The following is a 72,089-nucleotide window of genomic DNA, read 5'->3' on the forward strand; positions in this document are numbered from 1 at the left end:
TTGTTCCTTTTTCTGTTTTAGCTACATATAAAACATTTTTTGACAAGCCTGCTTCAACATTTGATTTATAGTTTCCGTGTTTCCAGGTGTCATCTACAAAATACAAAGTAACAATGTATTATTCTGTTTACCTGCAAATGTAGCAGAACATTTACCAAGCCTGCTTAACTTTATAATTTATGATTTCCTTATTTAATAAGTAGGTATGGGTTTTACAAAACTGCATTGCACCCTGTTTAACTGCTTTATAATAAATACTTTGCTAAACAGACAGTTTTATACCTACCAACCACATCATAAACAAATTATAGGTTTATATATCAGGTAAATTTGTTTTGTGGCCAGGTAGGGATGTTAAAACCCTAGTTAAACATGTTTTATTACCCAGATCAGATCTAACTTTATCTGAGATAGATAAGTATATCAGTGGATCTACTGTAAACCGATAGGTCTTTATAAAGTCTATGGGTAACTTATACTTACTAAGTCTACTTAATTAACTTGGCTGCACTGGTCAGTAGAAATAAAAGTTTTTATAAAGCCTGTAGGTAACTTATACTTTCTAAGTCTACTTAATTAACTTGTACTGCACCAGTCAGTAGAAATAAAAGTTAAAGTCTATAGGTAACTGATACTACCAAAGTCTACTTAATTAACTTGTATTGGCTGCACTGGTCAGTTCATTACTAAAAAATATTTTGAATTGAAATGATGAGAACAAATCTTACAAACTTTCAGTGGAAATAAAAATCTTCTTTTTGTAAAAAATAAAATAAAAAAAGAGCTAGGGACACAGAATGTAATTATATTTTGGGTATTCAGATGTTTCTTTTATATTGCATGGATTAAGTTGCTTTTGTGCATGTCCATGTTTGATATTTCTACAAGAAGTTGCTATTCCACCATTTGACTTTACTTATGTCCATTTGTGTATTGTAGACATCATGTGTAGAGTTTCAGCATTGCATCCAGTACTCTTGAGAGATGGTTCACTGCTTGGTTATTGGCAGTCCAGAAATCCTGTTTAATTTCCAGTCCAATGTGACGGTCAGTGGAGGATTCAATTTTGTCCATGTATCATTTCAGAATCTAAAGGATTTTATTGTTTGTAACCCAAATTGAAACTTGATTTTGTCGTTTATTGAATTTCCATTATTTAGAACCTTTTTTTTGCCCATCCCAATGATTTGGTGCTTGCTTTGAAGATATTACCCAGAAAGCATTAGATTCTGAAATGGTGAATTGTGTTTATAGATATAAGAAGATGTGGTATGAGTGCCAATGAGACAATGCTCCATCCAAGTCACTATATGTTAATTAAACCATTATAGGTCAGAACTATGGTCTTCAACACAGAGCCTTGGCTCACACTGAACAGCAAGCTTTATATAGATATAGGAAGATGTGGTATCAGTGCCAATGAGACAACTCTCTGTCCAAGTCACAATTTATAAAAGTAAACAATTAAAGGTCAAGATAAGGCCTTCAAAAAGTCCCATTTCTAATATTTTGAATATTCAGAAATTAATAACTTGATGAAAAAAGAGGCTTCATGTATTTAATTTTTGTACTTGAACACATTGTTTGATTTGAAAACTTCTTTTTACAAAATATATTATGGCAGGTCTTTGTGTTTCTGTGACAATTTTTCTAGTAGTTTCTAAAAGTTTCACAAGAATCATGGGTTTTTATATGATCTATATTATATTTAGTTTTCTCTATAAAATTCATGTTGTTTATAAAACTGTTACAGTAAGAAGCACATGTTTATATAACATATACTTCAAATAACACATTTATTATAAACATTTACAAAGTGCAAGCTCAACCCAGTACAAGAAAACCATTGAAATTTCAAAAATATTTTGACAAATTTTGTAATAATGATTAAAGTTGGGTGTAATATCTACATCATGATGTCTGCAAATTTCATTAAGTTAAAAAAAACTAACATTAAACCTTTGATGAGGAACATGTTCTTGTGAGACCTTTGAAACAAGTTTTTCCTGTGTTTATATGATAAGGAAAACAAACTTATGCTTGTTTAAGTTAACGTATAAACATTGAGTTATTTATGTGAGGTTGTAATGAATTACTGTGTTACTTAATGAAACTTTTCTGGAAACTTTGAAGTATGGAAATAAGTTGATAAATTCATTAATGTAATAATTTAGTATTTAGCATTATGAATTAATGCATATGAGAACTTATAATTTAGAAGAATTTTGTGAAAAAAAAGCGTTATGAATTTTCCCTGGAATTAAAATACTTGTGAATAATACTTTATTTTTATCTCTTTTTCTAAATGTAGCATGTTAAGCTGGTTAGTCATATATTGGTTGTCTGGAAAAAAGGGGGGTACCATTAATTTCTGATGGGGTGTGTTCTATGAAAATACAGTATTAAAATATATGTACACAAGTCACAGACACACTAAAGATCTGATTTGGATTCCATTTTTTTTCCTGGCTTCTCACTTTAAACAGGGAGTAAATATAAATTTGGTTAGCATAGCAATACATTTAGAAATTACTCACCCCTTTAAATATACATGACCAACCTTCTTTATTTTGGGCTAGTTTCGAAATTGAATTAGCATTAGATATTCAAAAGTTCAAAATTATTCTTAAATATGCTTTTAGAAGATTATGTTATCAAATTCTTTCATAAATATTTGATTAATTCTTGTATTGTTCTAAAAATTGAAATTTGTTTCCAGCATCTAATTATCCTTCTTTTTTGTCCCACAATGCATGTATACTTTGTTGGTCATTTTAAATTTTCTTTTTGGGTTGCTGTCTTATTGACATCAGAGAAATATAATACTCTGTTGACAAATATTGGACTTTTCTACAGATATGCAAATGAGCACATAAAATCGTTTGTTGAATAATAGATATATTTTGTAAGATGTAAAAGAAAAGTTAATAAAGATGTTTAAATATTTGGCGTACTTGGTTGTAAGCAATCTAGATATAAAGATAACAATTGTCTTTGTTTTCACTGCATCTTCAATAAAACAGATTTAATGTAAAAAGTCCTGATTTATCTCTATTCCCCAAGACACTGAAACAGATATCACAGATAAGGCAGATCTCATTAATATTCATTAGATCACATGACCCAGGTGAAAACTTGTTCAGCTATGACAAATGTATTAGAAAATCATAGTAAAAGATAGTGATAAGTTTGTTTTTAGTTGATGCTCGGGAAAAAGAGTTTGATGAATGACTGATTTTGAAGGATTTGGAAAAAAAGTTTAAATCAATATTCAAGTTTTTGTGCCAATTGGATTTTTTTCGTATTTCGTTTTATGTGAGTATTAAGCATTTTTCTTTAAGTTGAGACTTCATTTTATATATGAGTTCAAAATAAACTCAAAGTTTTAGTTTAAATAAATATTTTGAATTGAATGTTTGAAATTTAATTAAAGTGTCTTATAAAAGTAAATATAATTTGTACATGATAGGTCAAATATTAATAATAATTTGGACAGTATCGCACTTAAGACTTGTAAAATATAGAAGGAAACTGTATTATTATATAAAATACTTTTTCATGTGACTTGCATTTGACAAAATATTTAAAAAAAAAAAATGTTAAGTTTTGTTAGAAAAAATAAGTCAAATTTTTTGGGAAGTTTCTGCAATTGGAGACCAGGGACAAAATGTTTCCTTTTTCAATAAAACATTACTCTTAGGAATCATAAGGATTTTTACCATTGTCATATCGTCCACTCCCATTTATAGTTTGAACATGTTCAGTAAGACTGCAAAAAAATAATTACCCTACGTACATTTAATATCAAAGGCGAAAGCATGATATATGAAAATTTATGTTGTTAGAATAACACAAAATTGAGAAAAATCTAAAGAATTGGCAATGCTAAATCAATTATGTTATAATTTAGTGTTTTTGAAATAAACAAATTAACTACTAATTACATCTAATACAAATATGGCACCTGTGGTCTATCTTTCTATATAAAAATGACAGGCAAATGTTTAATATCAATCAGATCTAGAATAAACAGAGAAGTTTAGGTGTATGATTGATACAGCAGTGTTGGTAGTATAAACAGCCTAAGTTTTCATGGGTGATTATTACACTTTTACAGCCATTTGATCAGACTAGATTGAAATTTGATGTCTATTTAATGGGTAGACTTCCTCTCACCAGTGACAGATGTATCATGTTCTCTTTCCCTTTTAACACACCTCAAATCAATTTAGATATCACCTGGTCAGCTAATTGGAATTATCCTGATATCTCCATTATGCCAGGGCTTTGGAGACTTCGGACAACCAATTGTAGTGCTGTATTACTGTTTTTAAAAAAATATTTTGTCGTTTTGTAAAACTCAAGTGGAAGCCTTTAATTTACTTTATTTAAAGGTTTTATAACCTATGGTATTACAGTTGATTATTTTAAATGGATTAAAAACCAAGATACCTGACAAGATTAAAAACAACACACATTTCTCCAATGTACCTAAAAATCCTTATGTACTGAAATACTCATTGAGTTTGTATTTTTATAAATTCTTGTATATACAGCGTGCTCTCATATTCCATTAGCAGGTTAAACTACTGTTTTCTTGGGTGTTAATGTCCATTTAATCAGTCTTTAAGAAGTTTGTAAAAATAATTGTAAGCAACATGCAAGCACATTTTCTATTTAAATTATCAAATTCAAAGAAATTCCTGTTTTCACTAATGTCATTTCAAATATCTTAAGATAAATAAAATAAAATCCACATAACAGCTTAAATGTTGACAACTTCAAATCCATTTTTCCAGCTGATTTTTGTAGATTTCAAGACATTGCAACTAAAGCAACGTTTCTTCTTTCCAAATGTTATCAAATTTTAATGCAAATTAGATTAGCGTCAAAAAGCAAGTTGATGACAGAAGAAATGTTTTTCTGGTGGGAAATACCAGAATATTTACTAATCAAATAATAGTTTAACTTTGTGCCTAAAAGCAATGGAAAAAATACTGTCTGTTTTCATTACTGTCAATATAACGTACAAGAACACTTGGGTCGGTGAGGGAAGCCGATTTATTGGGAAGGATTATGGGATGTGAAATTATTCATATAATGACTTAATGAAAATTGATTTGTGTCAGAGGTTTTAATCCCTGAATCTGGTTATATCTAAAGATTAGGATATTGATGAAGATGTGATTAGTCCACACAACGCTTAGATGATGACATTTAAGATTTTATACAACAAAAGTCTAAGGCATCTGTCTATTAGGATCTTCAGTTACAAAAATATTTGTTGTGTCAGATATAAAATAAATATATATCTCATATGAATACAAAAGCTAAATTATAATATGAATATACTTTTAAATTTTGCATTTTTTTCATGCAATGAGCATATATCTGATTACAAGGAAATATTCCACTATGCTGTTTTGTTAGGTGGTTTTTTTCACAAATTAGAATTCAAATAAAAGTAGGTGTGGGAAAGAGATATAGCAACCCAAGGACAGCTATAGAAGAATGAAATTGTCTCTTATATAATATTCTTGATTTCAATTATATCAACATTAACATTATGCAGATCCTGTTATGTAAGACTTAGTTTTTTTTTAAATTTCTATCGAATGCATATACACATATCAACATTTGAAATATGATTTTTTAATTCAATTATGGAATCTGATACATAAACCACAACTGTAAACTTAATTGGATAGAACTTGCCAGAAAATTTATGAAATTGAGCTAAACCCATGTTTGAATTCTTTAACAAAATCAGTTATTCTAAATTTAAAGTCAAAGTGTTTTAAAAATTCCTTTCAATGAAAATAGATACTAAAGGCAGAAATAGACTTGTTTTAAAAAAAAACTCAATTATATAATATGCACACAGTTATATGTCTTAATGTTAGTGGTGTTTCTGGTTATTTATAATTACTCTATCTCTGGTCAGAAGCACTACTCGCAAATGTCAACATTTGAAAAATCATAAAAAATGATTAAATTTAATTTTTGAAATAGTGAAAACAAAATGTAGTCTCCTATTTTATGACTAACACTGCACAAGATCTGCTCCCATTCTGTTGAAGCCTTATAATTTATCATGTTAGGATTTTATTGTCAACTTTGTTGACAGGCTTTAATTATTCAGAAAATGAGCTGTCTTTTCTTTCACCACTTTACCACTATGGTGCAAATTTGTGATGTAATACTTGGCACTGTCTGACATTTATTAAATTATTCAATTAAAAACTCAACATTATTGAGGAACTTTTTAATCATTTTTCAATTTAATTTAATTAATTTTTCAAAGGTTAAAGTGTTCCATTTAAGGATATTTTATGTCGGCCATTTAACACAGTATAGTGTGTATAAATCATGGTAAATGTTTGAGTTCTCCTTTCAACATGGGATAATCAATCACATTTTGTAGTTTATTATGGGTGAATGAGCCTCTTTAACTAGTCTCTTCAAACCTACGCCAGGGACAAGGGTGGTCGATATTATGTGGGACACTTTTATTATTCAATTTTACGATGTTCATATCAGTACTTTTCAGTTTTATATTGTAACTCATGTTCATCTTATTTTCAATGGAAAATATTTGGTTGGTTTTTGTCGATCTTTATGAAAATGCTAGCACGCCTTGTTTTGGAAATCAAACTAAGAAACAAGCAATATCCATCAGTTGAAATTCCTTTGCAGAATTTATTACCAGTGTAAGGGTCACCAACAATAAAATACTATTGGAGAGTTTATAACTTACACCTTAGTGTTAAACCTATTATTCACTCTCTCAATGTTCATAGTTCAACAAGCCAGATTTATATGGAGTTCATCTGAATGTTGTTCTATGAAATCAGATATTTTTGGTCTCTGAGAATACAACAATAACAACAACAACAACAACAATACTTTATTTTAAGAGGGTTACACAGTTAGCTATATAACTAATCTTCCCTGAGGCCCTCGTAATGAAAAATCAAACAAAACACAAACATATACCGGTACATTGCATACATACATTAGCATAAAAAGTCAAGTGTGATAATAATGTTCAATACAACTTGATAAAATGTGATGAAAAAATAAACATGATGACATGATCAGTTTTTTATATTATTTATACACAGCTAGGTTGATTTCAATAAGTGATCTGTTATTTTGTATTTGAAAGAATTAATATTTGTAATATTTCTTAACGGTATTGGCAAATTATTCCACAAGAATGGTCCAGAATACATAAAAGATTTTTTGAATAATTCTGTTTTTGGTTTAGGGAGTATGAGGTTTCCTTGAACAGCATTTCTCAAGGGGTACGGATTTCTGTCTGAAACATAATGAAACTTGTTAGTAAGATATGATGGGGCATCATTATTAATACACTTAAATGTCATCACTAACTTATGATATTTTATTCTCTGTTCAACTGTCATCCAGTTTAAGTGTTTGAATAAGGGTGCAGAAGGAGCGAATGGGTCTGTTTCTAGTATTAATCTAGCAGCCCTCTTTTGTAATTTTAATATCCTTTTTAAACCCTCACTGCTACAACTACTCCACACTATACAACAATAATCAATAAGTGGCAAGATATAACCATTATAGAATAATTTTCTGCAGTCTAGATTTAGAAATTTTTTAATCTTTAATAGTAGATATAGTCTAGATGATATTTTTGAGCAGATCAAGTCAATTTGGGTTGTCCATGTGAGGGAAGGGTCAATTTTAATGCCTAAAAGACTTTCGCATGTGGAAGATTGTATCACTTGATTGTTAATAGTTAAACAACTCTCATTGTAATGTGGCATTGCTCTTTGCTTCGTTCCAATAATCATATATTTTGTTTTATTTTTATTGATGAACATATTGTTATCATTGCACCATGCCTCTACACCATGTAAATCTTCTTGTACCTTTGACTGAAGAGTTTGATAACAATTACCAGAAAGATGTAAAGTTGAATCATCGGCATATCAGTGCAACAATTTTTCATATAAATAGGAAGGTCGTTTATGTATAATATAAACAGAAGGGGGCCTAATATGGAGCCTTGGGGAACACCATACTTGATATGAAGTTTTTCAGAATGAGCATTACCAATTTGTACTTGTTGAGTTCTTTCATTCAAATACGATTGAAAAAAAGAAACAGCAGTATTATCAAATCCATAAATTTCAAGTTTTTTACAGAGGATATCATGATCTACTACATCAAAAGCTTTCTTAAAATCCAACAGGACTGCTAAGTTGATATTACCAACATTCATATCCTGTATCCATTTATCTATGATATTGATAAGGGCAGTTTGGCAAGAGTGTTCTTGTCGAAACCCAGACTGTGCTGGGTGTAAAAGATCTAATCTTTTAAGATAGTCAAACAAATGTTTTGAAACATGCTTTTCTAAAAGTTTTGATAAAACTGGAAGTACAGAAATTGGTCTATAATTTGTTGCCATGAATTTTTCACCAGCTTTAAAAACACAGGGGTTACTCTTGCACTCAATTTAAAAATTTTTGGTCCTATGTTATCAGATCCGGTGGATTTATTAATGTCAAGTTTGATCATTTCATTAAATAGACCATTTATTGTGACTGGTGGAATTGAAAATTTTACTTGTTCTGACTTAGTAAATTTCTTTTGTACAAAATTATTTAATTTTGCATAATCATTATTTTTGCTCATACATCTGTCAGTCCTCAGGTTTTCAACACAAGATGTAAAAAACTTATTAAAAACATGACAAATGTCCCTGACATTATTAGTTTTAATACCATCTTCATTTAAAAGTTCATATGGCTTTTCTTGTTGGGATGGGTTAAGACTTTGAATACATTTCCACAAATCTTTAGATGCTTTTGAATCTTTTACCATCTTTGAATAAAAATTTCTTTTTGATTCATCGATTATGTGCTTTGTCCTGTTTCGCCAAAATTTGAACTCGGACCACATTCCTAATTTATGGTATTTTTCTCTCATTTTTCTGGCATATGCAATTTCATTATTGAACCATTCAGGTTGTCTGTCTCTTTTTACTCTTTTAGTAACAATTGGTGCATGCTTATCTAGAAGTGCATTACATATGTCATACCACATCTGAATACATGTATTTGGGTGACTTTCATGTTCAATTTTATCAAAAGGTGCAATAGCTAAGTCACTTAGAAAATTAGCCTCCTTGAAATTTTTAAAATTTCTGTAAGAAATGGTAGTATGAATATCTTTTTTGATATAAGTGGATTTTTTTTCTTTTCTAGTTAAACAAACTGGATAATGATCACTTATTGAAAATTTAGCAACATGTGATTCTAGTATCAAATCTTTATTGGTGACATACACATGATCAATTAGTGTACTAGAATCAGGTGTAACTCTTGTTGCCTCTTGAATTATCTGGTTGAGGTTGTAGGTTTCTAATAAACTTAGCCATTTTTGTGGTTGTTTATTAGGTTTTAAAAAATCTATATTAAAATCACCAACTAAAATAATATCTGAATTATGATTAATAGCAGTTGTAATTTCTTTTTCAAATTCATCAATCCAATTAATTAGTATAGAAGGGCTTGGCTAGTTGGTTTCGCCTACAATATATATATTTTTAACAAGAGCTACAGTTATGCAGCTTGTCAACAATCTGCTCTGGTCATCATCCTCTCAGCTATGTGCTTTTATATAATATATTGGATTTGTTAATAAAAAAAAACTATGCCAAAGGCTTGAAAAAACATATTATTGCTAATGTATGTGTTTATTAATAGTATGTTGTTATATGAAACTGCAGTGGTTGATTAATCCTTTGTTTTTCTTCAAATTTCTTCTATTACAAAAAAAAATGAAATTTCAAAAAGATTTGTTTTCATCATTTAGAAATGATAGATGGCTTTGTTATTCTTAGAATAATTTTTGGCGCACATGCAAATAAAGAAATCAAGAAGTCCCTCTGGACAAGAACAATATAAAGTGTTTACCAATAGGAAAAAAGTTATACTGTACTTTCTCCAAGGGCAATCACTGTATACTGCCAGTTTTTAGTAATCATATAAATTACCAGTAGTAAGAAAGAAAATTTATAAAAGAAGGGAATTTTAGCAAGTCTAGCTCTGATACTTATCTTAGTAAAGGTCTTTAGATTAGAATTTGTGCACAAAATGTAACCATATGGGTTTGTGATATTCACGAAGGCACATGTGTCAGAATGCACCCATATGTTTGAGGATTAATCTGTACAAGATAATCTTACATTAAACATATCAGGTATTCTTATCTTTCTACAAATTACATTATCTTATAATCTAATACTGATCTAAAGAAAACTTTCTTTAACTAATTTAGATAGCTAATTGGCCAAAACATTTAATTTTCACTCTTTGTCCTATAAGAAATTGAAACCTCTATCATTGAGGGTTTGAAGATTGCAGTAAACATTTTGTGAGAAAAAACATCTAAACTGGCCATTACGTAAGAATAAATGTAATCAAATTGAGGTTACATGTGTTATATTATAATGTAAAGAATTTGGTCCATAAATGTCAATTGTTCCTAAGCCACAATATTGCATGCAAGCAGGTAAATAAGGTTTCCCAGTTTTTGAATGGAATGACCAACCCTTTCTATTAATATTGAAGTGGTCCTTTAATGTGCTTGATATTTCCCATTCACAGATATAGATGTCAAAAATTTATGGCAACTGATTAAAATCATAAATTCTCTGTGAGTTAACTTGTATTTATATTTAAGATGTGTTAAAATTATCAATCATTCATTTCAAGGCATAATTCTCACGATCTGAATATAATACTATATTTATTTGAAAAGATGTAGCTGTGTCTTTGCAACCTCTCTTACTATCAATGATTTAGAGTCTCAGTTATTTCCCTTGATTATATTAATAAAAAACTGAAAATATAAATTCAGAAATTATAACTTGCTGCTGGATATTGAGCTATAGGCACTGAATCCAAAATAAGAAAGAAAAATGTCTTGTGTTGTGTCTTTTGGTTATTTGTGTCACCAGGTTGCTGCCTGATCATAAAAAAAAATCATGCTTCTCAATGATACAACTACCCCCCAAAGTTCAAATGAAGTGGATGTAAGGCTGTCTAATGTCTATCTTAAATATTCTTCTTTTCCACCACTGTAAAAGTGAACAAATGTATAGAAGCTAATCTGTACAGAACCTTGTTAACTTGATTATATCAGAATATCAAAGAAAACTAACAAAAGTCTCTAATTAATGAACATGTATCTTCCTTTGTCATCATTGTCTTTATATCTGTATGATAAGGAACTGATGCTATCTTTATAAGTATTAACAGAGTCTAGTTTCACTTTACATACATATCTACTTTCATTTTCATTGATCAGCTGTTTGATTCTGATGATTTGTTAATTAGCATGAAGAATGACCACATGGTTGTTAATTTATCAAACAATTTAATCAAGAATAATTTCCATCTCACTTAATATTTATATATAACATTTGTAAATTTTGATATCAATAGAATAAGATGTAGAATTATCATCATGTCAATCAGACAGCAGCCCAATGATGAAAACAAGAAACTTCCATCTTGAGGTCAAATCATGGTCATCAAAATCAGAGAAGTTTCTGTATATATACATGTATAAAGCATCGAATGAATTAAACCAAAAAAAAAAATTAAACTTGAGTACAAATTAAGTAAAAACAAAACAATGTTTCAAGCAATTCTACAATGATTAAGTAAAAAATGTGTAACATAGATTTCCATGGTTGTCACATGTGTTGCTTAAAATGCCCCCCCCCCCCCTTTTCCCACTTAACTACAAATTGTATACAAATGGCCTATCTGCATGTATTATCGATACATAGAAATGGTTTGTCTGGCTGAGCCCGTACCATAACAGTGACACACTGAGTTTTAATAGTCTCAGTTATAAAATTGATCAAACTTTTGTAAATATGTATAATCATTTATTGATTACATAATCATTCTACAGTTACCTAATATTGACAGTGGATCATCAGATATTTTATACCTTTATAACTTCAATGCATCAGTCATTCAATCAATGTTTAGATATGCATCATAGTTTTACTACTGCACTATTTGCAGTATGACTTGAGGTCGACAGGAATTGTATTACAGTTCATTGAGCTTTAAAACCTATCTTTATATCACAGATGCATTGAATTCTACCCTACTCGACCTTTTCCTTCGTTCCTTTATCATATGACATGCTACGGGTCAGCTTTGCTCTCGGATCATGTCCAGATCTTAAATAGATGTATACATTGAATATAAGATTGTATTAAGACATAGATTTAAAGCATATTAGATAGACTATCAGATTAAGATCAGAACATATATAAGATGATGATCAGCAATCGATCCAAATTACAGAATTAAAAACCTGGCACACGGTACTACCGTATTAATAGAATATATATTTCGGTAAAGTTCCAAAGATAAGATTATCAGTATTTGATATCGGAGTGATATTACATCCAAAGGTGTTCCGGGTGATCAGACATCATTTACGATAACAAAAACAGACTCAAATAACGTTTGTATTTTTGTAAACTTTTGCATACAACAAATGCAGGTCTGTGCTGGCGGGGACTTTTTTGTGATTTTCTGATAAAAGTTGGAAATCTGTTTCAATTGCCAGGTGAGCTCAGCTTTTCTTCAGCTTTTGTGCAGATAATTTTTCCCAATGATTACCAAAGGGATGCAGTACCAGTTTAAAACTTTCAAAATTCTTACAATTAGAAATATTTAAAACATGTTAGGCAATTAAAAATATCCAATAAACTAATCTATTATCAGAGACAGCCATTATGACATCCAGTACTCAGGTTATGGTTGTTAAAATACTGTATGTATAAGACTTAGTATGTTTCCTCATATTTGCTAAATAGGTACAAAAGAAAATAAAAACTGCTCCAGTGTACCCCGACCATGCCATTGATCTATGACTCATTTAGAAATATGATATGAATATTAAAAAGAGAAAAAGCTGTAGATATGATGCAAATGAGACATTAACAGATGATAGTCATGCTTGCAGGGTGACATTAAAAAAACTTTGTTCTCCCTATTGGCAAGATTGTCATACATCACTTACATAACACATAATTATCAATTTTATTAATGAGGTATTTCAATAATTCATTATTTTACACGGTACCGTCCTTCAAAAGCAATAGAGCCTTTAAAATATAGTGAAAATCAATTAGAAAACAACATGAAACTTTATTTTCCAGGTACTTCTGAAACAAAGAAATAGAAATAATAATAGTCTGGTGTTAATTGGCATCATGTAGAACTCATAACAATATTATGTAATATTTATTAATATTGATAGACATATTGTATTCATTTTGAAGCATGGAATTCATATTTTAATATTGATATTCCTGAATTTTATTAATAATTAAACATTAGGTATTGTCTATCTGCATTGCACAAAGAGTGTACTTTCAAAGTTCCGAGGGAAATATTAATTATCTAGCCTTTGCAGAGCTAGGTAAGAAAGATATGAATGATTTCCTGTACTTAGTGGGCTCCTTCAGTTCAAAGTCAAAAAAAGGTGCAATATATTACACAATCATTTCTTCTGTTTAATCTGTAAAGTGGTCTATTAGCACAAGATTCCCACAGGTTTCTTGTCATACCTGTAGCCAGGGGATTCTGACGACCCCATCCCCCCCTTGAAACCAAATAATCACTGTTAAAGTCAAGGTTCTGTACAAATTGTGACTGTTAAAGTCGAGTTCATGAGTCCAAATAACCCCCCTTGGAAATTCCTGGCTACCGGCCTGCTTGTCCACCATTTTGATTTCCTTAGATGATCTTATGTAGGGATATTTTTTTCAGCACTTTATCTTAGTTTTGGTTAAGTAACTAAATAAACTCATTGTGATGTCCAAGTATTTATTCTGGCTTAAAGGTTGCTGTCTTACCGAAAATGCTTAATTATGGTATTATATCAATAATTAACCACAAATTCTACATTTTTTCTGAATTACTGGTCAAATTAACTGGATGAACAGGTGCTTGATGACAAGTGTTTCGAATGACACCTTAGGGAACTGTAACCTCCTAGTAACTAGGATATAAGGATATTTATCACTAATATTAGATTAATTTGTATTATACTGAGAATTATGAAGGTAATTTTCCAGTAATTAGTTGATTATTTGATCATAGATACTATATTTAATCCTATTAAAGTCATACGTCAAACCCTGTCACCTAGCTGTCATATTTTTGTTGATCTGATACTAGTGGCAATGTTCAATCATAGATTTGTATAGTAAAACTTAAACGAATCTGTGGTACAGACTTATTATTCTGTTAGGTTTAAAATTATACCATGTATATAAGGGACCCAAGTTTGAACAATGTCCTGTATAAGGCGCCCAATCGGATCCAGGGGGAAGGTTCCAGGGGTTCGAACCCCCTGCCTTTTTTGAAAGATTGATACATTTGAATGAGGACATGTGGTTGGAACCCCCCCCCCCCTTTATTCTTAAATATTTCAATATAGGAAAAGTCTATTCAGCATAAGAAGTAAATCAAGATACATATAAGATATAGAAGTAATTCTCATGGCTTTTATCAGTTTGTCAGTTGACTTGAGATTTTAATTTGACAGCGGACTCCTTCAACTACAAGTAACTTCTGTGCCTGTTTGAAGAAAAATAGGTTGTGCTATGGTCATTCAACTTCTATTATTGAAAGAGTGTCATACATAATCAGATATTGACAAAGCTTTAGAGTTTTTTATGGTAAATACCCAGACTTTAAGGAAATAAGTAATTAATTTTAAATGTATCCCCAGTCAATATTCCTTGTCAGAGGAAAATGCATTTATTCAACCACAAATCATTAGAAATAAATCTTTTATGACTATTATGAAAATATAATGTAGTTTATCAATAATTTTAATTGATTTTGGTAAAGTAAAAATTGAAGAAAAGTTGTATAAAATTTTTAATTCTCAACTTGGATCTTTGTATAATATTGGATTAGTGGCAATGAGTTACAAAAGTTAAAATCTGATTTACGTATTCCTGACCCTATATAAGATGGTGTTAAAATATAATACATGTATTTCAAAAAAAATTTAGCCTGCAATTTAACCATGATAAACATGTAAACTTCTAATGACCAGTCCACAGAAAGTAGCTGTTGCATGTTCAGATATGCAGACATAAGTCAAAACTAAGGCAAATTGTCAATGAATGTTTATATGGCCAAATTCACTTGCATGGATCTAAAATTAAATTTATATTTATATATTTTTCAAAAGCCTAAATGTTTTCTTTTATTAAAATAATTCATAAAGTTTTAAAACAGAAAGTTTCAAATTTCATATTAACTATTGTCTATGACGAAAGCACAAGCGTGGTCATTATATTTCAGCAGTCACCAAAACGTTTAACTTGACTGACCCTATAGTAAAGAGTGAAAGTGTTCAATTGTCTTACTGAGCACAAAGACAATAGAAAGTGAAATGAAATTGTTAAGCATGAAATATGTCTTTATATTTAATTGTTATCTAATGGACGGTGTAATTTTTCAGGTCTGAACACAATTTGGCATGGCATGATGAGACAGACAGTGCAAGAACAAGGGAGCTATAACTTATAGAAGGTAAGCCAGTTAGTAAAAATATCATACACAAATTATCAATGATGATATTTGCAAAAACAGTATTTTGCTACCTTTTTGTTCATACATTTTGAAGGCTTATATTGCTTTAAGCATTCCTGTTGAAGTTTTAAAGCAAAAAGAAATCTTAATCTTGCAGACCAGAAAAATTAATCTGACTTTCCTTCTCAAGATGACTATTGGGTATAAAATTGTTAAGTTTACAACAAGAACTTCTTTGCATGGTCCTTGTCTTAGATTAAAAGGCCTTAAAGACAGTTATTTTGTATGAGGTGGATCCTGCTCAGATCCTGTGCTTTATATTTCAAAGTATCTGAAACTAACTTGAAAGATTTTAGATGGACAGTCTTATAATCATATGGACTAATTCAATACAAATTCCTGTTATTTCTGATGGAAAGGAATACAGTGTCAGCATACCCTTGTAACATTTAAAGTCAGAATGGATTTATAAAGTGACCAGCATAAAACCTGTCATACTCAGGACGTTAAGTTAATGGGGTTCCTCCTGCAGCATGAGGGTAGGGTATAAATGCAAGTTTAGATTGGTACTAAGGAGGTGATATAGAAACCATTTACAGATAGGTACTCTGTTGTCTTAATAAATCTGATTCGACACTTTAGTAAGAGTAATTTGAACCTCTGGGTGGGTACAGATGTGGAGACAATACATGACCATTATCATCTATAATCTTTATTATTTTGTTCTTGGGTTATCAGACATACCAACTGGTAAATTTGTATTTGATACAGTATGACAGTTTAATGGTATAGTTTATAATTTTCATGAGGTTTTATGAGTTTGAGATGTTTGCTGGTGAGATTGTCTCCCCCTGGCTCTAATGGATAGAAAGAGAAAATACAGAATTATAGATACTGGTTTTTATAGCTCATAAATGTTAGGATTAAAAACACACCATATTACTGTCTGAAGATAAATCTGCATCTAATAAGAGAAATTCTGCTTTCTGGTCATTGTAATTGCCAGATATAAAATACACATAAAACTATTTATGATGAACCTGGGAAGTAAATTTCTTTTGTGTTTGTTTCTCCAGTCCTTGACGACCGTGATGTGAAGAGAGTTGGAATCCATATTTTCAACATTGTTATACACCTGATGCGCTTTAATCCAAAGAATCTGCTTTTCTGTATCCATTATACAAAATTTCATTAAATTAGACTAAGGAGAGGTTTGAAGGCAAACAGCTAATGAAAACTTCTGTCATAAAAGTTTTTATTGCAAATGCACGTTTTGTACAAAAGAAAGATGCAAAACTGCAGGTCTTTAAAATTGTATAGATCTGTCTTAAAACAGGTCAAAATAGTTATCAATTATAGATAGTAAAATAGAGAAATCTTCTACAAAAGGGGACATATTGATATCAGCTCTTTAAAAGGACAAATAGGGGGACATTAAATAGAGATTCCAATTCTAAAATTAATTCCATTCCAATATAAATTCTGCTCATTTTTGTTTCAATTCTGAGGTTGGCCATCAACAAAAATTAAATAAAAGATTCTACTAATGAAAAAATGAAGACAATGTGATATAATACACACTATAATATCAGTCAGTATACTTCTGTACAGATTTATGCTAGCATCTACTGGATACAAATACAAACTTTATTGAATTACTCTTAAAATGGACCAATCCATTAGCTGGTATCTGTACCTAAAATACATATGTATCATTACTTCAAGAATTGTTAAGTTATAATTTTGTTTGAAAGAAATATGTTTGTTCATGACAAAAATAAATGAATAAATTAGAGATGATAATAGTAGATGTTAGCATCAATGGTACCAACATTTTTACATTTCTACAGAATTTTATTGAATTAACTATAGCATGAGAAGATTTTGTTTCATACCATCTTCTAGCATCAATATAAATAGAATCAAATTGATGTTACACACGACCTTTGGACATTTGGACATAGATTATCTCCCTTGGTAGATATCTTGTATGTTGGCACTGAATAGCAATCCATGGTTTATATTATCCAGATGTTTATAAAGGGACAATAATACAATTATTTGAGAATTTTCTGAACAATTTGGCAGCCTCTTCTGTCATTAATGACAAATTGATGAATGTGTCAAGGAAATTAAATTTATATTGAAAAAATGCCAGTCAGGTTTCTCAGTACAGTTATAGCTGTCCACTTAAGTCAGGTCTCTCAGTACAGAAGCTGGCCACCTAAGTCAGGTCTCTCAGTACAGTAGCTGTCCACCTAAGTCAGGTTTCAGTAGCAAAGACCAGAAGCTGGCTACTAAATGTATAAAGTATGGGTTTTTGATCAATTTTGTGATATCTGTAATAAAAATTTTATTGTTGAAGTGCTAAACAAAATAAACTTTAATACATGTATATGGTAAAGAAATGAAATAAGGGCCATGTTTTATCATGAAATTTAGGTAGTTTTAAGCTTGTGCAGTGTTTTTCCTTCCAAATAATATGTCTGGGCTGAAATGATATTTGATTTAAAACTTTTATTCTGTATTCATGAATAAATCTAGCTTTCAATTCCAGCTTGCCATATGTTAAAGTCATAAGTCATCCCTAGTCAACACTTTGTACTCAATTCTATTTCATTTTTGTCAATTCACCTTTATAAAGTAAACAAAACTTTCAAAATTTAGTTCCCATTAATAAATGCATCTCCCGATATTACGGTGTATCTTTTGTACCTTCACAATAGAAGAGTTCTGTATTGGGAGGAGCTGAGCAACTTACTTCACAAACATTATCGTGTCAAATGTATGTAAGGTGGTACCATTACAAAAACATATTGACTCAAAATTACAAATTGATGAACATGTGAACATGGGAGAATTTCTCTCCGCCAAAAGAAAGTTTTTACCGCTTAATATTGTTAATACATTAGTACATTTTTATTATATATAATATTGACATTTTGGTGATTTTGAAAACTTTTGTTGACCATAAAGGTAATAAAAAGATGTGAAAAGTGTAGAATTTAAAACATTTTTGACGTATAAAATGCAAATTCCTTTTTGATGATACAATGCTTTTGTGACACTTCAAGCTCTTTAAAATGTAAAGATAGCTCTCCTTGATAACTAAAGTGTAGTAAAAGAAACCGTTAGTAGGTATACAATCATTTCAACCTTTAATGAAATGGTCATGCATTCTTTTGACAGGTATAACAAAGGTATGCAATCCACCATCTATATACTATTATTGTGATGATTTTATCATCTATAACAATGTTCATGACAAATCAATCAAATTACAAAAATCAAGATTATTTCATTGATTCTAACTATTTAAAAAAAAGCTTGAAAATGAAATTTTTGATTATAGATAAAACTATCAAATGTTTTAGTCACTTATAAGTCATTTTAGAATGATCTGAAGTTGCAATTCATATGAAATTATTTATAAGCATGAACGTTCCCTTTAATCATTAGTGTAAGAAATACTGTAATTTCTTTTTTTATTGAAAATTCATATTAGATAACTTTTAATATAGCATTAATTAGTAAAAGATATTTTGTATACATATTTAACTGAAGACTGACAGTTTAAAATTTGAAGTATCTCAGTCTTTAACCTGTGTTTGTTATTAAAGGTATTTTAATTGTATAATTGATAATAATTAAAAGATAGATTGTATTCATTACAGTGATTACGATCTGATTGTGTGGGTATTTTTGGATAATGGAAGGATTTCCATGTAGATGGTGAAATATTTATCAAATTCCTCAATATTTACCACTGTAGAATTTGAAACAATAATCGGAAATAATTTTAACTTAACAACAAAAAGTATAAGTAACCAAATTTCATTGTCACAACTTTTCTTGGGTTCGGTGTCATTAAAATTCAAAGGGTGTGACTTATACTAGAAAGTATCTATTTAGTTTATACAAAAACACCTCACAGAATAATTTAATAGAAATAATTTCCCTCCTTTTAAAGTTAAAAAAATAAACAAAATAGATTGTTGATGAAACAATTAAATAAGTTGTACCTAAAGACCGTTTGACCGTTGATGTGACACGATCAGATCGGAGATAGAAATCTATAACCAAGCTTTACTCACTACTCTATTAAACAAAGGTGATTTACAAACATATTAGGTGGTAAGGTAAAAAAAACAAAGTGGAGGAAATGAACAGGCATGATTAATACAAAAATCAAAGGTTAGACTCGGAGCCATGGGTTTATCTTTCACTCTATCGGAAGAGTTCTCTTTTCTTGAATTTAGTTGATATGTGTTACATTAATTTTGTATTGAAATAGAAAGAAAATTTTAAAAGAGGACATCTGCAATTTGTATTATTTCTGTAGCATGGAAGGAATATTTGTGTTTTAAATAGGATATTGCATAGAAATTAGACTGTATCTGTATTATCTTCTATAGAAAGGTAAGACTAGCCTTCAATGGGACACCAACAAATTGTACTAAAATATATTGACATTTTAATGTGGTTAGAAATCCAATTTTAATTAAATATATTATTCCATCACAAATTTTATTTCGTTGGAATATGATTTGGTTTAAGGAAAGAGGAAAAATACAATATCAGTTAAAAACTTCATAGTATTTATTGCAATTGAAAAAATGTTTCCCCAATCATTACAGATTTTTATTAAGATTTATAATATAGAAAGTGAAAAATAAATATATCATGGTTTTTATTCTTTTCTGTAATTCTATCATGACATATAATACATGCTTGTTCAATTCAGCCTTAAATATAGATTATATTCAGCCATTGTTTAAGTTGTCAATTAAAGCGTCTTAATGTATGTATGAATACATTTTGAGTGAAAGTTTTACAAAGATCTGATCATGTTTATTTTCTTTGAATGGTAAAATCTCCACTAGATGATTCTATTGTTGAGAAACGTGGTTTAATCTGATTAACTCAGATAAATAAGCACTATAGAACGTCTTCAAAGTCTAATCTCTTTTTGGAAAATAAAAAATTCAACAGTTAAAGAATTTCTCTAATAATGAAAGAACGATTCATCTGTTTGTTTTAATTTCATTCTGTTATCGAAAAGAATTAATCCATTAACCCTAGCAAAAGATTTAGACCTCTATAAGCATTGGTCATTTTCTAACCTTATTTACTTTAGCCCACTGAGGACCAAATGACATTATAGAACTGACCACAACACAAGACAGGTGGTACTTGGTTGTACAACACCTGTGTAGTAAGATACACCCTACTGATGATATCATCAATTAAATCTTATCCAAAGAAATCAGATTTTTATCTTTCTCTCTCTCTCTATTTGTATATGTTTGATTTGTATGATATTTGTCCTCAATAGGCCATACTTTACCTTGCAAAAGTCACTTCAAACAAGACAACTCAATTGCCCTCATGAAGCCTGAATTTGTTTAATGTAAGAAAATGGTAAAATTTTGAAATAGACAGATTTTCTCCATTTTCTTTCTTTAAAAGATGTCAACAGACTTTGGTATTTTTGTAATGGGTTGCTGTCTCTTTATGATAATACCAAACTCTTGTTTTATGATTAAAAATAAAAAAATAAATGATTCAAATATGATTCAAATAAAAAGAGAAAAAAATGGAACTTTGATATATCCATTGATATTAATTTGTTTTGATACAGATTATGAAATAGGATCTTATTATGCTTTAAGTTCCATAATGTTTATTTCTTGTAATATAAAAAGTTTTTACAGCCAAATAATTAGGACAAACATATTAAATGAAATAAAAATCCACCCAAATATTGAAGTATAGTAGTTTAATCTCTATTAAAATGATTAGCTGAGCAATTATTGAGCTCACATGTGTTGTGAATTTTTAATGAATTATTTCAATATCTTTTAAGATGAGCTTTTATCTTTGACTTTATAGTCCTTTGTCTTGGAGATTATTGAGTTGAAGAAAAATCTCTATTTTTCCACAAGGAGGATATTTTATAGATGTAATGTTTTTACATTGGCAATGGTTTTTGTATACAATCTTTTTTGTATACAAGCTTTTTATTCTTATGATTCGTACATCTTAGGCAAGGGAGATAATTGTTCCAATGAAAACATTATTTTTCAGAAAAGGAAAGATTCCTTAATCTGTGATAAAACTTTTGTTAATTCCTAACATGATAATCTTCTCAGATTTATATTTAAAACAGGACTAGTGATTATTTTCAAACTTTGATGTTGCAAATCCAATCATCTATGACAATAGCCAGTAAGATCTGAATTTTGTCACCCTAAATTAAATTTTAGCACTTTAAGGTAAATGATTAACACCTATCAAGGGAGGTAACTGATTAATCTGGCTGATCAAAGGGGAGATAAGTAGGTAATCTTGTTACAGAGTACATTTCAAGTCAATATTTGTATGTTAGATCAAGGTAATTATACCTGTAATCTTATTATTTACCTATAATCATCACTGGATAGGTAATTACCTACTGGTAAATCTGTAAACAGAAGGATATATACTGTTTTATTCTAAAATTGTTTAAAAAAGTCTTAGTATTGTACAGTTGTATTATATGGAATGGACTAAATACTGACGATATTGAAGTTCCAATTACGAAGGTAAATTTGAACCTTGAAACTTTTATTTCTCAGCACTTTGTGATGCATTTAAACTGTTTCGTATTATATTATTTTCTTATTTAATTTAAGCGTTATCATTTTGCATTGTATCAATTGAATATGTCTCCACATGAAAAGTATCAAGTTTTGATTCACTATATTATAACGTTTCTTTCACAAAGTCAGCCATCCATATTTGGCGCTAAGCTTGATTAGTTGTGAAAGCCTTGCTTACTCAACTGTCATATAAGATTTCCCTTCTCCTCATTAGCTAATCAAAATTCTCAAAGCAAGTTATTTGTAAAATTAAAGCATCTCTTGCTGTTCGTCTGCAAGCTGTCTAAAAAGAATTATTCAACAGTTAAAATGGTTTCATTGAAAATTTTATATGTTAAAAGATATTGATGTGATTATTTTCGGATAAAGTAATCAACACAAAAGAAGCTGCCATCCTAGTCTTTATTTCTTTTTCTGATCGGAAATGTACTTTTATTAATATAATGCTTCAAGCGTCGTTCTATTAATTCAAAAATTGATTTTCATAAAGTGGTGAAAAAAATAAAAGACATGTTACTAAATAATATTTCTTAGAGATGAGATGACATTTTTTTTATATATCATGGCCTGAAGAAATCAGAATGGTTTTGAAACTGATGACTAAAATCTTTGACCATTGTCCATCAGTCAACAGGATGTGACGGACATTATAACAATATTGTTTAATTTCATGGTTGTCCGTCCATTCATTGTCAGCCATCATACTCCCAGCAGGGTTAGAATAACATTGTCACAAAAAGGTGGAGCGATAGATGAGCTGACTTGGGGTACTGTCAGTAAATTTACTGTTTGTTTGCTTTAACCTTGGACAACTTGTATTGAAGTGGTCATTTTATGCAAGTTGACCAGTGACAACACCTGGGGGAGAGGAAAGCACTAATGTTTAATAAGGTTTTATAATGTCCACTGTCAATAGGATGTTAATTATTCTGACTATTCCGGGAGCCATCATTTAACTTTGAAAAGGTGGAGGGGGTATTGCTTTTTTCAAACAGATAATAGTTTTCAACCCTTCTTCCTGATTAGAATATATTTTCCTTAAAGTTGGGAATCAGTAAAAAAAAAAAACTCCCCCTCTTTTGAGTGAGGAAATTTCCTTATAGGAATAACTAGGTCTGTGTAGGTGAAGAGAATTGTTATGAAATGCAAAACTTTTGTGCATTTTTTTTTGTCTTTAATGATCCTCAGCTTAAATATCTATTAAAGGGGCACTAGCTGTCAAATTCATTGTAACCGATTTGACTCAAATTCTCATATTTGGTTTATAACAATGTAAAACATTTATCCAAACTATCAAAAGTCTAAAATAAACAGTTTACAGAGTATGGGGTAGATAATATATAGGTTCGTTTCGTGTGTATTTTAGTCCAGACGCCATCTAATTAACTATCGATTTGACCTCAGATGACCATATAAGCGATGTAAACAAAAATAAAGATACGAATAGATTAAACCAACACGTGCAATTGCATTTGTATAGGTCTGTTTGATTTTATTTTATAGATTAAAAATAGATGTTTCTCATTGTTTTTAACCATATAAGAATGATTTTATGTGCATCGAATTAGTAATCAAATGATCTACCGTAGTTTCACTTTCATTGTTGACATTCTTTTTCTTTAAATAACCAGTACACGTACAATGCATGCGTTGTCAATCTCTAGCTAGGGGTTAACTTGAAGTTCACATGAATACCGGTTAGAATGATGATGACGTTTTCACTTGCAAGTGAATCAGTCAAAAATTATGTTTAATCGCTTATTTCAACAAAATTAAAGGAAATTGATTGCTAAATCAAATTATTATTTCATTATTCCAATTTGATTAATGATTGATCTAAAAAAAATCATACTTTATTTTTTTATATATATCGTAGCTAGTGCCCCTTTAAGAAAAATGTAATTTGACCTGAAATGAAAGCAATTATTCAGTTTTAATTTTTCTTAAAGAGGTTTTGATTGGTTGTAATCTATAGGATTGATGATATTAAATCACAAGTTTCTCTGTATAATCTTTTTTTCCAAATGACAATGAATTATAAACAGGTATCATGGTAGAATCTCAAACAAAAAGGATTAAATCTAATATTATATATTAAAATATTTATTTAGTTTAAACAACTTTCTGGTATTTAATATTTATTAATTATAAAAACTAATTTACCTGTGGTTTTTCTACCTGACACATTTGTTTACTTAGTAAATGTCAGTGATCAATCAAAAATTTACCTCCAAATTAAATATAATCTGTCTATTTCAACTTCTACTACCATTGATCCATCAAATTTGTAATCATTTTAAAATTTTACCGGTCATTTAAATAGGTCAGTATCTGACCGTTTCATCAGTGGTCATGTCAGACTTTTGTATAATTTGGATATAACCGAGTAAGAATTTTAATCGGTTAAATTACCATTAAACTTTAAAAGTTTTCGTCGGTATGAGATTGGATGTAATTTTGTCATGTTTTACCAACAAACTAGGAACTTTTAAGGCTTGAGAATTTGATTCAGTAGAATTGTTTGGACATTATTTTATCTTCTTCAAAAGTTCAACACAGCATGAGTAATCCTGGACATTTATAATAACACAAAGTTGGTCATTTTGGCCAAAACAATGCTGAGATAATTTTTGTGAGAATTTTTTGTACATTATATGATTCAGTGCAATGGAGTTGGCTATTATTATTTCATTACAAAATATGGTAAGTTGTAATATGGGGTTTTGTTCTTAATAATATGGAATGTTTATTATAACCATATACAAGTAGAACATTTTTTTTTTGTATTTTAAATCCTACATCAGGAGATTCTTTGATATATGGAATCAGAATATCTGAAAATTAATTATGTTTTCAAATACATCATTTATAATTTTTTGGTCGCGGAATTTTATAAAATAAAATATGTATCAGTATCTATTAAAATTTAAAGTTTAAGAATAGCAGGCAAATTAAAAAAGAATTACTACTAATTATTCAAAAAGTATGGATCCTATTTGGAACCAAAAGAGGTGCAAATTTCTATATGCTTCCAACGTTCAGGAAGGTTCTTCTTAAAGTATTCTCATTAGAGCAGTTACATCATTGGATGACACAGTCATTGCTTATGTAAAAAAACACTGTGTCATTAAAAAATTATACCTGTTTTCATAGCATGTTAATTGTTTTAATATCATGTTAATATCCCACCAGGAGATTCCAATGCAAAAACATAATTAGAATAAAAAAAAATAATTATCTTCAGCTTTCTAAAGTGTTAAAAAAGATAGTTTTTCCATGTGTAAACTCCATGCTAGCCGCAATTAAAAGTTGAATTTATATTGCAAACTTGTTAGTTTTGGAAAGTTTGGCTTATATGATTAACAAATATGTTTTTTCTTCTTTTGCACCTCTTTAAACAGACTGACATTAAGATGGGTTAAACTGTATGTGCTTGGTATATTTTCTGAGACTAACAAGTTTGTATACATCAACTTTACTTCAAAGATTAAACACAGATTTCACTAAGTCTTATTTGGTACAAACAAGCAAAAACTTGGTTGTGAGTTTTGTCGCTATTTTCACTCTCTGGGTCCTTGTAACGGATAAAGTAGACTTAACGTAAACACTTGAGTCGCTGAAGTACCTGTATTAGGGGAGATTTAGATTTGTAAATGTATTAGACAACAGATTTGTAATTCTGACATGTTCTGGTATGAAGAATGTATTCATATAATTGGAAGAATTTTAATAAATTATGGCTAAGTACATTGATGCTGGGTTTAGTAAAATAACTTCTTATTGGCTGACCATTTAAAGTTTAGAGGATTTTTTTTTATAATAAGTTTTGACAAGGATTTGTATAGTAAGTACAAATTTCGGAATATAAAGTTTTTTGCGGTTTCAGATATGTGTTATTTTGAATCGCTAAATGAAAAAAATTTTTCTTCTAGGCAATTTTAAATTGATATGCACTAAACCTGTTTTGGAGTACAAGCAATTCAAATTATATTTTCAAGTGTTTGCAATGGCTCAAAGCAAATTGTAAGAACATGTGAAACAAAATTTTAGTCAACTTTTTAATTCTTACATAACAATAGGAGATCCAATTTGTTGATCGAGTGTGTGAAGTGATAGCTATAATGACGACAGATTTTTCACTTAACTTCTGAACTGATTTAAAAGTTTCCAAAGGATAATTTAACAAATTCAACTGACATCCTTTTTAATTTTGACAATTGTCCTTTTGAAATGACTTGTGTCCAATTTTCTTGCCAATAAAGCGGATGTCCCTTCTGGTCATTATCACGGTCCAGACCATTGTCCATCACAGTGGACTTCCTATTTCTAATTTATCTATCTTTTATGAATTTTAAGTTTTAATTACATGGTTGATAAAGAGATTTCATAATCAATTTAAGTTTAATTGACAAATGATCAGATGGAGTATTGTGAGAGCTGATGTCTACACTTCATTAACCCACCCTTCTGTCACTCCGGATAACTTCTAATTTATTAAAGGACAGACAATACTGATATTACAGTTAGTTCAACCTATACTGTGGATGTAAACCTATTGCCTTGGTATGTTATATTTTACATTAGAATCTTAAAGTAACATTTAATCATGAATTATTTTTTCAATGTACCCGTAATAGAAACTATTGTTTATTTTTGGTAAAAACAGAAATTACTTAAGACTAATTTTATTTTCAAAGTTCTGAATAGATTTAACCTAAGGAATACTAATGTTGGGACTTTCAAGAGTATGTTTAACAGCCCTTCTACCATCATGACAATTGTTTTAATGTACCTGTAATAGAAACTAATTTTTTTTATTGTTTATTTTTGGTAAAAACAGAAATTATATATTACTTAAGGTGGTACCTAAGTGTTGGGTACCACCTTAAGACTAATTTTATTTTCTAAAATCTGAATAGATTTAACCTAAGGAATACCAATAATTGGGACTTTGTTATGTTTAACAGCCCTTCTACCATCCCTTCAGCTCTGTCAAATAGAATAATTTTATAACCCAAGATTTATATCCCTCTATATCAATTGTGATGACCCTATGTAAATCCATATTCCAATTAGCATAGGTAAATAATAGGTAATAAAACACAGCTGACCCAATCAATTTCACTTTTATCTCATTGACTTACAATTTTCACAATTTTCTGTCAAGTGTACATTTCCTTTGAGAGAAACAAAGATGTACATTTTATTTTTACAAAGAATCAGGTTCTTCCAGATTAAATATGTAAATTTTTTTTATTTGATGTTTTCTACAATTGACATAAGATTATTTAATATTGACAAAGGAATAAAATTAATTGAGTTATGTTGATTAGATCGTAGATAACGTTAAATATTCACACCTTTCAGGTGAAAACTACAGGTGATACATGTATCATGGTCCAGTATCAAACTGACCACTAATAAAATACTGATAATACCGATATTAAACTTGAGGAGATTTAAAAACAAATAACAAAATTGGTGAAAAATTGGATTTACATCAAATAATGAAATATTTTGAAGAAGATTAAAGGTAGAGTAAGAATTTGAACTTTCTTTGTTTCTGTGAAATGTGACTAATATTCTATGCTGGAGTTTTTCAATTTATCAATTTTGGCCTGTATCATTTACATGGTCCTGTCAATAATTCATGCTCACAACAAAAAGAAAATGTTGGAGATAAATTGGTAGAATTTGACATAATTATGACACCTACAGCTCAAGACATGATATCGCCTAGGTTATAATGATCTAAAATAAATATTGTAAAATGAAGTTGATATAAAATTGTGGATTATTTCAACAAAGTATATGATAAATGGTGATTGACTACTATATGTCATATAATAACCATATGATGGGACTTAAATCTCATTGATCCTCGTTGATCCTCATTGATCGGGTCATGCTTAAACAATTTATATCATTATTTGTACTTTATAGTCTTTAATCCTTTCTCAGGCTAAACTCTGTCAGAAAACTTGACTTTTATTAGTCACCTAAAAGATATATATATACTCTTTTATATTGTCACTTTTTTGCAGTCTTACCTTCTCTGAGAAATGGTAATTTTATGAAATAGAGGTCTTAGTCAATTAAAGCTGATTGCTCATAGCCCTCAACACAATTTCTTACCAGTTAAAGTTGTGGTCCAATATATACTAATTTTACCTACGAAAAAATCTTTTAAGTCATCTTCGGGTCCAATAGGCAAATGGTACTGTCGCAAGCTCGGGCAAAATTCTACTCAGGACAATATTCCATAATATTCACGCAATAACCCTTTTATTGTATAGCAATATAATATTTTAAAGTAAAAAAAGGTTTTAACTAAGATTTTGTTGTTGATGATGTCATGAATTTTAAAGATTTATTGCACTAGTGCAATATTAGAATTTATTGCACGCTAACTTTTGGTTGCTTTCTGTGGGAAATATTATATTGCTATACAATAATATTTGATATGATTAGGATTTTTTATTTGTTTTACGCTGCATTATGACTAAAGAATTTTTTTATACAGAATATTAATAAAAAGATAAGATGATATTAGTGAATTATCCCCCCTTTGTTATGAAATCATTCTTCAGTAATAGTTGAATCAATGTTTTGAAATGATGTTTTATATTTTGTGGTCTGTATGTCAAGGCCATCTGTTAACTGACAGTTGTCAATCAGTATAATCGATTAATAATTGATACTGGTAAAATAACAATGATGCTTAATAGGGAGAAAAAAATATGGTATTGAATTTAAATTAGATTGACAAGGAAATGTAAAATATATTTTTTATGAATTTATGCATTTTGATTTTATGTAAATATTTGAAATAATTGGGGAATTCCTTATTACTAATAAGAACCTGTCATGAATAATAAAAAAAATCTTTAAATTTTTACGGGAAACTAGACTTTTTGTAAGATTTTCAACATTATAGAAATTTAATGTTTAAATAATTAAGCTTTATTTTGTTTTGTCATGTCAAAACTGAAATTTGTTGATGAATATGTTTTTGTTTCCATATTTATATGTAATTTATTACCATGAGAAATTATCTAGCCATTATAATGACAACTTGTTATTAAGATATTTAGCGGATGATTAGCTGAAATCACATGACTCCTTATTGCACTTCTTACTAATAAAGAACAAGTTATTTTAAGCTTTATTTCTATTATTATTGGGTGACTTTAATGATCACCCTCAAGTCTACACTTAGTTCATCTAGTTAAAGGGGACGTCAGCAAGTGAAAATTACAGTAATTTTATTTATCCCATGCTGGTGGCTTGTTAACTTCTTCGAACATTTAAATACCAAAGTTTTATAACAATTTTTTCGCAGTCATAATGTAGTATTGTTCAAGTTGTGAGAAAAATGGACTTTTAAATTTACCATCTTAAAGTAATGCATGGTAAAGTATTGATACACTGTTATGGCAGTACTGAGAAGTATTGTAAAGGGTTAAAATCTTGTAGTTTTGACATGGAAGGGAATATACTGGTCTTTGGTGTAGCCATTATATGTCTTCTGTCCCCTATAGAACCTTTAATATATTAAAATTAGAATGGTAATTTAAAGATTGAAATAAAGATGTTGGAAAATTGCAATATCAGAACTGAAAAGGAAAAAAATGAAAGTTTTAAAATGTTAGAATGAAGGGGGAAAATACTAAGAGCAGAAAATTTAACTTTTGAAAAAATGGTGTTGAAAAACAAATAAATGACTGAAAATAGAAGAAATATAAGAATGAATGAAATTCTTGAGATGAAATTATAGTTTTGTATGTTGTTTAAGAATAATTGGCTTCTAAGCTTAGTCTTTAAGATAATATAATTGACCATTGACAATGGAACACCTCCATCAGACTGGATTAATATGTCAATGTAACCCCTCCGACCATTTGCCAGTAATTCACATGTTTAATCAAACCATTGTAATGGCTGTATGTCATGGTTACTATGACAAAGTTGTGATGTATCGGCCACGGTGAAATAATCATCATTATTTCCTGATTAACTCACATTTAATGGAGATATGTTGTAAAACTCCACCGTAGAAACGATGTGGCGTTGGTCCAGCAATTTACTTGATTTTGTTTCTGACCAAACTTAAACATTAAATATAATCTTTGTAAATCTCCTAAAGTGTTAATTCTGGGTTATCTCTTAGTATTCCCAGTTTGCCAGGGATTAAATATAACTTGCAGTTTCCTAATGTTTCCAGGATCAAACAAAAATTAATTGTTAAAAAAACAAAACATTATTGTGGCAAAAATAAAACATTTAGTGTCAATTAACATACATTTACTATGAAATTTGACAGTAATGTGCCTCAGAAATATATAAATACATATATAGAAAATTAGTACAAAATTAAATTTGACATCTATTTTATCCTAGAATTATTTTAAACTTTTAATTGTGCTACAATTAAGACTATATTGTTAAATAAACAAAATTGCCTCTAATCAGATCACAGCAGGACAGCGACACCTTGTTCACTGTAAACTAAAGTCTCCCTTTCATGGACTAATGAATTGCAAACAAATTAATTAGACCCTCTGTAGAGACCAGGACTGTGTGATACCTCTGATGTCCAGTCATTACACAGTAGGTTTTACAGTTTCATACATATACATTTATTGGATGGTTAACAAGATATTTTTGTAAAAAGCTGAAAAAAATACAAAACTTTCTGTGAAAAATAAACTGGCCATTAGTTAAAGGTCATCATTAAGTGGTGTTTACATAATTTGTGGTCTTGGAAAGTCAATGGTTTCATAATCTCACAAGTTGTAAGTAATTGTTCAAATGTATGGTCGTTTTCAATTATTCAAAAATTTCAATAAACAGAATAATGAAAAAGAAACAATAATTTTAAGGTTTTTTTTATAGTGACTGTTTGTTTCAAATTTCTAAAAAATAAAAAATAAAAAATTCAATGAATCATTTTTGTATTAAACTTTAAATTATATTTGTTCAAGTAGTTGATATTGTATATCATGCAACTGTTTTATTGAATCAGCATAAATGTTGAGTTTGGCAACTCAATTTCCTTTTGATTGTAATATTTCTAAATTTAAAAACTTAAATATTGATTTTTAATTTATTTATTAGATATTGGCATTATAATCATGATTTACTAGTTGTGGTTTATTTTTTTCTAATGACTTATCAGCTTATCCCTACACCTTTAATGATTAAATCTTTTCCTGTTATATCAATAAACACACGATTGACACAGATTATACAATTTATTATAATTTTTACCGATTTCTTTTTTCAAAATGATCTAGAAGATTAAAATGTATTTGTATTAACAAGAACTGCTGGTATATAGCCTAGATTCGATAGGAAGGGCTAAATGTTGGGATTACCGCCACAGGACAATTCTACTTCTCCAGGATAATCCATTCTTAGTACTGTTTTGACCATAAAGACAGGATAATAGTGTTTTGACTTTAGAACTAATTCCTTTTCAAATGGATAGGAAGTTTACTTTTTGAAGTTTGAAGCAAATCAGAAGTTGATAGAAAAAATAAGATGTTGAGCATGTGTTCAAAGTTTTATTTCATTGCTTTGTATGTTTATTTCTCTCACTTCATGTTTAATTATCTTTAAAATTATGGAGGTTTTTTTTGGGGGGGGGGAGTGTTTGTTATTTCAATATATTTACTCTTTCAGTTCAGAATTTGAATAGAATACATCATTAAATGAACTTATTTATTTTTTCAGGAGATGTAACAAATGCCACAACTTTAAAGAAGATTTTCCAAGCTATGGTTTGAGAGCCAGAGAAACCAGATAAATATGGAGGTGTTTATAATTGTAACATTATTAATTAGTGTTGTATCCAGTCAGTCACCGATAGTATTACAGTTTTCTGTGAAGGAGGAATTAGATCCACAAGTCATTGTTGGGAATGTTGGTCAGAAATCTAACTTGTCCGATACATTTACATTCAGATTCATAACAACTTACGACAACTTTGAGATTGATGAAAACTCCGGAATATTGAGTACCGTTCGTAAACTAGACCGTGAAACGCTTTGTCCAAATCAAATGTCATGTAAACAACATCTTCGAGTGACCGCCATGAGTGGATCTGTTGTCAAAACTATAGTTATATCTGTTGATATTTTGGACGTTAATGACAATTCCCCATCCTTTCCTGTTACGTCTATGGCAAGGAGTATTGCAGAAAATCTTCCCGTTAATACTACCATTACATTGGTTGGAGCCACTGACCCTGATATGGGGGTCAATAACTCTGTTCAAAGTTATGAGATTGTTCCAGCTCTGAGTATATTTGCACTTGATATTCATCCTAAACTTGACGGGACTTCTGAGGTTATTTTAAGAGTGTTGACTACGTTGGACCGTGAAACCAGGGATTACTATCAATTATATATCAAAGCTAAAGATGGAGGAAACCCCGTAAAAACTGGAATGCTCATGCTCAATATAACCGTTACAGACGTAAATGATGAAAAGCCTACATTTACTAAGGAGCAGTATGATGTTATTATTAATGAAAATATAACAGTAAATCAAGTATTCCTGACATTGTCCGCCACTGACAGAGACATCGGAACCAATGGTGAGGTTCATTACAAATTCAGCTCCTACCAAACTGATTCAACCGTGTTCTCCCTGTTTGATATCAACACAGTAACAACCCCCTCTGGAAATAAAGGGGAAATATTTGTAAAGACCTCTTTAACAGTTATACCGGAAGCACCTTATCGAATCATCGTTGAGGCATCCGATAGCGGTACAACTAAAGTACTCAGTAGTCAAGCTGTCATCACTATTTCTGTTCTAGACATTAATAACAATGACCCAATTATTGGTGTGACATTTGTTGACGGAACTGATTATGCATTAATACCAGAAAATAGTGCCAACGGTACAGTGGTTGCATTTGTACATGTTGAAGATGCAGATCAAGGTGTTAACAGAATAGCTACATGTTCTATAAATAGCATTTTTTTTCGTTTAGAAACTTTCGCTGAAAATGAATTCAAGATATCAGTGCATGGTTTATTAGACCGTGAAGATCGTTATGAACATGTAATAACTGTGTTTTGTTTAGATGGAGGAAATCCAAAACGTAATGCCACCAAAAGTTTTGTAATACAGATAGAAGATGAGAATGATAACGAACCAGTATTTACCGATACAGAATACAAGTCAAGAATCACAGAAAACAAACCACCATTTACATATATCACTAAAGTAAGCGCTACAGATATTGACCAGGGCAATAATGCTCAGGTCCGATATCAACTAGGTGAGGATGTGCAGAATGATTTCCAAATTGAATCAAATACTGGTATTATAAAAAGTAAGCGATCTTTGGACCGCGAGAAAAAAGGTTTTTACTCATTCTTTGTCTATGCTGTTGATAATGGTGTGAGCAGTTCCCTTACCTCATCTGTGGTAGTGGATGTTACTGTGGAAGATGAAAATGACAACTACCCACAATTCTCAAAGCAACGCTATACTTTTGAAATAACCGAAAACCAACAAGTACAGGTTGGTCGTGTTGAAGCTAATGATACTGATGAAATGGACAATGGTGTGGTCACATTCCATATAAAAGAAGATATAAATTACGTCCCATTTTCAGTTTCACTAGATGGCAGGATAGCTGCTACTGAAAAGTTAGATCGTGAAGCCAAGGATCAGTACACATTTGAAGTAATTGCCAAAGACTTGGGTAACTTGAAGCAGAACAGTAATGTTACCACTGTTACCGTAAATGTTCTTGATATTAATGATAATGCTCCTGTGTTTATATTCCCTAACTCTACGAATAAATCTGTTAATATACAGTATTTGGCTAATCCTGATACGTTAGTGACAACACTATTAGCTGAAGATAGCGATGCTGGTAAAAATGGAACAGTAACTTACAAATTTATTTCTGGGAATGAAGATAATTTATTTTACTTAGATGACTACTCTGGGGAGATATTTTTATCCAGGAAGTTACACATTTATGAAATCAAACCGTATGAACTGACTGTCTCTGCCGAGGATCAGGGAAGTCCACATCAGCAAGTTACACATGAACTTTTGTGGATTCACGTCAAATTTGTCAATGTTACAACAGTTGCTAGTTTAACCGATGCCGGAGCTGGACAGAACATTATCATTGCTATCATTATAGGGTGTATAACTGCACTCTTGTCCATTTTGATTATTATCACAATTTGTGTTATTCGTAAAATGGATTCTCGTAAACATATTTATAGTGCCAAATCCGCTGAACATATGAGAATCGTAGATCTAAAGAGAGGCAGCAGTAGTCGATCATCCTCGTCCAAAGGTTCACAGGACCGTATGGATGTATACGAACTCCCACATAAAAAGGAAGTTAGTTTCTCTATAGATGAAGAACAGGAGAATACATTATCTATGACATTTCCATCCACATTGTCTTCAGGGTCTGGAATGGTCACCTTTAAATCAAACAGCTCATTAAATACTCAGGTACGTTTTATAAAAGTCTAATGTAGAAGATTGTTGCAGTGTGCTGCAGACTAGTTATATCAGAGGCTTCAAAAACTCATAAGAATGATGTAGGATTTTAGGATTTGGTAACAAATAGTTTCTTTTAATAAATGTAATGATTTTCTCCCCTATAATTAGAAAAAAAGCTAGCCATTCATCAAAAAAGAAAAAAAAATATAAAACTGTTTGTATTTTATTTTTTTAAATCCTTTGATGATAAATGTTTCCTCTTCCCAGTAGATAATCAAAATGTATAGATCTTTTTTAATTGGGGGTGGGGGGGCATATTTGTATTATAGTCCATGCATGGCTACCTTCAAATAGCTATTCACCTGTTGATACCCTATTATAAATATACCTATCTAAGTACATTCACTTTTTGATGTCAAAGTTTCATTAAACTATGGGAAAGTTGTAATAGTCCTTAAAACATTGATGTCAACCCACTTTTATGTAAAATATTTGTCAATTTAGTTGTCTGAGTAAACTAGAGCTGGTGACAGTGAAGGCAGGCTGATGGGATGTATTCACCGTTAAACCTAATATTTATGTATAAACCACTTCACACGACAGACCTTAGTCACAACGGAACTCCAGTTGCTCCGGATTCTATCTCCCATCTTTATGTTAATAACAACCCTAAATATTGACTTACAAGCAAAAGAGAATAATAGCAAAGATCTGCAAACAAAAGTAATCCCCCTTGTTTGTAAAGTAAGTGTTTGCCCAGAAGTAATTATAGGATATTAAGATATTAACGTTCATAGATCTCAATGAAGATTGGTTATAAGAGTAGATAAGACCTACTTTTCAGTTTTGTGTTTATTTGATAATTTGGTAATGATAATATAGTAATAAGAAAATAATAAAACCTCATAAATTATGGATTGGACAAAAGCTCAAACAATTTCCATTAAGACCATTATCAAACAGCTATTTTTGCTGCTTGGTAGATTATGAGAGGTTTCCTATTGGAACTTCCTCTGACGTTAGTGAATTGTAGCAAGTCTATGGTTGACAAGAAATTCCCATCTTTTGTTGACCCTTTAATTTCCTTTTGATTCAGATACAAAATTATTTGAACAATCTTCCAATCTTTGAAAAATATTGCTTGATAATAAAAATGAGTGAATTTACTGTGGATTCATTGTAATTGGTTGGATACCAATTTCCGTGGTTTTAGTGGATACAGGTGAACGTTCAACAAATTACAAATTTTCTATTAGGTTGTGTGTAAACAAGGCAAAACTACAAAATCATATGTCCTTGTAAAGGCAAGTTTTTCACAATCAATGAAAATTGGTATCAACGAATTTAAGTGAATCCACTGTATACCTGTTTGTAGGCATATAAATGCTAGTTTGATTTCTATACAATTTGTTTTTAAATTATATATAATTTTACTACAGACTACTAATGTAGATGCATAAAATAATTAATCACTAGGCAATTTTATAAGAAAAATAACTATTTTAATATTCATGTCTCTTGAATTACAGCAAAATGGACATGTACCTAACCATGGCCGTGACGACAGTCTGACCGATAGTGGTCAGCAACAGTTACATAGGATGACTTCTCTAAGGGTACAACAGCAATATCTACAAACACAACAAAATGGCAGAGAAAAATGGAAACAGTCACAACAGGTATTAACATTTATAAATGTTTCTTTTTATATTGTTTGAAGTGCTGTACGTTCTATTGAACCAAACCTAAATGAAAATAGATATATAAAAAAAACATCACATTATATCTTTATTAACAACTCTGAAATAATTTATGATATGAGATCCTTTAAGATGGTTGATTATTTTGTGACAAACATTTAAAAAAAAATCTTTCCACTTGATAAAGTAGAGACATGCATTTTATTGAATAAATGCCTTTAATTTTTCAGTAATTTTAATATTTATCTTTAATAATAAAATTTTTTGGGGAAAAGGTCCTCATCTTCATCATTTAGTCTCTGGTGGATAATTATCTCATGGACAATCATACCATATCTTTTAATCTTTATTTTTAAATAATTAGAGTTGTCTCCCATGTGTGTGACATCAGATCCAATATTATAATAATGGCCTTGATAAGCTATGATAGATTGAATTAACCACAAGTTTCAGCATACTCAATATTTAATCATCCTCCTTCTGTATCCATTCTATAAATTACCACTATCATTCATGATTACCAATACTTTAATAACCCACAGGCTGTTCCTATAGTACAAACCGTGTCCCAATCACTTTTTGATGACCACGTTTTTCGATTACGAATTTATAATTATACTTCCCTCACTTAAGGTGTTTATGTAATTCGTACCTCATAATGGGGAATGATTGTTACGAAACTTTTTGATAAATGATGGTGGTCCGAGAACAAAGCAAAATAGAAAATCTTGGTTTCATAGAAAGATAAACAAGTCGTTTGGAAATTTTCTTCCTTTTGGCTATATCTGAACTAGAAAAAAAAACAGTACTAATAGCTTCAGGTTGTCTATTTGATATTTAAATTATTATGCAATGTCATTAGTTTATTCAGATTAAAATGGTAGATTAAAAATAAAAAAGTAGATTTTGACAGAAAAGGTGTAAATTAGAAACGATTTTGATGTCTTATTTAAATAATGGTTTAATGAAAGATAAATATTATTTTGTATCAAAGACAATAATAATGTACTTTAAAGGCCAAGGTAGACAGAGGTGACAAAGGAAGATGCATATCTCAAAATATATTATAATATTGATATGCCTTTAGCTTAAAGGTGGTGAAACCAAAATAGTAAAAAATATAATAAAGTCTATGAAGTCATAATGAACTAAAATGGTAATATATTTACCCTGAAGTTATGTTGAGGACAATTTTTAAATTATATTTTATTCACATATATACAATATGTACTAGAATAAAGACATATTCATACGGTTTAAAACATTCTTTTTTTACTGCACTTTAATTATTAGAAGTGGCTACTAATTTTTGTGGATTTGTTTATAAGTTTTAAACTACAGATTGAAGTGTTTAATAAACAAAAAAAACATTTTGTTTTCAACAGGCTTGTATTACAGAACTTGTTAGATCCACAAATTCATGAATAAAAATAAACATGAATGTTCCTAAATCCTCAAAAATCTGAGCCAATAAAAGAAATGAATTGACAGTATATGCTTATGATATTTGTTCATTTAAGATTTTTGATAGATCTGACCAATCTGTAAGCTTTGTCTCCTACAATACCATGCTTTCCAAGGTATCATGAATTCATAGATAATATAACCCAATGATAATTATTATTTTAATTCTATTCCAGCAACAAAGACAGTTGTCCCCAGTGGCTAAGTCTGAAGACAGTGACATGTCTGCCGTGTCCACTACAGACAGTGGCAATGGTGGCAGTGATGAAGATGTTAGAAATCATCAACAAGAATCAGGTTAGTATTAACAGGGAGAAATAACTCAAGATTCTTTGATTTGAAAATTGTCACTGCTATATGTAACAGATATGCTAACTAGATAGCACTAACATCACAAAATACTTTTCAAAAAGAAGAAACAAAATCCTGTTCTTACAAGATATTAGATGGTGACAACAGAATTTGATTCACCTTTAAAAGAAAAAGAAAATGGGAAGTCCTTTAAACCTGACACTACTGAACTATTGACTACATTAAACAATAAGACGAATAAAAAACTATCATATTTCTGACTTGCATGGTACAGGCATTTTCTTAAGAAAATGGTGGATGAAACCTTGTTTTATAGCTGGCTAAAACTCTCACTTGGTAAGGAATTTCGTATACACTGGTTAACAATCAGTCAGAACTTGAAGATATTCATAGATATAAGAAGATGTGGTACCAGTATGAGAGAAAAAGAAAAAGAAAAAATATATTTGTTGTTGAAATTTTATGTCCATTCTCCTTTAGTCTTATTAAAAAAAGAGATGGTACATTTAATTGATTTATTGTCAAAAGATATACTATTTATGCAGAATTTAACATAATATTCAACCAGTTTTTATTTGTTCTTTACAGGTTGTCGCCCTGGTTCTGTATCTCCAAGACAACAATCTACAACAGATAGTGCTATATCTAAAGACTTCAGTGCTACAAAACCTATATTATCCACATTTGGACATCCACAAAATGGTGGCATGTCTACATTTCCACGCAATCCACAGGGAAAAAATCAAATGTTTCATAACGTTAGAGACCCTCATTATCATAATAACTATGAAGGTGCAAAAATCCAGCGACTTCATTCTGAGAATATTCATCCTCATCAACAATACATAGACATTCCACGAGTGCCATCGGGGGATCTGTTTCATGGAGATCTTCAAAGAGCCAACAGAAATAACAATTTGACTCATTCTTACGAAGATACATTAAGTGACAGTTGTGTTTCTCCTCGGGATGAGGATGACCGAGCTACGACAACGTCGGGAAGTTACACGGTGAACCCTGATGAACTTTGTACGGAAATTGATGAATTATTTTTTCGAGATCGAGGAGATACAGTAGTATAGCATAGAATGAATGAATGAATGAATGAATGTTCTGAGAGAGAGAGAGAGAAAGAGATTTTTGTAAGTGAACAAAATATTTTTATACAGCATGTGTGTATGAGAGAATATTGAAGGAAATTAATTCCATGTCTTGCCAAAGAATTGAATAGTGCATAAATATTTCGCCACTGCCAATATTTGTATACCAAGGTCACATGATGATTCCCATAGTCCTCTATTTTTTATATAAAACTTCAAAGATAACATTACATAGAGGTATTTGTTTTCATAAATAGAAAGTTCTGACATGTTGGATAAGTTTTATGGAAGTCTCAGAATTAAACTTTTTTGGTTTGATTTCTTTGGTTTACAATTTATCAAAAAGTGATTTTTGCAAAAGTTCCATCTTTCATTGATCATCATAAGCCATTTGATTGGCTGTTTTTGTGCTTCCTAATATTCTATCATTTTAAACGAAACATAAAACTAACTGCTGTATTCATTCAGCAGCTATACATATATTTCTTCACCATTTAATGACAAATAAGCTCCTTATATTTGTTTTGTATTTCCAGTCATTAAAAAATTTGAATTAAGACAATGGTTGCTTTCGTTTACGATTGAATTATTTGGCATTCATTTTTTTGACATTTGTATTTTTGTCTTTTGGAAAAAAGAATATCTAACATGTTTTGGCAACTGATCTTTTTAAAATTATTTACAAAATGTTTTTATTAATAAACCAACTTTTCTGTTTTTACAAAATCCAGAAATCTTAGATTAAAATTTTTAGAAGTAATGAGCTTTAAGCTGAAGTGCACAATGTGATGTCATGTCTAAATATACCTTGTCTGTTTTCATTTAGTATACCAAAACATTGTTCTGAGGTGTGTGCTACACGTATACTAAAACAAAAGTTTCCATTAAATAAACTTGCTATGTAACATTGAAATCCAGATTTAATGATCTCAATTAATTGTTTGTGTTTTGTCCTGTGTGTACAGTAAATTATAATCTAGCACCTGAGTGCCAGGGGGGTTGTCATGGTAACACTGTTGTGATGTTGTCCATTAAAATGGACGTTTTTGTTGAATCTGTTTGTTAAGATTATTTGAACATTTTTGAATCACAAATATTTTGTATAGTCAAATAGTCATAAGATTAAGAAAAATAAATATATGAAAACCTTAGCATAGATTTATTAGTTGCCAGTTGTTATATTTATTACATGCTTTGCAGTTCTGAAAGAAGGCAAAACACAAATTTAGCTGACTGCATTGAATGTAAGAAGCATGTACTAGTCATATAAAGCTATATAAACTAGAAGTTACAAAAGCTAGCTTTATACACATAAAGCATTTCTTGCCAATGAGACAACCTTCTACAGGAGACCAGAAGAAGCAGAAATAAATAACTATACATACAGTCTTTAACAATGAGCAAAACCCATACCGCATTGTGAGTCAGCTATATAAGGCCCCAAATGACAAATGTAAAACAATTCAAACAAGAAAAGTAGCAGCCAAAGTTATATGTCACAGGGAAATGTACTGTGAATGCCATTACAATATGTGGAGTATATATGTAACACATAGATGTTGGGTTTATGTCACAAGCAGATCTGGAGTATATGTCATACCGAGATATGGGATATATGTCAAAGGGATATGTGTGGTATATATGTAACAGAGAGATGTATGATATATGTTATAGAGAGCTTTGGCGAGTATATGTTATGGATATATTTTGGGTATATGTCACAAGCAGATATAGGGTATATGTCACAGAGAGATTTTGTGTATATGTCGTAGAGATGGGTTGGTAATATGTCACACATAGATGTGAGGTATATGTCAAATGGAGATGTGGGTTATATGTCACATAGAGTTGTGGAGTTTACGCCAAAGAGAGAAGTTGGGTATATGTCACGGAGAGATGTAAAGTTTAACACAGATATGTGGGGTTTTGTCATAGAGACATTGTGGGTATATATCACATAGAGATGTGGAGTTTATGCCACAGAGATTTTAGGTTTTGTCAAAGATATGTGGGTTATATGTCACAGATATTTGAGGTTTTGTCAGAGAGAAGTTTGGTATATGCCTTAGAAAGATGTGGTGTATATGTGGGGTATCTGTCCCAGAGATTTGAGGTTTTGTCATAGGTGTGTGGGTTATATGTCATAGAGAGATGTTGGTTAAATGTAACTGATATTTAAGGTTTTGTCACAGAGAGAAGTTGGTTATATGTCAAAGAAAGATGTGGGCTATATATAGAGATATGTGGGTATATGTCACAGAATTGTGGGGTATATGTCATAGAGATATGTAGGTATATATATGTCATAGATATTTGGGGTATACGTTATTGAGATATGTAGGTATTTGTCACGGAGATTTTGGGGTATATGTCATAGAGATATGTTGGGTATAAACCATAGGATATGTTGGTATATGTCACAAAGATTTGAGGTTTTGTCACAGAGAGAAGTTGGGAATATGTCATTGACAGATGTGGGGTATATGCAAAAGATATGTGGGGTAAATGTCGCATAGATATGTTAGGTATATGTCGTTGAATGATGAGGGATATATGTCCGAGGGAAAAGTGGTTAGTATGTCACAGATATGTTGGGTATATGTCACAGATATGTTGGATATATGTCACAGATATTTTGGGTATATGTCACAGATATGTTGGATATATGTCACAGATATGTTGGATATATGTCACAGATATGTTGGATATATGTCACAGATATGTTGGGTATATGTCACAGATATGTTAGGTATATGTCACAGATATGTTGGGTAAATGTCACAGATATGTTGGGTATATGTCACAGATATGTTGGATATATGTCACAGATATGTTGGGTATATGTCACAGATATGTTGGGTATATGTCACAGATATGTTAGGTATATGTCACAGATATGTTGGGTTTATGTCACAGATATGTTGGGTATATGTCACAGATATGTTGGATATATGTCACAGATATGTTAGGTATATGTCACAGATATGTTGGGTATATGTCACAGATATGTTGGGTATGTGTCACAGATATGTTGGGTTTATGTCACAGATATGTTGGGTTTATGTCACAGATATGTTGGGTTTATGTCACAGATATGTTGGGTTTATGTCACATATATGTTGGGTTTATGTCACAGATATGTTGGGTATATGTCACAGATATGTTGGGTATATGTCACAGATATGTTGGGTATATGTCACAGATATGTTGGGTATATGTCACAGATATGTTGTGTTTATGTCACAGATATGTTGGGTATATGTCACAGATATGTTAGGTATATATGTCACAGATATGTTGGGTTTATGTCACAGATATGTTGGGTATATGTCACAGATATGTTGGATATATGTCACAGATATGTTGGATATATGTCACAGATATGTTGGGTATATGTCACAGATATGTTGGGTATATGTCACAGATATGTTGGGTTTATGTCACAGATATGTTGGGTATATGTCACAGATATGTTGGGTATATGTCACAGATATGTTGGGTTTATGTCACAGATATGTTGGGTATATGTCACAGATATGTTGGATATATGTCACAGATATGTTGGGTATATGTCACAGATATGTTGGATATATGTCACAGATATGTTGGATATATGTCACAGATATGTTAGGTATATGTCACAGATATGTTGGATATATGTCACAGATATGTTGGATATATGTCACAGATATGTTGGGTATATGTCACAGATATGTTGGGTTTATGTCACAGATATGTTGGGTATATGTCACAGATATGTTAGGTATATGTCACAGATATGTTGGGTATATGTCACAGATATGTTGGATATATGTCACAGATATGTTGAATATATGTCACAGATATGTTGGATATATATCACAGATATGTTAGGTATATGTCACAGATATGTTGGGTATATGTCACAGATATGTTGGGTATATGTCACAGATATGTTGGGTATATGTCACAGATATGTTCGGTATATGTCACAGATATGTTCGGTATATGTCACATATATGTTGGGTATATGTCACAGATATGTTGGGTTTATGTCACAGATATGTTGGGTATATGTCACAGATATGTTGGGTATATGTCACAGATATGTTGGGTTTATGTCACAGATATGTTGGGTATATGTCACAGATATGTTAGGTATATGTCACAGATATGTTGGGTATATGTCACAGATATGTTGGGTTTATGTCACAGATATGTTGGGTATATGTCACAGATATGTTAGGTATATGTCACAGATATGTTGGGTATTTGTCACAGATATGTTGGGTATATGTCACAGATATGTTAGGTATATGTCACAGATATGTTGGGTATATGTCACAGATATGTTGGGTTTATGTCACAGATATGTTAGGTATATGTCACAGATATGTTGGGTTTATGTCACAGATATGTTGGGTATATGTCACAGATATGTTGGGTATATGTCACAGATATGTTGGATATATGTCACAGATATGTTGGATATATGTCACAGATATGTTAGGTATATGTCACAGATATGCTGGGTATATGTCACAGATATGTTGGGTATATGTCACAGATATGTTAGGTATATGTCACAGATATGTTAGGTATATGTCACAGATATGTTGGGTATATGTCACAGATATGTTGGGTTTATGTCACAGATATGTTGGGTATATGTCACAGATATGTTAGGTATATGTCACAGATATGTTGGGTTTATGTCACAGATATGTTGGGTTTATGTCACAGATATGTTGGGTTTATGTCACAGATATGTTGGGTATATGTCACAGATATGTTGGATATATGTCACAGATATGTTGGGTATATGTCACAGATATGTTGGGTTTATGTCACAGATATGTTGGGTTTATGTCACAGATATGTTTGTGGAAGCCGATGATGTCAGAGAGACAGCAACCAAAAAACATATAATAGAAAATAGAAACTGATAATAGAAATAAAACCTTTTTTCCCCAACACACAAATATGCTTTTTACACGGAATAAGATTATATCAAATTCTTCAGAAAATTAAAGTACCACAACTATTAACCAATATATCTGTATGTCTTCAAGTCTACATTATGTTACTCCTATGATTCAGTATTGTGTTTGTTCCTCTGGTACCATATATAATATTGCTAATCTAATGTGAGAGTAAGTATTTACTTTTTCGTAAAGGCTGTTTGTGATTTAGCACTTATCATCCATGCCTTTGTACAAAAAGATACAAATCGCCATACATGTAGCACTGCTTTAAGTTATTTTCACCGTGGTTTGCTCTTTGAATGGTAAAGAAGTAACATACTGTATTAATTCAAGACAATTGATCACATGACATACTTGAAAATCTTTCAAAACAAAGGAATATATTTTGCTTACTCATCTCAGTCAAGGTAATGCATAAGCTCACGCCTATAGACTGCATACCTAATTTAGTGTCCTGATTTGGCAGTTCTTATCAAAGTGCACTTTCTTTTGTGAATGCTTTTGAAAAATCAAGTTCTCTAAATTAAATCTAGCCGAATTTTCAAAGAAGATAACAGAATTTGGGAAAATAACGCTGAATAATAAAGAGAAGGTCGGGAAAAAGACATACTCAATATAACACACATGACAGTAACTTCAGAACTATATGCATCTGAATTAAAAATATGAGATCTTCTTACAGCTTTAATCAAAGGTAAACGGACAGAAAGTCACACGACATAAAGTCACAAATTTGGTAGGACAAAAGTCACAAATAATCTGTTGACAAATGTTCGAATATATAAGAGAAATGTCTTGAAATATTTACTTTTTAATACATATAATATTCATATTAAAATTTAGGAAATGTGTCATTAAACTTAAAAAATGAAGATTTATTTAATTTTAATCATGTAAAAGAAAGATTTTTTTTTTGGCACCATGACGCCATTTAAGTGCGATGTCACTTTGACCTTTGTTTTTTTTTTTTAACAATTAGTTGACCATTTTTGATATTTTTTTGATAAATTTCGTTTACAAATTTGGTATATACACAATAGTTCAAGAAAAATACAAGAAATATTTTTGTAGAAAGAAACGTTTTGTATTCAAAGAAAATAATCAGAAAAAATGAATTGTGACTTTTTCCCGTGATTTTTTGTCCGTGACTTTTTTGTCAGAGACTTTTTGTCCTACATTCTAATCAAACAGTTTCCGCTTTTGCCGCTGCCTTCGCTTAACTAGCGCTTTAGATTTTATGTCTTACACTTTTTTCCCTCGTTTTTTTTTCAACACGCATCTATTACTTTTTTTTTTAAATCAGAGTTTACCAAGTGACTAAGGAAATTCTTTCGATAAATGATGATAAGACAATATAAATGGGCGTTTTTCAATAAAAGCGTTATTTTCAGACCTAAAAAAAATGGAAAATCAACTTGTCTAAAATTTAATTTCAAGAGTTATTTTGAATACCTCTATAAAAGACCTGTTTGTAAACAAAACGTGCAATCTTAAGGATGTTTGCTTGTCATGTTTTGGAGTTTTTGTCAGATTTTCGAAATCCTCTGTTTTTATCCATTTCAATGCCTTAAAAAAAAATTCCCATGAACCCCCATATTTCTTTTTATAAATCTTTTCCATGTATAATTATAAGCCATTTGTAAAAGTTTTATAAATTTTTATTTATTTTTTGTTAGTTTTTTAGAAGTTTAACTGGTCAATGATAAATCTATGAAAAGTCAAGAGAGAACATTTTCCCGCCAAAATTTCAATGGCTAATATCTAAAAAACAAGCACATTGACCCCTAATTTATTTTGGCTTTTTTAATCTTTAATTAATCCCCTATCAATATATATACTAGTTTCATTGAAAGTTATTTATTGTGAAACTGAGCAGCAGACTTCCTTAATTATTCTTTAAAATGATATTATTTTCATAATTTGTGTACTGTTTCGTAGGGGACTTTTGTACCCTACGAAACTTCTTCTAAACACACATAATTTTTGCAATTTTTAATGTTTCCGATAGACATTCTAGTTTGTTTACTATAAATACTAGAAAAATATATTTTTTTCTGAGTTGGAAAACTATTTTTATCGATAAAGATTAGACAGTACTTCACACATGAAGGTTCAACTCATGTTACGTAGTGGACATTTTGATGCGTTTCGTAGTGGACAAAACCGTTTCGTAGTTGACATCAACCCTATTATCTACAATCACAGGCACTTGTTTCTATCCATTGGAAGAACCACTATCAACGTATATTTATACGTTGATAGTGGTTCTTCCAATGGATAGAAACAAGTGCCTGTGTCTACAATACTAAAATTACGAGGTCCAATTTGTCAGCCGTCATCACGTAAAAACGACGAATCACAGAATTCAACTTTATATATAACAAATATAGTACAAAGGTGTAGATTAAAAATTACACCACTCCAGGTCCTTTTGTTTTCCACGTAATTAAAATTGCCAATAATTAAGAAGTTCCGGGTCGAGTCCGATACCGATACCAATAGTATATTCACCTGTTACCTATTACCTTATCTGTAAGTTCCGCATTTGACAGGCGCACCACCAAACGGTGTATTCAGGATTAATATGCTATATATACGGGTCATAATCACAAGGTTGACACTACTAAATTGTCAAATTGTTACCTATTGTAATATTTTAATCAGTAAGACTTTCTAAGATAACAATACGAATACTAAAAATCGGGACTAAAAATAGGGCGTATAGGTACAGTTTTCTATTTGTTAGTGGGCATGACGTAAAACTGCGAAACAAAGAATTTAACTTTATTTATAACTAATATAGACAATGCTGTTGACTCCATTCCAGGACCTATTGTTTTCCAAATAATAAATATTACCAATAATTGATAAGTTCAAGTTCGACGGGTTCAAACAGAAAGATTTGAAAGCAGAGAAAACTGCCGTGTATCTTATAATCGACATGACTTTATCAGATGACAATACTAATACTAAAATAAGGCTTGCGCATAGTTATATACTTAAATTCAGTCACGGACCCGTGAGATCACGGGTGTGTTCTAGTATGTTAATAAAAACATAATAAAAATTACATGAAACTAACCCTTGTTATTTGTTTTGCACGAATATAATTGAAAAAAAGATTAAAAAAAGACTGCATGGTAGTGGTAGTGTCCACTACGAAACGTTTTTCTCCCATTCTTGTTTCGTAGGGGACCGTTTCGTAAGGGACGTATTCGCATGTTTTATTTTTTTCCCACAATCCCTATATTGCCGCGTGAATAGTAACAAGACTGATTGTATTCATCAAAGCATTTATCAAGCTGTACACTGATATTTTTTTCATAATTTTTAAACCAGATACTGAAGGAGATTTGACCCGTTTCGTAGTGGACATAATCAAAAATACGGTATCACTCTGGTTCATTTGATGTGCTCAATTTTTCTTACCAACAATTTAATTGCCGTTATAAAAGCATCACTTCTTTTGTAAGACCCTCATGTTTATATCTCTTGCAAACAAAAATTAGATTGATTTTACAAAACTGTGTATTTGCAAATTTTTATGACTTCGTTTCGTAGTGGACATTTTGTTAGGGACACACATTCTGAAATTAAAAAACCTATAATGAAAGCTGATTATTAAAATATCTTGGCTCTGAACATACTTTTGAATTATTAATGAACTTGTGTAAAGTAAAAAAAACATTTATTTCTTCATTTTTGTACGATATTTTAGAGTATGAATGTTGAACAAGCGGTCTAGGGACATGCCATTTTGGTTGTTTTGGACCATTCAGGAGTCAATATCTTATCAATCCCTCTAAAAATAAACTGTTTCTTTGCTTAAAAATGTTAAATCTAATTCAATGTCCTGACTGCACAAAAAAATACTTTCAAAGACCAAACACATTTTTTTTAAAGTGGCTGGGACAAGAAAATACGTTTTTATTGAAAAACGCCGATATGGGTACACAAAATTTTAGTTAGTGAAATTTTTCAGATTTGTTTTTCAAGTGTTTTTCAAAAAGTAAAATCACAAAAATACTGAACTCAGAGGAAAATCAATACGGAAAGTCCATAATCACATGGCAAAACCAAATAACACGAATAGACAAGAACTGTCATATTCCTGACTTGGTACAATAACAGAACAACTTAACAAAGAAAGATAATCCGAAAAGTAATCTTGATCAAAATTAGTTTTCTTTAAATTTTATAGTTATCGCCCTTATACTTTTTATTAACAAACATTTGTTGTTCAAAGCGGCATAACTCAAACAGCTACAGCGGCACAACGATACAAATATTCGTATTTATCGTCCTTCCCTACGCCTATATCACTCTGCTCTGTCGCTCAGTAATTCTCGTATCAAAACTTCAAAACGAGACCAGGCATTATCAGCGACGTCACAATGTTAGAGGAGAAGTTATCAGCGACGTCATAATGCGAGAGGAGACGTTATCAAGCTTGCTTTCGTCAAGAGTAAAACTGTCTTAGGGAGACGAAACAAGACCATTAATAAAACGATAAATAGATAATCGGGTTTTCTACGTATAGATATCGTAAAATATCAGCCGCTCGACACAATATGAAACTTTTTAGCTCGTTCGCTACGCTCACTCGCCAAAAAGGTTCACATTGTGGCTCGCGGCTGATATTTTACGATATCAATGTGTAGAAAACCCGATAATCTATACATATCGAGTTCAGCATGCAGTCTTAACTTATAAAACTTTGGGATAAATTGAACGAGTCTTTTCAAAGTTCGGACTTTTAAATCACCAAATTTTTAACTAAATGTAACTCTGAAACAGTCACAAATGTTCGTGTAAAACATTTCATAGTCCAACGCTCCAACTTTGTTTTACCTTTATTAGTGTCGATATAACTAAAGGTGCATAGATGAACGTATGTAATACAAGTCCAGTATGGAAACGTTTTGAAAAAAAATAGAAGTCTTTTGCAATCTAGTTGAAATATTGATTGCTGATTACGTTATACTACATATGAGCCCATACCTATGGGTCTTTTCTTGGTGATTATTTTTGTCAATTTCTATCTATCTATTATAGATTTTCATGCAGAAAATGGTCAAAAAAGTATAAAAAAGGTAGAATTTGGCATTTAAATAAATTTCACTAACTCCTGAAAAAAAGTCATTTGACAGTTATAATCCAAGAAAAAAGCTAAATTCTGAACTTTTTTTTGCCTTGCCAATTTTAATCTTATATTTTAAAGCGAATTCAGGAAAATAGTAAAAATTGTAATTTACTCTTATATTCTATTACTAGCCATGTCGATAAGCAGGCATTCAAAACACGTAGATATTCCAATAATATGTGGCTAAGTTTCATTTAGTATGGCTTTGTAGTTTCAGAGTAGATTTTTGTAAAAGTTAAAGGCCGACAGACAGTGGATGACAGACGCCAAGTGATGGAAAAAAGCTCATACTAGCCCTTCGGCCAACATGACCTAAAATAAGTTTATTTTCTTATAAGGAAGAAAACACACCTGCATTCCCCAAAAGATGAATGACCAGAACCTAAGTGCAAATCACCAACATCCCAACCATTTTACTTTGAACATTGAGATAAACTTTCTCTTATTTATATTTTCTCTTTTGGAATCTATAAGCTTGGATATCTAAAGGTCTGTGAAAAACTCTGTCCAGCTTACTCTCCAATTAATGAAGTAGTTGGAACATGTATATATACTGTTTGTACTAATATGTAAACTGATGAGCAACCTGCTCCCAAATTGTCTAGACCTCTCTTGCATAAAGCAGCAGGTTTCAATGTTTCGAGCTCAATTTCAATTAAATATTCAGTGTCTAATATCACAAGAAGTGTTTATACTAAAATTGAGAAAGGAAATGGTGAATGTGTCAAATTATTGTTTGAATGGTCTGTGTGTCTTTTTATTGCATATAAATGATAGCTATTTCCTGTACTGTTTATTGCTCCAATGTTTTGTGCTTCTTGTTATTGGATATTAAGGATAGTATTTTTTCTGTACTGTTTATTGCTTGAATATCCTGTGTTTCTTGTTATTGGATATAAAGGATAGTGTTTTTCCATGAATGTTTATTGCTTGAATGTTCTGTTTTTCTTGTTATTGGATATAAAGAATAGCATTTCCTGTACTGTTTATTGTTTGAATGTTCTTTCTTGTTACTTATATTGGATATAAAGGATAGCGTTTTTCCTGTACTCTTTATTGTTTCAATGCTCTGTCTTTCTTGTTATTGGATATCAAGGATAGCGTTTTCCTGTACTATTCATTGTTTGAATGTTCTTTCTTGTAACATGTATTGGATATAAAGGATAGCATTTTTACTGTACTGTTTATTGTTTGAATTCTTTTATTCTTGTTATGGAATATAAAGGATAGCGTTTTCCTGCATTGTTTATTGTTTGAATGTTCTGTTTTTCTTGTTATTGGATATAAAGGGTAGCGTTTTTCCTGTACTGTTCATTGTTTCAATGCTCTCTTTCTTGTTATTGGATATAAAGGATAGCGTTTTCCTGTACTATTCATTGTTTGAATGTTCTTTCTTGTAACATGTATTGGATATAAAGGATAGCATTTTTACTGTACTGTTTATTGTTTGAATGTTCTTTCTTGTAGCATGTATTGGATATAAAGGATAGCATTTTTACTGTACTGTTTATTGTTTGAATGTTCTTTCTTGTAACATGTATTGAATATAAAGGATAGCGTTTTTACTGTACTCTTAATTGTTTCAATACTCTGTCTTTTTTGTTATAAGTTATAAAGGATAGCGTTTTTCTGTACAGTTTGTTGCTTTAATGTTCTGGTATTTTTTGTTATTGCATATAAAGGATAGCATTTTTTTCTGTAATGTTTTTTGCTTCAATGTTCTGTGTTTCTTGTTCTAGGATATAAAGGATAGTGATTTCTGTACTATTTTATTGCTTGAATATTCTGTGTTTCTTGCTATTGGATATAAAGGCTAGCGTTTATCCTGTATTGTTTATTGCTTGAATGGTCTTTTGTTATTGGATATCAAAGATAGAGTTTTCCTGTACTATTCATTGCTTAAATAATCTGTTTTTCTTGTTATTGGATATCAAGGATAGCATTTTCCTGTAATATTTGTTACTTGAATGTTCTGTTTTCTTGTTATTGGATATCAATGATAGCATTTTCCTGTATTATTTATTGCTTGAATGTTCTATTTTACTGGTTATTGGTTATCAAGGATATCGTTTTCCTGTAATATTTATTGTTTGAATGCTCTGTTTTTCTTGTTATTGGATATCAAGGATAGCATTTTTATGTACTATTTATTGTTTGAATGCTCTGTTTTTCTTGTTATTGGATATCAAGGATAGAGTTTTCCTGTACAGTTTATTGTTTCAATGTTGTTTTTCTTGTTATTGGATATCAAGGATAGCATTTTTATGTACTATTTATTGTTTGAATGCTCTGTTTTTCTTGTTATTGGATATCAAGGATAGCGTTTTCCTGTACTTTTTATTGTTTGAATGCTCTGTTTTTCTTGTTTTTGGATATAATGGATATCATTTTCCTGTAATATTTATTGTTTGAATGCTCTGTTTTTCTTGTTATTGGATATCAAGGATAGAGTTTTCCTGTACAGTTTATTGTTTCAATGTTGTTTTTCTTGTTATTGGATATCAAGGATAGCATTTTTATGTACTATTTATTGTTTGAATGCTCTGTTTTTCTTGTTATTGGATATCAAGGATAGCGTTTTCCTGTACTTTTTATTGTTTGAATGCTCTGTTTTTCTTGTTATTGGATATCAAGGATAGCGTTTTCCTGTACTTTTTATTGTTTGAATGCTCTGTTTTTCTTGTTTTTGGATATAATGGATATCGTTTTCCTGCAATATTTATTGTTTGAATGCTCTGTTTTTCTTGTTATTGGATATCAAGGATAGAGTTTTCCTGTACAGTTTATTGTTTCAATGTTGTTTTTCTTGTTATTGGATATCAAGGATAGCATTTTTATGTACTATTTATTGTTTGAATGCTCTGTTTTTCTTGTTATTGGATATCAAGGATAGCGTTTTCCTGTACTTTTTATTGTTTGAATGTTGTCTTTCTTGTTCTAGGATATAATGGATAGCGTTTTCCTGTATTATTTAATGCTTGAAATTTCTGTGTTTCTTGTTGTTGGTTAAACACATAATTGTTTCCTGTACTAATGTCTTTGTACACTCTCTATGTAATGTTGGATTGCTAAAATCTTAAAGAATTACTGTGATTTCATTTATTTTCGTGGGCACCAATATTCAAGGATTGAGGAAAACTTGCATATTCATGGATATTTAATTTCATGGTTTTGGTAAAGTCTGCAAACAATCCTTTAGAAAATTTGTATTTCGTTGAACATTTGACTTCGTGGTTCTCCTGTATCCACGAAAATTGGTATCCAAGGAATATTAATGAATTCACAGTATTTAAACCTATACATATGTTGATCTACCAGTCTTCAATCTCATCACTATCCCAGAATTGGGGAGAGTCTGGCTCCAACAAACTAGTTTAAACTTGCCATATTCTTCATGTGCGTGTCCAAAGCCAGGAGCTTGTAATTCAGTGATTGTTGTTTGTTGCTATGTAACATAATAGTTGTTCATACATTATTTGGTATATAAATAAGGTCATAATTTCAGGATCTTTTATAGCTAGCTATGCAGGATAGGCTTTGCTCATTGTTGAAAGATGTAGTACAGTGACCTATAGTTGTTAATTTCTGTGTCATTTGGTCTCTTACAGAGAGTTGTTTCTTCAGCAATCATACCACATCTTCATATTTTATATTTACAGAGAAAACACTTTGTTTTTCATATGTGCGATTCCTTAGGGCATAGCAGTATGGCTGAGATAATACCTGATTCATATATATTCATTTCATTGGCTTTTACACAAAACAGTCTCATACATTTTGAACAGGTTAATAAAAAGAAGAATAAGTTTACATTTCAAGATTTTTAATCTTTAAAAAAATATAAAACAATAACAAATAACATTATCATAAATAACAGGATTTCTATATCAATGATAAATTTACAATGAAACATGTGATAAGACTAGAGATAAATTCTAGCAAGAATTGATAACATGGAATTCACAGCTTAGTTTGTAGTGAGATCAAAGTTCAAGGAATGCACCAGGTTATCTCCTCTTCAATAACAACAAGGATTATCTCCCCTTCAATAACAAGAATGATTAACTCCCTTTGAAGACTTTAGCACCATTTGTGAACAAACCTGCAAATAAATTTAAAGGTGTTAAAATAATATATCAAAGGAGATTAACAGTTAATATCTAATGGTAAAAATATAAATTTAATAGTAGCATTAAAACTGTAAAACATATTTTCGAACTGTTTATACTGTGAAGTAAATTTACTATAGATACCATATTTAATGTCTGTTACAGACCGTGCGAGGGCTGTATAGCCAGGCAAGGTCTTTAAATTCCATTTGTTGTTAATGTCTGTAAATGGGATTTTATTATAGGTAATTGACGTTTTCCTTAGAAATATGTAAATTGTCAATCTTTCAGTCAGACAGAAATTAATGAAAAACAATACACCTTATTGCTAATTCCGGCTGACCCGGCCGCTTGAACTTTTGGTGTCAACAACAATCAGTTTTTCATTGTGGTGTCAGATATTTTGTTTTATGACGTCAAAATTTTACGTGAACCTATGTGATATCCAGCATACAGTATGCAAATTTTATCAGGATGTTTGATTTCTATGTATACTTACATCATATAGTGAGGATATAATCTGAGAGTGGCAGAGTAACATCAGTGGCAGTGTATCGTGGACATCATTGGCAGTGTATAGTGGAGATCATTGGCTCTGTATAGTGTATATCAGTAGCTCTGTAAGTCTCTCTGTATCTAACAGGTGGATTCATATAGGTAATATCAGAGTCATAAAAATCTCAATGAGGTATTATGTCTTTAAAAATACTGCTTTTAGGGAAAATCTGTAATCATCTGAAAAATAAAGTATTCTAAGTTATTTCTTGGATGGTAAACCATATAATGGACACTAAATATATAATATTAAAAGATAAACACAAATAATAACTGATTTAAAAATAAATGGTGAAAATAAGATCTGTCATATACCTATCCTACTTTAGGATAATAAAAGAACCAAAAAAATCCCATAAAACTTTTCAAACAACATTAATACAAAGAATGACACAAATTTAACCCCAAAAAATCGTGTACATAAAAGAAAAAAAGTTTAATAGAGACTTGATTACAGATCTGGACATAACAGGACAATGTTGTCAATCCCATGATTAATAAAATCTGTGGTTATCTCTCTTGTCACATTCAGTAGAAACAAATAAAAATAATTAAATTATCTCCCTTGTCACAATCAGTAAAAATATTCAAATTATCTCCCTTACCACAATCAGCAGGATTATAGGTTACAATACACCATTAGATTTTATGGGCGCAGCCATTTTATGAGCATAACATGGTATTCAGAATTAAGAGTATGGCTAATCCTGATTGGTCGATATTTGCGCCCGTAATTTTTTTATTTTTAGAGACTTCGTGCACTCTACTTTATACAAAAGGCAAAATAAAAATTATTCCGTAGCCCTAAAGGCACTGAGATGACTTTTCAACGCCAGGACAAGACACGTATTTTTAAGCGCAAAATTGATAGGCATGGGAGATAAGTACAAAATACGCTAAGAAAAGCAACGCGAACCTATATTTTTGGGACCAAAAAATACTGTCCTAATAACTTTTCTTTGATTCTAGCAAGGTTTCGTTTAAAAAATCAACTTTCTAAAGTCTGTATCTCGAAAAAGGCTACCATTGTTGCTATGGGAAAATTAATTGTTTATTTCAATCTAAATAAAAATAATCAAATTATCTCCCTTAGTCCATTAAATCATTGTGACCACCAATGTCAGATTTAAGAGGGGATTTAAAAATGTTCAAATTGCATGTCAAAATTTCATTAATAATCATTTTAACAAGTTCAAACTTTCTCTTGATCTATAATTAAGTCAGTAATCACAGGTTTATGTAGATTTGGTCAATTAAAGGCCTTAGAATCATGAACCAAGGTACCCTGTACATTAAATCTCATTTTATTACTTCTGAAATGTGCATTTTTTAGCCTGATTAACCCTAAGATTTATGACTTTTCACAAGCAATCTAAACATATAATTATCACAACAAATAAAACCTGTTCAACTCTAAGGTGGAGTTGCCACAAAATATAGAAATAAAGCATAAACTTAACTAAGCTTACAACCACAATCTTAAATTAACATCTCCTCTTTCTGTTTGAATTGGTTTTTTTTAAAGTGACATGTATGCAAAACAATGACAACAATTTTCAAGCTTCATCAGTTTTTTGTTAGTCAACAGTATAATACAGTTGAAGTTCTCAACTCATGTCAGAAACATTATCCGTTAGATTGGTTTTTTTCTATCTTTAGATCTTAGTGTCTTTTTATCTTTTTAGGATAAGTTTTATTTTATAACAGAGATGTGCAAGTTCCATTCATTCATTTAGGACCGGTCTAGACTTAGTGTTATTTTGAGCTTGACATACAGTTCAAGCTTATGTTGAGGAGAGAATGTTGACCGCTCTCGTTACCGCTAGATGTATTTTTCTGTATTTATATTTGTGCTGGGTTGCTGGCATATCTCATTGACTACCTCAGTATTCTTTTATTTCTTGTACACACCAACACTTACCATAACTTTATATAACAATGCCACTCCTTGGATACATCTGATGGTGGTGGACATTCTCCTCACTGCCACCACGGCCACTATCACTAGTCACATCCTCACTTAAATCACTATGTGTATCATCGCCATGACGTTTACTCCAAATCTGTCGTCTCTGCAAAAAAAATCATTTATATATTAATTTTTCAACAAGAAGCAAACTAACTGTGAGTAGCAGAAAACATGTATATAAGTTAAAAAGTTAAATGCCATCTTCTTTTTAAAATCTTTCTTACACTATAAACTTTTCCCATTATTTCAAACATGAAAAATTGTAAAAAAAAGAAATAATACTGTCCCAACAAAATCACTGTACTCTATAAACCTTAAAAAGTATCTACTTTGGCAATTCTCAATAGAAAAAAAAAGAACTGCAAGTGACAATTTTAATGTCAGTAGACAGGCATATCTAACAATTAAATTTAAAAGATTTCTGCAGAAGTTCTTGTCACAGACGTCCTACTCCAGGTGTAAATAGGGGGCACCATATAATTCTATTACTATGACTATTATTTCCCAATGACATTCACGTAAAATCCCGATAATTAGTCCAATATTATTACAATGTTAAGAAATATCCTGACATCTTAATACCCAAAGGTTGGACATATTTTATATGACGGGATAAAACCACACCATGACGTCCCTGCAGGAATATCAGCCCTAAATGTTACATCGAGTACCTCTTGACAATAAAAGAAATTTCACATTACAATGTCAAAACTGTATTTAATCAAATTATGTTCAGTTCATTTGAACCGTAGTCAAAGTGCATAGCTCCCACCGAGAAAGTCTTTCTATTTAACGTATATTTAATCCCGTTTTTCACCATTTGAGTGAGAGAAAGGTACGCAGACACGCCTCCGTTTTTCTCATAATAAAAACTTAACATCCCTTGATTAAATGTTCTTTGAACTTTTAACAATAAAGCTCAACACAGAAACAAGCACAATATTCATTTTACCCTCCAAGAAACGAAAGAAAGAAGAAAAACTTCAAAGATAAAAGGATTATGAATAAATATAGGACAATCTGTTTAAATATTTACGTGGATAAATGTTGTATATATCAATGAATATCTGTTATATTAACAGTTGACTTTTGAATTGATTCTAAACACAATGTATCTTTTTAACTTTGTGAAATTATTTGAATATTGTTTACTGTTATGTTTCCAGGTCTATTTAACTTTTATTTGATAGCCATCTGAGAATTTGTTTAGTTTAGGAGTTCATTGAAGTAAGGATAAAAAAAAATTATATAAAAGATATTTTCAAAAGAAAAAATAGACAAGGAAACTCTGCTGTTACAAAACTAATGGCAAACTTTTTTTACATTTATTTCAATAGGATCTAACCTTTAGTTCACTGGACATTAAACAAGCAACTATCAATCAATGAAAAATAAAGCTGACAGTCAAGAAATTTTATATCATATATGTTGTACAAATGTATATCATTACCAAATAACATACAATTTCCTGTTTTAATTTTCTAATTTTTTTTTTGCTAATCATAGTATTTCATGAAAACTAATTTCTTACGAAAAAAAACCATAAGCTACACTAACTACGAAAATTGGGATTAAAATGATTCCTTTCAGTCAAAGAATTAACTAGAAGAGTTAGATTTGGATAAAATCTTATTCTTGTATTATTTCTTATATAAACCAATAAAAATATTTACAAAATCTCAAGCCGTTTTCTAAAATAACCTTTAGTAAAACTCATGTAACTGCAGGATTTTCTATTTATATGAATCAAAATGTATTGAAGGGGAAGAGAACAGCATTCTTGTTGTAATAGCCTACTTTTTTGGCCATCTGTATAGGCCGTAACAGGTTCAAATTTTAAACAATCATAACGATCTGTGATTAATAGGTATTTACAAATTCTTTAACATCGGCATTCTATTCATAGCAAATTTTTACCACGATTAAAAATTTAAATTCTAATTTCTGGATTTAAGATTTAACTTAAAGAATGAGAAACAGTAGAAAAGAATAAGATGTGAATATGAACTAAATTACCTTTAAACATGATGACTAACTGTAACTTAATAATAACAGAATATGTGGTCATTGTTTTGTTTTTGATTTTAATCTTTTGATTTTTTTTATCGGTAAAGTTGTTAGTGAACTGGAAAGTAAAACAAAGGGTACACAAGGTTGCTTGATTCTCATCTTAAGATAGGCTTTGAATAAAAAACTGTCTAACAATCAAACCAACAATATGACAAATTTCAAGTTATTTTGTTAAGAAAAAGATTTATAAAAAAAACTTAATAAATTGAATTTATATGCCAAATATAATGAGAAATTTAGTCGCACTTTTTGCAATGTAATTATTAAGGAAGGCAATTCTGGTAAGATGTAAACAGGACACCAACCTAACATCACTTAAATAACATATATAATATTTTAAAATATACAGACTTCCCGTTTGAATGGTTTTACACTAGTAATTTTGGGCCCTTTATAGCTTGTTGTTCGGTGTGAGCCAAGGCTCGGTGTTGAAGGCCGTACTTTAACCTATAATGGTTTACTTTTTAAGTTTTTATTTGGATGGAGAGTTGTCTCATTGGCACTCACACCACATCTTCCTATATCTATTCATTACCTCAACCAACAAAGGTCACCCCTATGGACCAGACAAAACAGACCTTATAAAACAGATGATCTATGAATTGAAGTTAAAAAAATATAGGTATATAGGTATTCCCACAACAGGAAGGGAGGATGGATAAACTGACAAGACAGTTTTTTTCTTCTAATAACAGGTTTGACCTCTGAATACAATTGTAAATTCTGTATATTCTGACAGATCATTCCCTACAATAACTCCCATCTAGAATAATATTTAATAGGATAACTTACATCATCTGGGTGATATAATAATGGTTTATTATAGGAATTCAGTAACTTCTGATGAAGACGTATGGACGCCATTCTATGATGCTCTTCTTCGTGAGGGAGGGGATCTGATGAAGATTCATGAATCTGAAAGTAAAGAAAAGTCAAAACATTGTAAAATTCTGTCAGCTTATTATTAATACGATTACAAGCTGAATTCAGCCATTGCCTTACAAACATTAACCAATCAATATTTCATTATTTTCTGCTTTAGAATGAAAAACTGTTTTATACGGTTGGCAATTCTAATTCTTTGATGCACTTTCAGTCTGTATAAAAAAACATCTTTGTCCTCATTGATGAACGCCCTTCAGCATATATATCTTTCATGTCTGGTTGCTAAGTGTCTTGCTCATTTAGTATTGTTCAGATTGATTTTTCAAATTTAATTTGTGAAATTTCATAGAGAAGTTTGCATTGTCTAGCTAGCATGGTAGATGGTTTGTATATTCCTGCATAGAACACCTGAGTAACTTGTATACAGGTTCCACTGTATTGTTCTCTTGAAGTCTTATCAATTCCAAAAATAACAAAATGTAAATAATCTATTGGAAATTATTGGAAAATCATATTCAATTAATTCCAGACAATTTGACAATTTTGATTTGCTCTCATCATGAATATCAAAAAAAAATATTTGCTTAGTTGTGATCATTGTGATAGAATCAAAGTACAACTGTATAAACAATTCCATTGCATTGCAACAATAAAACAATGTTTGCCATGAAACCAACAAATTTCATAATTGATGATGACTATTTTTTAAGCCAAATGATGGTTGATGGTAACATATGTACAAGTATATATGTTTTCTTTAAGTAATTTAATAATAAAGCTGTGTTACAAGAAACATATTGTAAACAATAGGGTCAGGCAGGTTTTACGAAACGAACGAAAAATTTGTCATTTTCACATTTTTCAAGCTTTTCCTTATTGGTATATAATTTGGTGAAAGCTACAATTTATAATCACTTAACTGACAAAGTATGGTATAATCACAGGATTATCATGCTTATAAAAATGATGAATGGTTCAATTCAGTAAGAAAAATTACTTTATTGAATACTGCACTTGTAAGGTTTTCACATTTCATTTTTGTCCTTAAAATCTATTAACCAATCTATGTCAAATCGATTACATTCTTTTGAAAGACGAACAATCTTTAAATTTTCAATCAAACTCCCAGCAACTTCCTGCAAAATTCAGATATTTTAAATCCTCTTATTTCTATTGTGGTGAAAATTTTGCTTGATAAAATATGATAATTTGTGTAATAACCAACATGTTTGTCAACAAAAACTTTCATTTGTCCAACCCCGTATCGTGTAACAGGTTGGGTTCTATGAACGATTTCCCGTTGATATTTCTAAAGAGGATTAGCATATATAAACATCACATGGCTCCAAAACTAACTATTAGGTAACGTTCTGGGGTCTTTTTCAAAGCTAAATCGTTTAATCAAACTTTAATTTACATTTAGACAGCTGGCAAACAAACTTTCCTATCTATCATATTGTTAGAATATAATGGCTATTTTCATTTTGTTATCAACCCAGTGGTCACTTTGTAATTGATGTTTTTACACTAAAGGAAAGATTTCATATATATCTATTTCCAGTTATTGTATTGTACATAAGAAAGAGGGAGAAAATATCAAGTTTTGTTTTGGTAGGATGCAAAATACTTATAAGGTTAAAATTTAAATAATTGTTGAGGATAAACTAAATTTTTGGTTGACCCCTTTATGTCATGAGTTAAATTCCACAGAAAATATTTTTTTATTTTTGTTTTTGTTTTATTTTGACAAAAGCACATTCTTTGAGAGGAAAAATAAAGAACTGAAGAAGGCCATTGGCCGAAACGTCTTGAAAAATTGGTTTATTTAAACAATTATATAAAGTATGTACCCTATTGGAATTTTGAAAACAAAGAAAAGCACATTCCTCAAGCCACAACAGTTGATGTACATCATACCCATAGCCAGGGGGGGTTCAGACACCCTCCCCCCTCTAAACCAAATTTTGACTGTTAAAGTGAACGTTCTGTTCCAATTGTGACTGTTAAAGTCAAGTTCATGAGTCCAAATATGTTGTTTCTGATTCTGAGTATGATAATTGATGCTCCTGATTGTTAGGACGAAAGGCCAGTTGTACTCTTGACACTTATAATAAAAATATCAATCTCTTTTAATCACTTAAAAAGAACTGGTTTTCCAGTTTAAATGTTGGTGGCCTGACAGTAAGATCAAGTTGACAGAATTTGCTTGTTAATTTTAAAGTTGAGATATGAAATTGGATTCATTTAACGCTGGATAAAAACTTAGTTATTGTTGAAGAATTAAACATTCACACTTATTCTTTTTCTTTTCACAAAGTTAACAGGAGAATTGGTACTCAATCAAATTTGATTTACTTGAAATTACTCTATCAGAGTATATGGACTAAAAATTGGTTAATTAAACCTAATTGTTGATCTTAACTCCACACATTATACTATTTAATAATTATGATTGTCCCGCCAGGTGTGTAAATAAAAAGTTCATTAAAAAACTTACTTTTCCAAAGGTCATTCAGTAAAAAACAACTTTAACAATCTTTTTCGAAAATTTTACTGGTGAAATTAAATTTTCTTTTGCACCTAAAGACAGGTCAAATGTTAGCACACAATTAATCTTTGCTAGCAGTTGCAAGCTAACTATCTGACAGGGAAAAGTTCACCTTACTGAAAAAAGTTTATATTACTGTTTTATTACCATAATAAGGCCACCAGATACCAGACTGAAAAAGTCTATAAAAGGTCTAGTTAAATGGTCAATCTTATTTAAGTTGATAGGTGTGAACTCAGCTATTTTACCACGGTAAATTGAACGTTGTCTATTAAAAAGAGCAAAAAACTGTTAAATTCACACAGTTTTAAAAAGAAGTTTTAAAATCAAGTTCAAATTATACCTTAACAGTGCACAATTTTCTGCAATTTTTAAATGCTTTTAAAAAATTGTTGAATTCAAAGTTACATGCCGATGAATAGGTTAGAATAAAACATCATGCAAGTACTGTTAGTTAAATTTCAAACCCTACAGAAATTTTAAAATTAAATTATATTAAATGTTTAGAGAAGAGCCAAACATGCCCGGACTGACCGTCTTACAACACACGTTTTGTTAGATGTTAGGAGTAAAGCCAAACATGCCTATAGACTATTCCCCCTTAGAACAAACATATTGTTAGATGTTAGGAGTAAAGCCAAACATGCCTATAGACTATTCCCCCTTAGAACAAACATATTGTTAGATGTTAGGAGAATACAACAGGCATGCCTATAGACTGTTCCCCCTTTGAACAAACATATTGTTAGATGTTAGGAGAATACAACAGGCATGCCTATAGACTGTTCCCCCTTAGAACAAACATATTGTTAGATGTTAGGAGAACACAACAGGCATGCCTATAGACTGTTCCCCCTTTGAACATGAATGTCTTGTTAGATGTTAGGAATAAAGCCAAACATGCCTTTAGACTATTTCCCCTTGAACAAACGTTTTGTTAGATGTTAGGAGACTATAACAGGCAAGGAAACAAACCTGTTTTAATGATGGCTGTGGTTTGGGACTACCCGATTCTGAATTAGCTATCATAAATATTCCAGAGTCTCTATGATCATCTAACGAAAAACTCACTTCTTTTCTATCTCCACTACTTAATGTATTGGTATTATATCCACTGGGTAAATTGGTCTCTTTTGTCAATATGGATTTTTTATTGGTGTTTAGGTGTATAGTTTCAGAAATCTGAAATTCTTCCTTCCCTGGTGGTGGATAGTCTTTCATTAATTTATTATTGTCTACTCTCCGTATGAGAAATATGATGACGATTATAGCTAATGATAAAACGATTGTCACACACACTATTGTAATCACGATAAGCACATTCTGGCCAATACTTGCTTCTGTTGAAGCTGATGTTTTTGTTAATTCTATCCTTATCTTAATCTCTGTACTGTTGCTCCGTGGCGTAACACCATGGTCCTGTACTTCCACAACTAATAAATAATCCTTTATTTCACTACTCTGAATGCTATGAGAGAGAAATATCTTCCCAGTATTGCTCTCAATAAAAAATAAATTATTGTCGTTTCTTGATCGAATTGAGAAGCTGAGGGAACCATTTGGTCCATTGTCAGGATCAAAGGCTTCCACTTTGGTGACCACAGAATTAGCTGGTGTTAAATGTGAGACTTTAATGGAGCCGTTTCCCTGCACTGGATACAATATCTGTGGAGAATTATCGTTTATATCTAGAACCATTACTTGTACATTAACTGTAGAGTTTAACGATGGTGCTCCAAAATCTTCAGCCTTTACTTCAAATGTGTATAGATTTTTATACTCTCTGTTCAGTATACCGTTTGTTTGAATGGTTCCAGTAGATGGATCTATGTGGAAGGGTACAGCACCATTTCTTGACTTAATGGAATACTTTATTTTACCATTATCCCCAATGTCATTGTCAGTGGCAAATACAATACCCACAAAAGTCTTTGATTGTAAATTTTCTTGAATTTTGAATTCATAACTGGTCTGATTAAAACGTGGAGTTTCGTCATTTTCATCAAGAATGTGAAGTTCCACTGTTGCAGTTGATGTAAATGCTTTCGTTTGTCCACCATCGACAGCCAGAACTTGAAATGTATAAACATCCTGCATTTCTCTATCGAATGGTACAGTGGTTCTAATCACACCTGTGCTTGGGTCAGCATAAAACTTGTCTGCGTTCCCCTGTTCTACATAGTACCTAACTTGAGCGTTCTCTTCTTCGTCTTTGTCTGATGCTGTTACCTTGGCTATGAAGATCCCTGTATGATCACTCTCTACCATTGACTCATTGTAAAAACTTTTAAGAAATTCTGGGAAATTGTCATTTTCATCTATAATTTGAACAATAAAGCTTGACGTTGTTTTAAGTGGTTGGTTACCAGAATCTTGACAATCAACTGTTACAACTATTTCAATGTCCTTTTCTCTGTCTAGAACTTTATTTACCAAGACTTTATATTCCGTTTGAGAACTGGACAGTTTGGAAAGTCTAAACGTGTCGTCACGGAGACTACAAGAGACAATACCATTGTTCCCAGTATCTTTGTCTGTGACTCCTATGTAAGCTACGACAGTTCCATTTGGAGAGTTCTCATTGGCTCTGGCTGTACTGCCACTTGATAACAAATTTATGTTAATTTCGGGAGGATTGTCGTTCACATCAGTTACAGTGATTGTCAAGGCAACCTGACTGCTCTTGGGTGGTGTCCCTTTATCAGAAGCTTGAACGATAAGACTTAGAGGTGCTCCCTTTGTGTGAGAGAGATGTTCTATGACCGACAGCTGACCTGTTGTTTTATCGATGGCAAAGAATGTTTGTGCATCACTTGAAGGAGACGATATCAAAGTGAATTCTACCTCTCCATTCAAACCAGCGTCATGATCCACCGCTGTGATGTTTAGAATTTTATTGGGTACAGATATATCTTCTGGCACTGTGATGTCATATTGTTTACGACTAAAAATTGGTTTGTTGTCGTTAATATCTGTAACACTTATGTTAATTGTCAACATGCTACTTCTCTGTGGTGTACCGCCGTCTTTAGCCACCAGATAAACTTGATAACGGCTCAGCACCTCTCTATCTACTGTCTGTTTGAGGAGGATAGAAACTTCAATATTTCCTGATAAACTATGGTCAAACTTTAAACCAAAAGTTCCGCTATCTGGTAAAAGTTCATATGTTTGTAAAGAGTTGTTATCAGCCATATCTTTGTCAACAGCCCCTATAACTGGGTATGTAGTGTTTATATCTGCATCTTCTGGAATGTTTAAAACAATGGATGTCTCACTGAATTCTGGTTTGTTATCATTTACGTCTTTTAAAGTTACATTAACATTGATTGGTTGGAAGAACGTTCCACTACTAGCACCTATACGGAGTTGGAGAACACAACTTTTCTGAAACGGACAAATTGTTTCTCGGTCTAACTTAGAATTTGTAGAAAGAGCACCATTGTTTTCATTGATTGTAAAATATGTTCCAACTGTTTTAAGAAAGCTATATCTCATGTTAGCAAACTCATCACCTGTAGCTATGGATGCTAAATCGCTTGAACTGGCAACGTTGCCAAGATATAAAGGTGGTTCTTGTTCTTCTAAAATCTGGTAAAATATAGTGATATCTGCCGCACTGATGAACACAAATACTGTTGACAATACTATTACGGTTATATATCTACACATTGTCATTGTCTTGTCTAAGTATTTCCAAAGATGTCTAAAATGTGTTTTCAATTCCTCACATCATTTATATGGAAAAGGTTTCTTCACCCACACGGACGACTTTCAATTTCTCAGTCTGAAATTAAACAATAAAATGAACTTTAAATTGACGATTTGTTTAAATGTATATCTAGCACAGTCATAGGTTCCTTTTGATTAAGTTTTAGTATAATGATACGGTATACCAACATTTAATTCTAAATCTGTTGAAGTCGTACAAACAACGATACTAAGTGTTTAGACAAATTACAGGGTATGCGTTTTAATCTCATGTCCATAAAGAGATTTATTTGCGCCTGTATTGTCCCTTGCACAAACATATTCAATGGACATTTATTTAATCTGGACTTTACTGTTTAAGAAACTTATAATCGATTTGAATTAAGAAAAGAAAGTCTATTTTTGTTATCTTTTACTTTTTATATATATTTATTCTGCAAGTTAAGGCTTTTATATTGATATAAAATGACTTTTAAAAGGAAAAATATTCATGGAATTAGATTCAAAGTTCTATGATTATTTAATAAAAACAAGAATATCAAATTATTTTAAAAGGTGCCAGTCTTTCTCCTGTTACAAAACAAATTGAAATAAAAGTAATAGTCTAGTTCAAATAACAAAAAGCCCATATATACATGTAATACACTTTTTAACATATTACTTTTTTTTTCACTTTAGGAAAGCGTATGTAATACATGTACCTGTAGTTGTAGATATTAATAAACTGTACACTGCTATGTTCAATACACTAATCACCTTTTAATTGAAATATTTACTTAGTACCAGACTGCTATAATCTGACAGGACCAAATGTTTCTGCCACAGACTAAAAAACAATCTTACACAAGTTTTATTTTTAACCTTTTTATCAAAATATATGCAATTTGTATCATTATAGTACAGTTTACAACCTTTATTTTTTCATGCTTCCAGAAATATGCAGTATGGGCTTCCAAACTTTTGGCATCTAGAATAAGAGACCCCATTTATTCTAGAGACAAGTGTTGTGTGCAACAAATTAAATCATGATGTACAAATTCACCAATAGATCTTCATAATATTTATAAAAATCTTGACTCTGTGAAAATGTTCATGAAAATAGTTAATGATCTGATAATGTCTCAATTTAAAATTATTACAAAATATCAAATATTTAAGTAAGATAAAGTAACAGTGGAATACCAAGTTTAAAAAAAACATTTTCTGTCATCTAACAGACATAAAACATATTCAATTTTCATTTAAATTAACAAATAATATATAGGAAATTATAATATTAGAGTCCTCAGTAATATCAAACAAAACCAAAATAATATGATTCCTTTTAAGTTATTACATTGATTACTTTGAGCAAATTGGAAGATAATACAGCTTTGTTTACAAGATTTTATCATTTCTCTATTGTTGTTTTGTTTATCTACGAATAAAAATATTCTGAAAAAAAAACCACCCTCAGAACCATGCACAGCTTTTCATTTTTTGGTTTCACTTAAAAAATTTGTCATGAATATAACATATAAAAGTTTTAAAATAAAACCTCAACCTCAACCCAATTCAATGAAAATAAGAATCATACATTGCATTTCACACAATTGGTCACTAATGGTTCTTTTATACTTGAGGTCAAATTGTTAAATTGTAATATATTGGTATAGTTTAAATATGAACTAATAAAATATAAGACTTTCAAACTCAAATTTACTACAATTCTAATTACAAACACATATTCTTGCTTTATAATATGGAATAATCTTAGTTATTTATATGTCGATATGTCTAAAATTACTTATTCTATACAAAACATATATTTTAAAAAAACTTAAAATTAAAATGTATTCTATTATTCAACAGATGATATAAGAGCGCTTGTCCTATTGAATTAAGCTTTCATTTCACAAATACCTTCTTAGGGAAACTGGTAGGCAAAAAAGTGTTTAATACAAAATAAGGAAAATAATAAGCATGGCGCCCAGGTGTTATAAGATATACATAGTATATACACTAATACTTGAAATACTTTTGAATTCTCACATTAAGATTTAAATTAAAAATGCAGTTTATTGAATCAAATCATCTCTCTCATCTAAAAGTGTCAATTAATTTTGAGAATATCATTGTAAGTGCAAATTCACAAGGAAAACATTCAATATACATATAAAAATTGTCATTGCTATGACTTTTATTAAGCATTTGTTATATTTTAACTTTTTTTGCTGATTTAAAAAAAATAATATTGCAGATTAAACAATTATTTTCATATAGAAATTAAAATAAATAAAAATGTTTACCTTCACTTTTAGTAATCCATTTAAATCGGTTTTTATTTTCCGCCACAAACATACATCTTTTATTAATTCACTTTCACGTTTTTATAAACATATAATCTCTAAATCTTGTTGTCATAAATCCGAGGATAAAATTTTTAACTCCTGTACCCTCCAAGTGTGTTTAATGAAAAATACCTGTATTTCTGTTTAATGGTCTTTCAATTGATAATAGGGTGGTCTGCCAACCAATCAGAATGTCCGTTACAAGTGAGTGATGACAGTACAATATCTTATGCTCAAATCAATGATTTTTATCAGATATGTTTTTAGAAGTTTTTCAGTTATGACAATGTCATAGTGGTTTTTGAGTACCTGTTTTGCATGTTTTTACTCTTCAAATGTCATGTATTTTATAAAAGAATTTTGTGACATAATAATTGAAATTGAAAATTGACTGATTTGACACAAGTCAATTAAAGAAAACACTTATTTATTTGTGTTATGAGATCTTATCTAAAATCAAGATTTTTAAAAGCAAGAAACATTTAATATATGGCTTTTAACCAAATATTTCTAATCCAATCCATTACAATAAATATCAAATATGTTATGTTCATTAAAAGGAAAATAATCTGTAGATCATTCAAGAAGAAGATTCAACATTTTACTTGAATCAAATTTGAATATATTAAAACTCCGTTTAAAATTTTCATCAATAAAAAACAAAAAAAACTCATAAACATATACTAATTACAACAATTTGAAAATTTTATATTTCTACTTAAGAAACTTTTAATATTAAAAAAAAATCTGTGAAATTTCTCAAGTATAACGCATTAGTCATTTTCCCCCATAAATTATGTATTTGCATGCTTAATCATTTTGTAAAAGATTAATAATTTACTTAAACTTGCATAAAAAAGACAAATATCTTACTCACTAGTTCTAACACAGCTTGTAAACTGAACTGTTTAACTTCACAATAATAATCCTTAATACAAATAAATATATATTTTATTATAGTGTCACATATTGATTGACAATATTTACAAATCACAGTATACAATAAAACAATCAATACCCAGTCATAAATTTGACTTATGAGACACTTAACACATGTTATATACATTATTAATATAGTTTAACGGTAAAATTCATAAAATTATCATCAAAAAAGTAAAAACGTGTTTATGCATTTAAAAGCATATATACTTGAGCAAAAAAAATAAAATCCGAAATGAATATTGTTAAAAAAAGTATGGGAATAAGTTAAAAAGAATAAAATATATATTCTTAGTTTTAAAATAATTTCATCTAAATAATAACGATTACATATTTAATTATCTTATAAAAAAATAATTGCAGTGACTTTAAAATTATAAAATAGACTTTTACAACTAGTATGTTATTAGTAATAATTAAGAAAATAATTTTCGTCTCATAAAACTCTTATGTAAACATTTGCTTAAACATTTTTGAATATCAGAACATTTCATTATTTCAACAAGTTTGACATCATCATTTAACATTGAGAAATTGTCAATATATTTTGAACATTCGAACAACAATTCAAACCTAATGTCATCATATAAGGAACATTGCAAAAGAAAATGTTTTTCAGATTCAACACTATCTAAGGAACAAAATTTACAAAGTCTATTTTCTAAAGCTGTAGGCGGCCTGGTGTACCTGCCAGTCTCGATGGCTAACGGGAGCGAGCCGGCGCGGAACAAGGCTAGAGTGCGTCTGTACGAGCGTGGTATAATTTGGAGAACGTATGTCTCAGGTACACAGGTGTTTTACTTTCAATCATATATCAATTATTGATAATATATGTCTGGGTTCTTAGATTAAAAGTTGGTAATTAGTAAATCAACAGAATTTATAATTACTGGACATTGGTCAATATTTACTCAGGATTAGTGAAATGGACACTGAAAACTCAATCAGAGTGACTAATTACGCTCAATCCCTACAATCATTACTCTAAATATTACAATATGACATTTTATATTTGAAAAGCTCTCCAATTTTTTGTTTTCCTTCCTTTTTTATTTTGATTTTCAAAAAAACTTTGTGTTTGTTGTTGTTACTAAAAGCTCAAATATAATGCATCTTCTAAAAGCAAAATTTAACTTCATTATAGGTTTCAAATTTATAACAGTATAAATTTGATTTTTTTTTTAACAATTTAAGATTTAATTAATGATCGTACAACTATTAAAACACATTATACTTTTACAACACTGCAATCGTGAGGAAAAGCAGACAAACTGGGAAAATTTCATGTTCAAAATATTTGTTTGCTTGGTTCAGTATAGGACTTAAATCAGTCAAATGTGTTTGTTGGTGTCACATAGGGGCTAAAATTGTCCAAACAGTCAAACACTGACCAAAAGCAAATAAATCTACATTTGAATCTACCTGAGAATGTAGAGACAAGTTACCTGTATGTCTGTTAAATCAACCCAGTGATGTACAACAGATGGAAAAATCACAATTAAATTTCAACAATTAAAAACAATTTATGGTCTGTTTTCATGACAAACTCACATATACAATTATCTATAAGTAACTGTACTTAATATAAATATCGCCAAAATGGCAGCCTCAAGCAACAGAAGGTAGGGTTATTGTATAAAGAAATATCAATATGGAAAACTAATACCACGGAAATATAACAAAATATATCTGTTTCTACATGCAAAAAAGGCATGGATTACTTCTTAAATTGTTTACATGTAAATAAAGCAACATTTGCTACTTGTTTTCCCTAGACTATTGTTGCCATAATTTGCCAGACATCTTAAAATCACTTAAATCATAGAAAATAAAATGGGGTATAATTACCATTTAGACAACTTCAGTGGTGGATCCAGAGGGCTGGTTCCAAAAGTTGGAACCCCCCTTTTATCTTGGGTTGAGAATCCCCCCTTTTAAAAATGACTGGATCAACCCCTGAACTTTGTACTGAGCAATTATAAGAGGCCAACATAGATCTTCCACAAGTTCATAAACATAAAAGGAACAATTGAAATAAATGTCTTACCCACAGACAGACTGACATGTCAGTATACTTCCAACTTACAATCTCTAAGCATAAAACTTCATAATATGACAATTTGTACCATATAAAATTCATCTTTCCCCCAAACCGTTTAAAACATGCTAAAATTTCTCAACTGGAGTAAGTTGCCAGTAGCTTTGTATGAGAACCATAACAGCCTGTTACAAACTGGGAGTATATGTTTACACTGTCTCAATGCCATTAATTGATAAACTTTAACTTTCATTTAAATTAGTGGTTAGTTAATTGTTTCCTGTTATCCGTTGTTGTTATAATTTATCTTGGTAGCAAAACTTGACTATATCTAGGAATTAAGGTCCGTACAATATTTTGCCTATTAACAAATGAGATTACAGATAAGTTTGACATGTCAACCTAAAGTTAAAACTACCGTCTGATAGCGAGGATTACAGTAGCATATGCCAAAACTACAGGGCTACTCAAATATCTTATTCTTTTACAATTAATTCTATTTAAACTGAACTCCAATTTGAATATTAGTGTGATTGTATCTGGCCGTCATTGAACCTAACCTTCTAGTCACTGTGCATGAAATCAGAAGATTGTTATCAGTATTTATCTCTGAAACAATTGTTTCAAAGGAAAAAAAGCGACAGTAAAAACAAATTTTTAATGATATAACACCACAAATAAGGAACTAGCAAAGGTAATGTGATAAAAAAAAGCTTCAAGTCAGATATTAGTAGACTAGGTCTTACTTTATATTATTTGAGGTCTGCACGAAATAAGTATTCTTCTATTTGTGTGAATTAAATATTTTCAAGTGAATTAATGAAATGAGGGTTAAATGTGAATAAAGATTAAAGCTGCATGTTTTCATTTTCTGTTTTAAATTAATGGAGGTTTGGCCTCCATAACACATATAATCAGATATCAAAACTTGTTCCTATTTTATAAATGATAGTATCTAACTGTGATAACACAAGAGTTAAGGCCTAAATATTTTAACATTATCTCACTTTGAAATGTGATGTGCAATCCTTCTTTAAGCAAGATTTACAAATGATAACTAGGACAGATTCTTCATGACTTTAATGAGTTACTAGTAATGAGAATCAATATGAGAACTAACCTGAATAATGTTAGTCCGTATGCCTTTTACTAGCAACTCTCTGATTTCTACTAGGCTATACTGGCCACTGGAGGACAATGAATTATATCAGTTATACAAGTCTGAGCAATGAACCATAAATTGAGGATGCACATAAAACAATTAATAAAAGCAAACTAGTTCAAAATATTTCAATGTTAATTTGCCTTCTGTTCAAAAGTTAGTAAATTTTAAAAGTGTTCCTAAATTATCCTTGAACACATTGTTTGCCAAGTGTTTCTGAGTTTTATATATTGAAATGCTAAGTGTTCCAGATTTTTTAAAGTCAAAATGTCAATTGTTCCCAAAGTGTACATATCAAAACACTAGGTGTTCCATAGTTGTTTTAGGCATT

The 72,089-nt window shown here is 30.5% G+C and overlaps 2 protein-coding genes across 10 annotated transcripts; one reads left to right on the top strand and one right to left on the bottom strand.

Moving 5' to 3' along the window:
* The first annotated feature begins 876 nt into the window (after positions 1–876).
* Positions 877–40,486, top strand: LOC134697275 (protocadherin-11 X-linked-like). Of its 7 annotated transcripts, none has more exons than XM_063559442.1 (6): positions 877–1,047; positions 15,559–15,629; positions 32,006–34,768; positions 36,289–36,438; positions 38,100–38,220; positions 38,824–40,486. In XM_063559442.1, the coding sequence occupies exons 3-6, from the start codon at positions 32,081–32,083 to the stop codon at positions 39,315–39,317; spliced, it is 3,453 nt and encodes a 1,150-aa protein (XP_063415512.1). In that variant the 5' UTR covers positions 877–1,047; positions 15,559–15,629; positions 32,006–32,080; the 3' UTR covers positions 39,318–40,486. The 7 variants fall into 7 exon arrangements, with proteins under 7 accessions (XP_063415512.1, XP_063415511.1, XP_063415515.1 ...); XM_063559441.1 differs by lacking the exon at positions 877–1,047 and adding an exon at positions 3,135–3,315; XM_063559445.1 differs by lacking the exon at positions 877–1,047 and adding an exon at positions 12,615–12,639.
* Positions 40,487–53,248: 12,762 nt separating this feature from the next.
* On the bottom strand, positions 53,249–70,627 carry LOC134697223 (protocadherin-11 X-linked-like). 3 transcript variants are annotated; one of them, XM_063559356.1, is made up of 6 exons: positions 70,606–70,627; positions 62,554–65,365; positions 58,938–59,060; positions 56,028–56,178; positions 54,051–54,286; positions 53,249–53,544 (listed from the first exon to the last, which is right to left on the bottom strand). In XM_063559356.1, the coding sequence occupies exons 2-4, from the start codon at positions 65,254–65,256 to the stop codon at positions 56,035–56,037; spliced, it is 2,970 nt and encodes a 989-aa protein (XP_063415426.1). In that variant the 5' UTR covers positions 65,257–65,365; positions 70,606–70,627; the 3' UTR covers positions 53,249–53,544; positions 54,051–54,286; positions 56,028–56,034. The 3 variants fall into 3 exon arrangements, with proteins under 3 accessions (XP_063415426.1, XP_063415427.1, XP_063415425.1); XM_063559357.1 differs by lacking the exon at positions 70,606–70,627 and adding an exon at positions 67,578–67,771 and having other exon boundaries at positions 62,650–65,365; XM_063559355.1 differs by lacking the exon at positions 70,606–70,627 and adding an exon at positions 67,578–67,768.
* Positions 70,628–72,089: the final 1,462 nt, after the last annotated feature.

The sequence above is a fragment of the Mytilus trossulus genome, chromosome 14 (genome assembly GCF_036588685.1).
Source record: "Mytilus trossulus isolate FHL-02 chromosome 14, PNRI_Mtr1.1.1.hap1, whole genome shotgun sequence".
Classification (NCBI taxonomy): domain Eukaryota; kingdom Metazoa; phylum Mollusca; class Bivalvia; order Mytilida; family Mytilidae; genus Mytilus; species Mytilus trossulus.

What these genes read in the sequence shown, in the direction of transcription:
- LOC134697223 (XM_063559356.1), bottom strand. Translation starts at nt 65,256, where the DNA reads ATGACAATGTGTAGATATATAACCGTAATAGTATTGTCAACAGTATTT. An exon ending in CACAGCCATCATTAAAACAG is followed by an intron (nt 59,061 to 62,553) that starts GTTTGTTTCCTT and finishes CTTTACTTTCAG; the next exon opens with ATTCATGAATCTTCATCAGA. An exon ending in TATTATATCACCCAGATGAT is followed by an intron (nt 56,179 to 58,937) that starts GTAAGTTATCCT and finishes TTTTTTTTGCAG; the next exon opens with AGACGACAGATTTGGAGTAA.
- LOC134697275 (XM_063559442.1), top strand. Translation starts at nt 32,081, where the DNA reads ATGGAGGTGTTTATAATTGTAACATTATTAATTAGTGTTGTATCCAGT. An exon ending in ACAGCTCATTAAATACTCAG is followed by an intron (nt 34,769 to 36,288) that starts GTACGTTTTATA and finishes CTTGAATTACAG; the next exon opens with CAAAATGGACATGTACCTAA. An exon ending in AATGGAAACAGTCACAACAG is followed by an intron (nt 36,439 to 38,099) that starts GTATTAACATTT and finishes ATTCTATTCCAG; the next exon opens with CAACAAAGACAGTTGTCCCC.